The sequence below is a fragment of the Phyllostomus discolor genome, chromosome 14 (assembly GCF_004126475.2).
Source record: "Phyllostomus discolor isolate MPI-MPIP mPhyDis1 chromosome 14, mPhyDis1.pri.v3, whole genome shotgun sequence".
NCBI classification, from domain to species: domain Eukaryota; kingdom Metazoa; phylum Chordata; class Mammalia; order Chiroptera; family Phyllostomidae; genus Phyllostomus; species Phyllostomus discolor.
In genome coordinates, this window is record NC_040916.2 from 746839 (window position 1) to 818927 (window position 72089).

General features: G+C 39.2%; 1 protein-coding gene across 3 annotated transcripts; it reads left to right on the forward strand.

Annotated features, from left to right (window-relative positions):
* The first annotated feature begins 47982 nt into the window (after positions 1-47982).
* Positions 47983-52084, forward strand: LOC114512076 (T-cell surface glycoprotein CD1b-like). Of its 3 annotated transcripts, none has more exons than XM_028530980.2 (6): positions 47983-48138; positions 48422-48688; positions 49337-49615; positions 49836-50114; positions 51012-51105; positions 51767-52084. In XM_028530980.2, exons 1-6 carry the CDS (start codon positions 48078-48080, stop codon positions 51786-51788), a joined length of 1002 nt encoding a protein of 333 aa, XP_028386781.1. In that variant the 5' UTR covers positions 47983-48077; the 3' UTR covers positions 51789-52084. The 3 variants fall into 3 exon arrangements, with proteins under 3 accessions (XP_028386781.1, XP_035871214.1, XP_035871215.1); XM_036015321.1 differs by having other exon boundaries at positions 51012-51101; positions 51763-52084; XM_036015322.1 differs by having other exon boundaries at positions 49836-49979; positions 51012-51101; positions 51763-52084.
* Positions 52085-72089: the final 20005 nt, after the last annotated feature.

Consider the following 72089-nt stretch of genomic DNA (forward strand, 5'->3'; position numbering starts at 1 on the left):
CCTCCATGTCCTTGTGTGTAAGCCTGGCCAGGCAAGGAGCACATAAAATAGGCATGCCTTCCTGTGGATTCTCTCTGCCATTCTCTGTAGTGACACCAGTAGTCAAAACATACCACTAAAATTTACATCAGTTCTGCAGATTGTGGAGGATGAGTAGAATTCACATTCACGTGTTTACTCACATATATGTTATGTTTTTTTCTCTGTGAATTTGGTTATTTTTCTCTGTTCCCAGGATCTGGCAAAATTACTTTCCAGAGGCTCAACCAGCAAACTATTTTGAGCCATAAAGTTAAAGAGCCAGTTTGGAAAATGAAGCCAACCTCAGATGGTCGTCATTGGGGGTTCCTTGTTCATAAGTAGGAAGATCATTCTATTTTGGGCTGAGAATCAATCCTACCCTCAGGATTCTGAATTCTAAGACCCTTTGTCAGAATCTGAGGCATTCTGTTTCCTGGAAGTGACTAATTCTGTGAGCTCTGCAAGGAGCTGCTGTTTGATTGCTATTTGCTCATAGTAGAATTAATTCTTTTAGGTTACTACCTTATTTCTGACCTATAACATGTCTCATCTAAACTATTGATTTTGGTTCTACCTTATCTCTTTACCTCCAATCTTGCCATCCAAGGCGTCCAGTTTACTGCCACCAAAATGATTGTCACTATCCACGAATCTGACCACATCTCTTACTTAAAACTCTTCAGTTGGTAACTCCTCAGTGACCATCACAACCGTACTTCTCTCTGACTCTGACTCCTATTTACCTTGACATCTTTATCTTCCATCATATCCTTTCTCACTTGATGATTCAGAAATTTGACTATATTACTAATCTATTTATATTTGTATTACTACCTTATATTTATGAATTTGGCTATATTACTATTGTTTTGTGTGTTGTCTTTGCCTAGAAAGCTCTTTCCCTTAGTCCTTGCCTTTCTGAAGTCACTAATCTTTCACAACACAGCTTGAAGAATGTGTCTTTGAAAAGCTTTAATAATGCTTCTCCCTGCCCAGCATAGTTGAGTTTCTCCCTGCTATGCCCCATTTCTATAAAAAGAAAACACATACTGTACTTATGGATCTCTTTCTACCTACTTGATTGTAGGTCCTTTGAAAGTGACCACGTGGAGGGCTATATTTATGCTATTTAGGAGTACAGGCCTTGGAGTCAGGCCCAAATTTGAATATGAGCTGTGCCTCTTGTTGCCTATATGTCATTGGACCAGTTACAACTCATTGAGTCATTTTCTTCTTCAGTAAAATGATCTAATTTTACTCATTTTGGTGTCCCCAGGTTCTGGCACCATGCTCAGTGTCCTCAACTTATCTTTTTGTTGGGTTTTCCACATTGTCTGCTCCTCTGTTACCAAGCCCAACCAGTAGGGGTCCTACCACTTGCTGCCAACAGGCAAAACCTCTGGAGGCAGCATTTGGTGGAAAGGAAGATTTTCTTTAATTAACAAAATATCTGACAAAAATAGCTGTTTAAGTGTTTGTTATTACAATTACTACATAGATTTAAGAGCTGAAAATAACATAAAAACAAAAATCTTGCCCTGGCTGGCATAGCTCAGTGGATTGAGCTTGGACTGCGAACCAGGCATCTCAGGCTCGATTCCCAGTCAGGGCACATGCCTAGGTTGCAGGCCACGGCCGCCAGCAACCACACATTGATGTTTCTCTCTCTCTCCCTCTCTCTCTCTCTCTCTCTCTTTCCCTTCCCTCTCTAAAAATAAATAAATAAAATCTCTTTAAAAAATCTTTACAAAAACTAAGATGTTAAAACTACGTAGTACGTATTATCTGAAAAGCAAAGCCTAATAGTCATGTGCCTTTTCCTCTGCTTACTGACAGGTCCTCAGGGACTGCAGCTCTTGACAGGTCCATGTGGGGCCTGTAGCCTGAGCCTCTTCCCTTCTCTTCCTACCGTCTTCCAGGCCCAGGGCCCAGGAACCCAGGCCCTGGCTGTTGGGAAGCTGGAGAAATGTCCACCCAACTGCAGGTCTCCCCCTGGCCTGGCTGTCCTCTCAGAAGCCACCTGTGTATGCCACACAGGCCACTCTGGCCTCGATCTTGAAGCCTGCACATTCTCACTGCTCCTCTTCTCCTTGGGCTCCTTGCCCCACTCCTACCACCAGCTACCTCCTACTCCCAGCCACTGCCTAATCTCCCTCTGGGCTCGGACACTCCCCTGGATCCCCTCCTGGAGCTTGATTTTGAGGGATTTCCTGTGCATCCTGCCTCATTCCTCCTGGGACCCCCAGAATCCTTTGTGCACTTGTACACATCACTCTGGTTGTCAGGGCAATGCACACATTACTATCTCCCCTTTTAACACTCTGAACACTACCTAAAAGGACAAATGGATGAAGGTCTCATTCTTCTGGCACTATTCCAGCTAGCCAAAGGCATAGTCCTACCTCTCCCTTGGTCCAGAGATCCTTAACAAAAGGGGATTATAGTAGGGAGAAGGATCTTGCAAGTTCCAGGTCAGTTGGTTTTCCCTGGAAATCCGCGTGCATGATGCCCAAAGGATGGCATTGCTGGACAGGTTAGCAACCTTGTATTCTGGAGGCAACAAATTTGACAAGAAGGTTTGCAGGCACAATCAGAGCTACAACTAAATAACCAAAGTAGGGACTGTATAATTCTCCCCTTTTCGAACTTCCAGAACTTTTCTGTCCAAACTGTTAATGGTAGAAAATAAAATTAGTCTCAAAATGAAGCCGATCAGCCACCCATACTTCACCAACTCAACCATCTAGTCCAGTCAAACCATTGAGTCTTAGGAAATGACAATGCAGGTGGGCTTCTCAAGTGGTGACTATACTGTCTCTAAATCTGCAAGACTATCTTTTGAGAACGTTTAGCTGCAAGACTTTTTGCTGTAAAGATACCAAGAAGTGACAATTTGACAAATATTCATGTCTACAAATTGAATGCCTCTGGTGATGTAATCAGATGCTGAGGATTTAACCCTTGGAAACCTCAATTTCTTTTCAAAATAGAAACACAAAACAGCCAAAAGAAATAAAGGGAGAACTAGAACTAATGTTAGAGCCTAGTCTCACACCAACTGGTGTTACCAGCCAGCCACATAAACGACCTTTCCCATGTCCCAAATGGCACAAAGCTCCAATGTTAGAGACATTTTTCCTGTCAGTGTGTCTACTGGTCTCCTGGCAGAGATGTGACCTCTCACCAACTGCTATGGCAGAGACATTCTCACTCACCCCAGCCAGACTCTTACTGGCACCTGATGACCACTGGTACCACAAATGACTCTCCTAGGTTCAAGCAGCACAAAGCCCAAATGGCAGAAACATTATCTCACACCAACCAGTACCACAGAGAACACCAACAGGCTTCAAATGGCATGAAGCCCCTATAGTAGAGATATTCTCTTATCTCAGCTGGAGTCTAACTGGCACCAGATGACCTTATCCAGGTCCAAATGACACCAAGCCCCAAATGTCAGAGACATGATCTCCCCTCAGCTGAACTCTAACAAGCACCAGACCTTTCCAAGGTCCATATACCAGAGTATTCCTTGAGTATTATGAAGTGTTTTTCTGGATCTTTTTTTATGGCTCTGTTTTGAAGTCTATTTGTCTGATATGAGTATTGCTACCTCAGCCTCCCCCCATCCCCACATCTTTTTCCTTGGAATATTTGTTTCTAGCCTTTCATTTTCAGTCTGTGTAAGTCTTATTGTGAGGTGGGTCTCTGGTAGGCAGCATATGTGTGGGCCATGTTTTCTTATCCAGTCATCTATTCTATGTCTTTTGATTAGGGGCATTTAATCCATTTACATTTAAGGTTATTATTGATAAGTACTTATTCATTGCCATTTTTTCATACCTGTGTTCCTTTCTTTTTTATTGTTTTTTTTCCTGTTCTTAACTCAAATCCTTTAGCATATCTTGCATATCTGGTTTGTAGGAGGTATCTGTGAGTTTATTGAGCTTCCTGATAACCACTGCTTTGAACTCAATATCTGATAATTGACTTACCTCTATTTCATATAGGATTCTTGCTGAGGCTTCTTCCTTTTCTTTCATTTGGGGAGTGTTTGTCTTCCCATTGTTTATGAGACTGTTCTTGTTAGTCTCTGCTTCTTAAATTTATCTGTTCTGACTTTCTGGGTGTATGGTGTGAACTTCTATGATAGGAGACCTGTGAGATTCCATGGAGAAGTCTCCTAGATGTCCTGATCTCCTTGATCTCCTGAGATTGCTGGTCTTTGGCTTTCATTTGTGATGGCTCTCTGTTTGTCTTTGGGATTTGATTGTGTTTCAGTGTTTCTTCGGTGGGTCCTTCCCTCCAGCTGGTTAACTAAGCATCAGTCCATCCACCACATATTATATTCTGTTGTGCAGGTGTGGACAGGTTGTGTTGAAACTGATTCTTCTGTGTCTATGAGGTTTTAAGGTTTCTCTCTCTCTTTTTCAGTTGTTTGTTCTGGGTAATTTCTCCACCATTTAGTTTTGTTTCCAGATCAGTCCTTGGAGGAGGTTAGTGTGGCCTCCACTCCCTCCTTCACCTTCTTCCATTGTTATCTGTTAGTGCTTTCTTTGTTGGTGGGTTTCCTCTTCTAGCAGGTATAGTGGTGTTCAGAGGTCCCAGCTACATTTTTTTTTTTTGTGATCAGTTGGTGGGCGAAGTCAAAATGGTTTAAGACAGTGGGAGAGTTTTCTATGGTATTTAATGTACCAACCATAGAGAAGAGATAGGAGATCCTTTGAATATGTATGGTGTTAACCGTGATATTTCACCCAACTAGCCACTTTTTAGAAAGGGTGGAAAAAAGAGAAGGCTTTTGTTTGGATGGGGAAGGATTGTGAATTGGATCTAGAAAGCAGTCAGTTTGTGACAGGTCAGATTATGAGGTAAAGTGAGGGTAAATGGTAGAAAATAGGTGTAGCGTGTGAGAGAATAGAGTTAGCCACAACAGTAATAAAGTTCAGGAAACAGTGAAGTGGGCTAAGATCTGGGAGGGATGTTGTGTAGTGCCAAAGTGTGGGTGTCAAAGATGACTATCCCACAAAGCTATCATTTAGAATGGAAGGGCAGATAAAGTGCTTCCCAGATAAGGTCAAATTAAAGGAGTCCATCATCACCAAGCCCTTATTATATGAAATGGTAAAGGGATTTATCTAAAAAAAGAAAAGATGATCAAAACTATGAACAGTAAAATGACAACAAATAACTATCAACAACCAAACCTAAAAAAACAGAAGCAAAAACAAAAATGAACTAAGCGAACAACTAGAATAGGAACAGATTCACAGAAATGGAGATCACATGGAGGGCCATCTCATGGAGTTGGGGGGATTGGAGCATAAATGTCCCAATGAAGGAATAATAAGGATAAATGGTAGGTACAAAATAGGAGGAGGTTAAGAATAGTAAGGGGAGTGGAGAAGCCAAAGAATCTAAATGTATGACCCATGGACATGAGCTAAGGTGGGAAAATGCTGGTGGGAGGGGAGTAAAGGGCAGAAGGGAATAAAAGGGAGAAAAATGGGGTAACTCTAATAGCATATTCAATAAAATATATATTTTTAAAAAGGAAAAATTAATAATCACCTGGATTCATACTGTGAATTCTTTCCTGCACAAGGTCAAGTACCCACACATACAGGCTGCCTTGAAGCAGACCCACTTAGTCCTGGGCCCTATTTTGGGATAAAACTATGTTGATTCTTCACAGGATATATTCCAATTTTTGTGTGTGTTTGTCATTTTTTCCCAACAATGTCTTGTAGTTTTCAGTGTATAGTTCCTTCAGGGGTTTTTTGTGTGAAGCTTATTTCTAGGGATTTTATTTTTTTTGTTGTTGTAATTTCAAATGGAATTGTTTTATTTCATTTTTAATATTTCATTTTTAGTATAGGAATACAACAGATGTTTTAAAATTTATTTTTCAGAGAGAGAGAAGAAGGGAGGGAGAAAATAGGAGAGAAAAAAATAATGTTCAGAAGAAACATTGATCAGTTGCATCTCACACACCCCCAACCTGGGATCTGGCCCACAGTCCAGGTATGTGTCCTGACTGGGAATCAACCTAGTGACCTTTCATTTCACTCAATCCACTGAGCCACACCAGCCAGGGTGGAACACAACAGATTTTTGTACATTGATTTTGTGTTCTGCAAATATACTGCTTTTGTTTATTGTTTTTAATAGTGCTTTAGTGAAATCTTTAGAGCTGTACAAAATGAGGTTATTTGCAAAAAAATGATGTTTACTTCTTTATTTCCAATTTTGATGCCTTTATTTCTTCCACTTTCCCAATTGCTGTGGCTAGGAATTAAGTACTATGTTGAATAACAGTGGTGAGAGAGATCATCCCTTGTCTTGTTCCTGATCTTAATGGAGAAGCTTTCTCAGTTTTTTGTTTGTTTGTTTGTTTTACCATTGAGTATGATATTAGCTGAGGGTTTGTGATAATGGCCTTTATTATATTGAGGTAGTTTCTTTCTATACCTAATTAATTAATTAATTAATTTTAGAAAGGGGAAAGGAGAGAAAAAGAGGGAAAGAAACATCAATGTGTGCTTGTCTCTTTCACAGCCCTGCTGGGGACCCAGCCCACAACCCAGGCATGTGTCTTAGACTAGGCTTAGACTTTGCTTCACAGGCAGGCACTCAACCACTGAGACACACCATCCAGGGCCTATACCTATTTTAGTGAGTATTTTAATGATAAATGGATGTTGTATTTTGTCAAAAGTTTTTTCTGCATCTATGGATATGATCATATGATATTTATCTGTTATTTTGTTAATGCCATATATTACATTGATGTGTATACATTGAACCATCCTTCATTTTTGGAATGAATGCCATTTGATCATGCTTTTTTTTTAATGTGTGCAACATTCAATTTGCTGTATTTAGATTTCCCAGTTCTTAAATATTCAGTCTGGAAAGATTATATATTTCTAACAACTGGTTCATGTCTTCTAGGTTGCCAAATTTTGTGGTGTATAACCTTTCTTGTGTGTGTGTATATATATATATATATATATATTTGTATTTTTGCAGTGTCCATTGTAAATGCTCTTCCTTCATTTATTTTGTTTATTTGAGTCTTTTTTTAATGAATCTAGTTAGAAGTTTGTCAATTTTATTTATCTTTTCAACAAATGAGCTCTTTGTTGCATTAATTTTTAAATAACATTTGTTTCCTATTTAATTTCATTCTCCTCTAATTTTATTATTTTCTACTATTGACTTCAGACTTCATTTGTTTTTCTTTTTCTCCTTCCTTAAGGTGAGATGTTAGGCTGTTTATTTGAGATTTCTTTTTTTTTTTAAATATATTTTATTGATTATGCTATTACAGTTGTCCCATTTCCCCCCTTCTCTCCCCTCCACCCTGTACCCCCTCCCACCCACATTTCCCCCTATACTTCATGTCCATGTGTCATATTTATGAGTTCTTTAGTTTCTACATTTCCCGTACTATTCTTGCCCTCCCCCTATCTAATTTCAACCTACATTCTCTGCTACTTATTCTCTATACCTTTTCCCCCTCTCTCCTCCTCCCACCCTCCTGCTGCTAACCCTCCATGTGCCCTCCATTTCTGTGGTTCTGTTCCTGTTCTAATTGTTTACTTAGTTTCTTTTGGTTTTGCTTTAGGTGTGGTTGTTGATATTTGTGAGTTTGCTGTCCTTTTACTATACATGTCTTTTCTTTATCTTCTTTTCTTAGATAAGTCCCTTTAGCATTTCATAGAATAAGGGCTTGGTGATGATGAACTCCTTTAACTTGACCTTATCTGAGAAGCACTTTAATCTGCCCTTCCATTCTAAATGAGAGCTTTGCTGGATAGAGCAATCTGGGATGTAGGTCCTTGTCTTTCATGACTTGGAATATTTCTTTCCAGCCCCTTCTTGCCTGTAAGGTCTCTTTGGAGAAATCAGCTGACAGTCTGATGGGAACTCCTTTGTAGGTGACTGTCCCCTTACCTCTTGCTGCTTCTAGGATTCTCTCCTTCGTTTTTACCTTGGCTAATGTAATTATGATGTGCCTTGGTGTGTTTCTTCTTGGGTCCAACTTCTTTGGGGCTCTCTGAGCTTCTTGGATTTCTTGGAAGACTGTTCCCTTTGCCAGATTGGGGAAGTTCTCCTTTATTATTTGTTCAAATACGTGCTCAATCTGTTGCTTTTCCCCTTCCGATTCTGGTACCCCTATAATTCGGATATTGGAACGTTTAAAGGTGTCTTGGATGCTCTTAATCTTTTCCTCAATTTTTTGAATTCTTATTTCATCATGCTTTCCTGCTTGGTTGATTCTATCTTCCTTCTGGTCCACTGTATTGTTTTGAGACTCATATTCCTTCCTTTCACTATTGGCTCTCCTCCGTATGTCTTCCTGCATTTGTTTTATGGTACTCTGCATTCTTTCATCTAAATTTCGTCCAAAATCCACCAGTTCCGTGAGCTTTCTGATCACCAGTGTTTTGAACTGTGCATCTGACAGATTGGCTAATTCTTGGTCGCTCAAAAGGATGAGTCCTGGGGGACTGATTTGCTCTGTTGAAAACATGGTTTTTTTTTTTTTTTTTCCCCCTTTCTCTCCTTTTTTTTTTTTTTTTTCTTTTTTCTGGCCTGGTTGCTCTTGTTACAGTGGGGGGGCGGAGCCTTAGGTGCTCACGGGGGCTGGGCACCCCGTCACTAGATTGTGACGTTATATGTGGGGGCGGGGCGGGAGCGGGGCGGGAGAAAACAATGGCGGTAGTTCCGTTCCCCTGGACTCAGACCCTTGTCTGGGCTTCCGGGCCGCGAGCTCTGCCCTGGTCCACAGTCGCTACCCCTCTGGGTCTGCCAGCCGCAGCTTGCGTACTCAGGGATCACCGCTGCCTTCTTGCGCACCCGATGGCTTTTGCGCCGATTTCACGCCAAACCTTCCCCCGACCTCCGCGCGCCGCCGCCGACCCGAGCCAGCCCCGCGGCCGGCTCGTCTTCTCCTACCAGTCCGGATGAACGCGTCTACTTCAACTTCTTGGCTGCCCGACTTCCATTCAGATAAATCCTCTGCCGGATCTGGGTGTTATTCTGATAGTAAATTATTGTTGTAAATTATTGGTTTTCTAATCTTGGTTGTACGAGGGAGGTACGGTGCGACCACCTATTCCTCCATCTTGCCGGAAGTCCCCTATTTGAGATTTCTATTGTTTCTTTTTTTTCTAATGTTTCCTTTTTTTTTAATTGAGTCTATTAGGGTAATATTTGTTATAAAAGCCCTCAAGTGCACAGCTTAGCAAAGCATTATCTACATGGTGTGTAATGTACCCATTGCCCCAAAGTAAGTCTCTCTCTGTACCCATTTATTCTCCATTTTCCCTCTCCCACAACTCCACCACACATTCCTCAAGCTATCATAATACTGTGTTCTGAGTCTATGTGATATATGAGGTCTGTCCAGAAAGTGTGCAGGCATGTATTATGAAAAATTGAGGCATTTATTGAAGATAAAAGATATAAGAAACATTGTACATAGGACAGTGGTGCCTCAATCCCCTTCAAAGTAGACACCTTGGGACCTCACACAGTTCTCCCAATTGCTATCATCTCCCCTATTGTACTTTCCTGAATCTCATCAATTGTCTGAAATTTCTTTCCTTCAAAGGCGATTTTAGTTTTGGGAAAAGCCAGAAGTTGCAGGGTGCCAAATCTGGGTTGTGGGGGAACCGAGTCACCTGAGTGATTTGATACTTTGCCAAAAATCTCTGCATAAGTCATGATGCCTGAGTGGATGAATTGTCATGATAAAGCTGCCAATCACCCATGTCTATGGACTTCTGAATTATCCAAATAGTTTCCATGGAGGAATCTTCAAACTTAACACAAAATTTGATGCAGATTTATTGCTCTACTTGTTCAGTCACTTTGAATGTAATGTCCCCACAGTACACAAACTCATTCAATGGCATATACTGCCTCCACTGACCAGCACAGTGAAGTCATCATTGTTCTCATATGTGCATTCCAACCCACCCTCCTTGGCTGCCAGATTCCATCAATGTCACACCAACTGTTCTCATTATTTTAACAATGGATGGACTTTTTCTGGACAGACTATATATAATTTTTTTTCTTAAACCACTTTACTTCTTTTCACCCAGTCCCCCTCACCCCCTCCTTTCAGTGTGTTCTATGTATCTATGCTTCTGCTTCTACTTCATTAGTTATTTTGTTTATTAGATTCTACACATAAGTGAGATCGTATGCTGTTTGTCTTTCTCTGACTGACTTATTCACTTAGCATAATACTCTCCAGGTCCAATCATGCTGTGGCAAAAGGTAAGATTTCCTTTTTATTAATCACCAAGTAATACTGTATTGTGTAAATATATCATGACTTTTTTTTGTGTACTCATCTACTGATGAGCTCTTGGGCTGTTTAAAAATCTTGGCTCTTGTAGATAATGCTACAGTGAACACAAGGGTGCATATATTGTTTCAAATAAGTGTTTGGGGTTTATCTGGATATATTCCAAGAAGTGGAGTCGCTGGGTCAAAAGGCAGTTCCATTTTTAATATTTCGAATAAACTCTGTACTGTTTTCTACAGTGCTTGCACCTGTCTACATTCCCAGCAACAGTGCATGTGGGGCCCCCTTTCTCTACATTCTCACTAACACTTGTTGCTTTCTGATTTATTGATGATAGTCATTCTGATAGGTGTGAGGTGATATTTCATTGTGGCTTTAATTTGCATATCTCTGATTAATAACATTGAGCATTCTTTCATATGTCTACTGGCAATCTGTATGTCCTTTTTTGAAGAAGTGTTTATTCAGATTCTTAGTCTGTTTTTAAATTGGGATTGTTTGTATCTTGGTGTTGAGTTTTATAATTTCTTTACATATTTGGATATTAGCATTTTATCAGATGTATCATTGGTGAATATGTTCTCCCATTCAGTAGTCTGCCATTTCATTTTGCTGATGTTTCTTTCCTGTGCAAAAGCTTTTTGGTTTGATATAGTCTTATTTATTCTTTCTTTGCTATTCTTTGTCTGAAGAGATATATTAGCAAAAATATTGCTATGAGAAATACCTGAGATTTTACTACTTATATTTATATCTAGGATCCTTATGGTTTCAAGTCTTACACTTAAGTCTTTAATCCATTTTGAGTTTATTCTTATGTGTGTGTAAGTTGGTGGTCTAGTTTCATTTTTTCCCCATTTATTTCCATTTCTTTTCCCCAACACCATTTATTGAAAGAGACTGTCTTTTACACCATTTTAACTATGATGCATCTCAGTTTAGGCTTCTTTAGGTACAACTTATTTGGGACTTTCTGAACTTCCTGGACTTGTTGTGTCTTTTCCTTCACCAGATTCAGGAAGTTTTTGGTTATTACTTCTTCAAATAGGTTCTCTATCCCTTGCTCACTCTCTTCTACTTATGGTAGTCCCATGATACAAAGTTGTTATGGTTCATGTACAAAATATTTCTTAAGCTTTCTTTTTTAAGAGTTATTTTTTATTTTTGCTGTAATTCTTGGTGTTTTTTATATGTGATCCAAACCATTGATTTGATCCTCTGCTTCATCTAACTTAGTGTTTATCCTTCCAGTGTATTATTTATTTCAGATATCACATTCTTTATTTCTGATGGGCCCTTTGTATGGTTTTTATGTCTTTTCCCATGCTATTGAATATTCTTATGATGATTACTCTAAACTATGATAGATTGCTTGCCTCCATTTCATCTAGTTCTTCTGTTGGATAATTATTTCACTCTCTCATTGGGAGTCTATTCCCATTTTGGCTGCTTCTTTGTATTTGTTTTAATGTATTAGGTAAATCTGCAATGGCCCTGGTGTAGGCCTTTTTAGACACTGCATGTGCCCTACCCTGTTCAGTCTGTTTGGAGCTATCATCAATCCACAGCTTATAGCTTTCCTCCTGCTGGTCCTTGTGTGTGCAGAAAGAACCCAGGAACCACCCATGGCTAGCTTTAACCAGCAATTAGACCAGGAAAAGTGTTAGTTGAGCTCTCAGAGCTCCCTGAGATCTGTCTTATTAAACTAATTAGTTATATAGCTTCAAGCTGTACTTAGCAGCCCAGCTTAAATTTTACAGGGTGAGTCAGAGTAATTCCTGCTGGCAGTTCTATTGCTTACCCTCAGACTAATGCCACTTGGAGAGGAGTGCTCTGTCTGAGAAAGATGGCTTTTGTGGTATGGGAGATGACTCAACACTGGAATCCTGGTGACTGACCACTCAGTTCACTCTCTAGAGCCACCAACCCCAGGCTCTCCTCAAGTATCTGTAGTCCACTCTGCCCTCCCACTACTGGAGTCCAGGGTAAATGGCTGCAAACAAAATTTTGTACATTGGACCTTTAAGAGATTCTCTGTGTCTTCAGCAGTCTCTCTGGAGAAAGACAGAAACTACTATTTGGTCCCTGGCACACAGAACCCCACTGCTTTTCACAGCCATATATTATTGAGTTTCCTTCCTGGTTCTGGTGCTATAGGTTGTGGAGCCCAGCTTGGGGTTTTGGCCCCACACTTCCCAGGGGGATGGCTCCAGCTGCTGAAATATCCTTCCAGCACTTCAGCTGCCATCCAAAGGAGCTCAGCCAGCCCTCTCACTCCTTTTTTGCACTCCTTACCAGTCACATTGTGATGATGTGTCTACTTCTGTCTGTCCCACAAAAGGAATCACTTTTAAACTTCTTTCTCTGAAGTTTCATTTTTGGTATATATAGCAATAGTGAATTTTTGTACCTTATTTAGTACACTGCAACTTTTCTGTCCTTGCTTATTGTTCTAATAGTTTTTTTTTTGTTAGAGTTTTTAGGATTTTCTACATACAAAATCATGTCAGCTGCAAAAATGGACACTTTCACTTCTTTCCCAATTCAGATGTCTTTTCTTCCTCTTGTCTGATTGCTCTGGCTAGGACTTACAGAACTATGTTAAATAAGAGTGGTGTTAGTAGGCATCTTTGTCTCTTATTTCAGAGAAAAAGCTTTTAGTTTTTCTCACCATTGAGTATATTAGCTGAAGGTTTATTATATATGGCCTTAATTATGTTGATGTGCTCTCCTTTTATATTAATTTTATTGAGTGTTTTAATAAAAAATGGGTGTATCTTGTCAAATGCTTTTTTCCTACATCTATCGATGAAATCATATAAACTTTTTCCTTAGTTTTGTTAATGTAGTGTATTTCATTGATCCATTTTTATATGTTAAACAATCCTTTGCACCTGGAATAAACCCTGCTTGTTCATTGTGTATTATTTTTAAAATTAATTGTTTATTTGATTTTCTAGTATTTGCATAGGATTTTTACATTTGTATTCATCATAAATATTGGTCCATAGTTTTCTGTTCTAGTGTTATCCTTGCTAAGTTTTGATATCATGGCTAGGTTGGCCCCATAAAATGCATTAGGATATATTGCTTCTTTTCATTTTTAAAAGAGTTTGCGAAGAAAAGTATCAAGTGTTCTTTGAATGTTTGGTAGAATTCACTAGTAAACTATTTGGCCCTGGACTTTTATTTTTATTTTTTGTGAGGTTTTTGATGATTGTTTCTTCACTATTTATCAGTCTATTTAAATTTTTCACTTCTTCATGATTCAGTCTAGTAAGCTTATATATTTTAGGAACTTATCCATTCACCTAGGTTATTGAATTTTGTGGCATACAATCTTTCATAATATTATAGTATGATTCTTTGTATATCTGTGGTAACTTCTCCTCTTTCATTTCTTATATTGTTTATATAAGTCTTTTCTTTTTTCCTCAGTGAGTCTAGCCGTAAGTTTATGAATTTTATTAATCTTCTCAAAGAACCAGCTCTTTGTTTATTAATTTTTGTAGAGTCTGTTCTCTATTTAACCATTTCTCTGATTTTTATTATTTCATTTCTTCTTCTCACTTTGGGTTGATTTTATTCTTCTTTTTCTAGTTCTTTAAGATGTGATGTTATGTTGTGCACTTGGGATTTTTCTTGTTTCTTGAGCAGGGCCTAAAATGCCATAAACTTCTTATTACTGTTGTTGCATTCCTGTAATTTTGTTATATTGCATTGTCATTTTGATTAGTCTCTATATAACTTTTGATCTCACCTTTTATTTTTTCTTTCACTCAGTCATTTTTTTGAGCATTGTGTTTGTTTAACCTCCACATATTTGTATTGGTTTCTTTAGTTCTTCCGTCAGTTTATTTTTCATTTTAAAGCATTGTGGCCAGAGAATATGCTTCATATAATTTCAGTCTTCTTGAATTTGTTGAGGCAAGTTTGGTGACCCAGCATATATTCTATCCTTGAGACTGTTTCATGTGCATTGGAAAAGTATATATAATCTTATATTTTGGGATGAAAGGTTCTCTAAATGTCAATTATGTCCCTTTTGTGTAATGGTGTCATTTAAGGCTGATATCTTTTCATTGTTTTCTGCTGAGATGATCAGTCTAGAGATGTCAATAGAGTATTTAGGTCCCCCACTATGATTGTGTTTTTGTCAGTTTCTCACTTTAGTTCTGTTATTATTAACTTTATATATTTTAGTGCTCCCTGACTGAGTGCATATATATTAAGATGAATTATGTATTCTTGATGTAGCATCCCCTTTGTCATTATAAATTGTCCATCTTTTTCTCTTGTTACCTTTGTTATCTGGAAATCTATTTTGTCAGATATAAGCATGGTTACATATGATTTTTGTGGATGTTATTTGCTTGACAAATTGTTTTCCACCTTTTCACCTTAATCTACCTTTGCTTTTGCAGTTTAGATAGGCAGCTTGCCTTCACTTCTTGTAGTTCTTCTTCTGGAGAATTGCCTTATTTTTAATTTAGGGCCTAATTCTTTGTATTTCTATTTTGGCTGCTTCTTTGTGTTTGTTCTGTGTATTAGGTCAGTGTGTAAAGACTCTGATTCAGGCCTACATTAGATGCTTCCTGTGACTGGCCCTAGTGAACTTGTTTGGAGCTATCAGTGATCTCTAGATTTTGGCTCCCTCTCATGGGTCAGGGTGTGTGCAGAAAGAACTTGGTGCAATTTTGCACCAAGGCCAGCTTTTGAAGCAACAGGTTCTGGGTAAGTTCAGCTAAAGTCTCAAAGCACCCAGAGAATTGGTTCGATCTACTGGCCTTCTGTTAGGTTTAATTACTGAAAGTGCCTCCTGCTGTACATTGCAGCACCCTATGCTTAAACTCAATGGAGTGGAGCTAGAGGTATTTCTGAATCCACATGGAGGGGATGGCTGTTCTTGAGAAAGATGGCTTATGCATTATGGGGAATGACTGAACACAGGGAGCCTGGTAGCTGAAACTTTAGCTTTCTTCCCAGAGCCATCAAACCCAGGATTTCCTCATGTGGCTGCAGTCTGCTCTCTCATCCCTCTGTCAGAGGTCAGAGAATGAAATTTTGTTTGTTGGTCTTTTAAGAGACTCTCTTCATTTCTAGCCATCTCTCTGTGGCAGACAGAAACACTACTGCATCTCACATCTTGATATTTTTTTGGTTCCTTTCTTTGTTCTGGTGCTTTAGGCTGGTGAGCCCAGCTGGTGGTTTAGACCCCACACTTCCCAGGGAGAGCTCCCTAGCTGCTGAAATATCTCCATAGAACTTCAGCTGCCTACCATGGGAGCCAGGTTAGCTCTTTCATGCTTCTGCACTTTCTACCAGTCCAATTGTGGTGATGAGATTTCTTCTGTAAGTACTTAGTTATAAGGTTTCTCTCCAGCTAGTTTTCAGTTGGTTATTCTGGATGATTTTCCCATAATTTAGTTGCAATTACAACTTGGTCCTGGGAAGTAGTTATGTAACTTCCACCTAGCCTGCTGCCATCTTGGATCTCTCTAATTTTTAAGATTTAATGTACCCAGTATATCTATGAGTTTTGCTAATTTTTTTGTTTCCTGTTTTATATCTTGGGGAAAAACACTTTGTTTGTGTTACACACATAAATCTAAAGATCAAGTAATGAGTCAATGCTTTAGGTTTAAAATGTAGCCAACATGGTAGGTAGAACTTATAATAAATTGGTAGAAAGATTAGGTAGAAATGGTGATAAGGTAGCGATGAGACACTGGGAGTTTAGATTAATAGCAAATAGAGTGCAATATAAAGCCATGGAGAAGTAAGAAATAAGGATCAGTGTGGACCATAAAAGGGGTTCTATGAAAATAACCTAACAGGATGATCAGATTATAAATTTCTAGCAAGGCAGGTCCATGGTGGGTTGTTACACTGGAGGCCTGTAATTTTTTAGTAAAAGGTTTATTTTTCTCCTAATTAAGCTCTACCCATTTTTCCATGCTCCTAGATTAACACACCTTTGAAATCAACTAAAATCACCCTAAAAATACACATAATCTTTTAAGTTATTCTGCAATGCAATCCCCTACTTGGTATTATCCAACCTTCCTGTAATCTTTTTTATGTTTCCTTCTTAAGTTCAAATGCATAAAAGAAACTCCAAACTGTTGTTCTCTGGAGCATTTGAAATCTCATTCTCCAGCACATGTCATCAGTTTGGCTCAAATAAACTACTATAAAATTCTCTATAGGTTGAATATTTTTTCTACCAACACTAAAAAAAAGAGTAAAAAAGCAATTTAATGTCAACATAAGAATGTCTAAACCTGTAGAACATTCATTTTTTAAAAAAATTGAGACAGAGATATGCACCTGGAAGTGAGATCTCCATACACTGAGATAAATGCTTCAGTGAATAAGAGGTCTTTTTTTTTATGTATCTGAGATTAATGGGGAGATGAAGAAAGATTACATGGAGGTGAAGAAAGCAAGACAGGCATCAGATTACAAGATAGTTAAGATTTTGTGTTCTCTTGAAGATGGTCATGATTTATTTATTGTTTTTTTTTCTTATTTTGAGAGTACATTTTTTAGATCTGGGGACAGTGAAACTGGGAAGGGCCTAGGATAGAAAAAGCAACAGGAGACACCCAAGGCAGGGCTGCTGTCAGCTTCCTGGAGAGTCAGAGGAAAGAGACCTTAGGGAGACAGGCTAAGGGATTTTAGCTCAGAATGATCTGCTACTGCCCATTGCTCCCCTTGTTGTACGTATCCTGGTGTCAGAGTTTAGGAGATACATGCCTTTGGGGTAAGAAAATGGGGAATGGAAGGTGGGGGCATGCTGCCAAGAGGGAGATTGCATTAAAATATTCACACTTTAGAAGGAGTCAGAAAAGAGGCACATTAAATGTATGTTATTCTAGATTAACAGAAATAATGGACCAAGGGTTACTTAAGGAAAAAGACAAGTCTTTTACTAAAGAGGTTATATGTGTGGGGTATGACTAACACCATGACCTGCCCAGTTAGGAAATTATGATCAGATCACTACATTCTGTAGAGCCTTTTTTTTTGTTCATAGTAAATCAAAGTGATAGTGAACACAGACCCAAGTCAAAAAATGTTAAAGTTGAGGTGAAATTAAATAATATCACATTTTAATATAATAATTTACAATGAGGGAAACAGATACCTGAAATTACATTCTAGTACATGGTCCATCTAGGAGTTTATCCTTGCTTTCAGGATGAGACTCTTTTCTCTGTTGCCAATATGGTATGAAGGAAGACATAGAACAGAGGGGGGTATTGCTATTAGAAACCAGTAAGGGGAAAGACATACTTGAAGAAGTGCTAATAGGGAAATGAAAGGCCCAGTAAAAGGCAAGTGGTTGTGGGAGTCAGTGAGATTTTTCAAATAGAGAAGTGGGCAGAGGGCAAAGTTTCCATTGGCAGAAAGGGGCATGATGTATTAGATTATGAAACTGTGAGGATGGGAACATGGCTTCAGAGTTCTGAAGAGAGTTCTCTGTCTAGGAGAACAAAAATCACCCATTGAGGTAAACTTAGGAAAGTGCCAGATAAGAGAACAAACAAAGTAAACATGAGGATGCCTGTGACCTGAGCACCCATGGGGCAAGAAATGAAGCCTGGGGAAGACTAGTAATTAGAGGAAGAGTACTGACCTCCCCCAGAATAGCCAGGACCCTTTAGTCAGGCTGGGTTTTAATTATAGGATGCTCCACTCATCTCAGTTATTCTTTTGGGGTTATGTGTCTTACAGAAGGCTAATTAACCATTTCCTTCTCTCCTCATTACATTTTTATATAAATTTTAGATTCTTGATTTGTATTCATAAGTATCACTAGTACAATAATCTGCCCATGAAAGAGCCCATTCTTGTAACTACACAGGAACTCCATTTCTTTAATAGGCCTTTTTAAAAACACTCAAGCTGGCTTTGTCCAGTTTAATAGCAACATGACTCACTTGCCTCCTTTCAACCAGGACCATCCACATTTGTCCATACTGCAGGTCCAAATCTTTAATAATTAAGCCTTTAGAATATCAGGTTTTGGCCAGTGTCAAATTGTCTCAAAAATGTTTCAGGTCTGTTGATCAAGAAAACAGAGATTTTGTCAAACTAAATATAACATCTTAACCTTAGTTGTGTTTCAGCCCCAAGCCCATGAAAGTGGAACAACCCTATTGACCACTTCCTCATGAAACTCAACAAAAAGATGCATGACAGACATGAGGACCTGATACCATGAGCAACTACTCCCTACACTGGTTCCAACAAATTGCTAGAGCTCATGCCTCAACTCTATTAGTTATTATGGCTAATGATTATTCTTATAATCTATCCTCGAGGAGTCATTAGGGAGCCAGGTCTCAGAGCGTTAGCTCACCTTTATCTCTGAGCTTGGTGCTGTTTTTAAAAATAAACCTTTACTCATTGTTTTTTTTTTTTTTTTGCTGAAAATTCCTGTTTTTCTTTTATTGGGCTTTAATGCACACAGACAAACCCCTTTAGTTTAGTGACATTCTTTTCACCTCCTTTTTTTTGGTTGGGAATTGAGTCTTTGTGTGTAAAATGGACATGCTTAAGAGTTTGGATTATTTTTCATAAAAGTAGTTGAAATGCCTTAAGCATGAGCTTGACATAATAGGGTTTACATTTCATGTGGCACCTCTGAAGCAGAGTGCTAAATAAATATAAAGAGAATTTGTATTGTAATGTACAGCTGAGATTGTGGCAGTAATCCAGATCACACGTAATAAGAGCAGAACTATGTTGATGTAAGAAACACCCAAACTTGTAGTGAATTTTTGAGTTTATTTAAGTAAAACTGGTGAGATATTCTGGGGAACAATATCTTGAATGCTCTGAAGAATAACAGTCTTGCAGTTTCTTTTGTGCATTTAAAATTAAGGAGAGAAAGTAAGAAAGATTAGATGGAAGTGAGAGAAAGAAAAATGAGGATTGAATAACAAAATTATGTGCTCTATCAAGGGTGGTTTTTGTTCATTTCTAAGGTGTGTTAACATAGAAACACAGAAAGAATGGTGGACAGGGTTTACTTAATGCAAAGATAAATCTTTTATTAAAAATTTAAATGGGTTAGGTGTGATTACCTACCATGTTCTGGCTTGTTAGGATTTTTTATTTTTATCAGATTACCCTGTGAGGTTAATTTCAATGGAATCCTCCCCTTCTTTTTTTTTTTTTTTTTTTTTTTTTTTTTTTTTTTTTTTTTTTTTTTGTCCACAGTTAAGTGTCAGTGAAAATAGAGAGGAAGACATGGATTTTACAAATTTTGGAGAGAAATAATATGGTGACATGATGACGGGGGAGTAAAGAAGTAGGTTTCCAAAGAACACATGCTTTTAGGTTTCTGTTTAGATAATTGCATGAATATTGACATATCATGGAATAGAACAGTTACCTATTTCTCTAGGTTCCCTGATGGAGAATTTTCCCTAACTTTTTAAAACTCAGTGCTTATCTTTTCTAATGAAAATAGAGTGAAGTATCTCATTGGTGAGTATAGGAGAGAATGTGGGTACATAATTTGTCTCAATATCTTTGTCCCACTGTTTATCTCTCGAGCTCTCAGGAGTGTCACATCTGGTCTCCTCCTCCATGCTCTGATTTCACAAGAACAGGCCACTGTGTGTGTAGGATTAGGGGTTTTCCAGCATTTCCTGAATTAAGTGAGTGTATTAGTCAGCCAAGACTGCCCTAACAAAATGCCACAGATGGTTGCTTAAACCAGGCATTCAGTCCAAGACAAATTTTTCTGGTGGAAGGCTTATTTTTTTTCTGGTTTGAAGAAAGCTGTTTTCTTGATATGTGCTTACAGGATCTTCCTCAGCGCACACACACAGAGGAGAGAGAGAGAGAGAGAGGGGTCACGCTGTGGTGCCTCTTATAGGCTTCACTGAGTATTATGAGCAGACCAAGCAAGGCCTGTCCACATGGCACCTTGGTGAATGACTCAACAATTAATGCTGGAAGGAACATGTCTTATTTATAACTTTCTAATGGGGCCTGGAGCACTCATCATGCTCTGAGCCTAGTTTTCCCATGAAGCTCAGTACTTCCCATTCTCACCAAAATTCTACAAGCCAGAAACCCCACAAGTATAGTTCTCAATTTCCTTATCTTAGGTTGGATACACAAACAGTTGTCCAGTCCCTCTGGATGTACCAAAGTCACCATCTTCACATAGCAGCTCTCTCTCTTCAGCATCTGGTGTATGTTTTTATCAGCCTCGGTATAATAGTTCAGAAAAGGTGCAAATCCTGAAAGTCCAGGTAAATTCAGGTATAGCAAGATAGGATTTGCAAGGAAGTCCTTTGAAGCTCCAGAGTCAGCTAGAGCAGGCATGATCACAGCATGTGATCACAGCATGCAAATATTTCTTATTTGTCCAGTCCCCCATGGCCTCCTTCCTTATTACAACTACATTGCTGCTTGCTTACTTCTCCCTCCCAAGTCACATGGTAAAGCCTTTACTACAGGCCCTTCCAAGCCCTTGCTGCAGACAACATGCCTCCTCCCTCACTGCTATTCCCCACATGACCAAGAGCATGAATGACCAAGAGCATTGGCATGGCAGTTTAAATCCTCACCTGTGCCTCCTCCATGATCCCATTTCTGACTTCTTCCCACGATGTGTTACATCTGCCTGTTCCCCACACCTTCCTGCCTTTTTCTGGCTGCCATTTTTAGGCTGGGCAGGCATGGCCCAATGATGCAGATGCAGCAAGCCCCTGGCTACATCATGGGTTAAAGTCATGCCCATCTCCCTGGCAGCACATCTTTTTAACATAACTATGAAGCTAACCAATTTGCCATATATATGCAAAACCTCCCTATCATGTGCTCTGCTTCCTCCACCCCCCACATCATATTTATAGCGGTTTTAGGGACTACTTTTCTGGCCCTGCTCTACCCCCATTATATTATAACCTCATTTAACTTTAATTACTTTCTTAGAAAGCCCATCTCCAAATCCAACCACACTGGGAAGGTCAGGAGTTCAACATATAAACTTTGGGAGAACACAAATAATGTTTTTAAAAATTGTTGGCACTGTTATAAATGTCCCAATTTTTCCCCCTTTGCTTACCTGCCCATAGGCACCCTGCCTCTGCCCCATCCTGGCCTTCATGACATTGTTGTCTGTTTCCAACAAACAATCAGTTTTTAACATTGCAGTAAGGACACATAGTTTGGAGCTCAATACTAGCAAGATTACTTGCATTAAATACTTAATGGAAAATCTCTGGAGCTTTATTTAAGTTTGACAATTTGACCTATAGATCTTATATTACATATTTTTTATTGCATTTGACTATAATTCAGTAGGGGGGATAATATTAATCAGAGGGTTCTATAATATTACCCAGTATATATAGGTTTATTGTAATTTTAAATAAATGTGAACTACTTAGAAGTTTAAATACAAAAACACTTATTTGTCATGCAGGTACACACCATGTAGATAAGGCAGCCCTTCTCCCTCTGGTAGTTCTGCTATCTGTAAGAGGTGACTCTCAAGCTGCCACTGTTGGACAAGCTTATTAGATATGATAGTTCACATGGTCACACCTGGAGGTGGCTTACATCTCCAGCACAGTACATTCCATTGCCCAGAAATCAGTCACATGGCCATAATCTAACTGTAAGAGAGTAAGGAGATTGTGATTTTCCTATAGACCTACAGGGAAAAATGTGATAAATATATCACATTATATCAGCTGTAGCTTTCTAAATCCAAAACTAAGAGTTTGCTATTGACAAGAAGATTCAGGCAAAGATGAGATCTGGTGCTTGTGAGTGGTTTGGGTGGTCCTTAACCAGTGTATATTTCTTGGAAGAGTTTGTAGCTAGCTCACAGAAATTGCTAAATATCTATTGGCCACAATAGAGAGAGCTCATTGAGTTTATCAGCCTCTTTATTAATGTTTGGCAAATATAACAGAGAAATAATGTTAGAAATGGAGTTTTAAGTTACTGCTTCCTGCCTTCAATACTTGCTTAAAGTTTTTAAAAACGCTATGGCCTGAATATTAAAAAAGATCTTGACTTCATATATTAACATTAACCAGTGAGAACCATTGATAAATCATCAACTACTTCTCAAATGGATTATTTAAATAAACTGGCATATTAACAAGTGTTACCCTCTTTTTCCATGTATTCTTATCAGATAACAAAATGTAACTTTGACATGGATTTTAATGTCTTCCCATGTATTCTCTTGAAAAACTACATTTTATGATTAAGAAAAGGGGCCATAATGAATCCTGGAGGCAGAGTTGAATGTAGGAAATTAAAGAATAGTGATCTACTACTTTGGCCTGGTAGCTCAGTTGGCTAGAGCATCATTCTGATACATGAAGGTTGTGGGTTGGATCCCCAGTCAGAACACATACAAGAATCCATCAATGAATGAATAAGTGGAACAAAAAACTAATACTTATCTCTCCCTCTTTCTCTCCTTTCCTCTCTCTCTCTAAAATTAATCTAAAAAACAAACAAACAATTGTGATCTGTCAAGCAAGCATGGCCCTGAAAGCCAAGTAGATGAGATGCAAGTCCTAGAAAGGTAAAGTGTCCTTTTTTAAATGAACTTTTGGCATTTTATTTAAGTATACTCTTCTAATGAATGGTATACTGAACACACATATTTTCAATTCTGTGTTTAATCCAATGACTCATAATCTGTACCGCCAGTCCAGACTTCTTCTCTTAGTTTCAAACCTTAATATCTAATGGTTTCCTCAATACCTTCATTAGAATTATCAAAATCCCATAGCAAATCCCATCAGATAATTTATTTTTCCAAGCCTAGCTTTTATTTTATTTTTTATTGAAATGTATTATAATCTATCTAGTCCTATAAATATGAGACTTGAGGGTCATTAAAGTTACTACTCTCTCACCTCCATTCCACATATTCAAACATTCTCTTATTTGTGTTCATTTCACATCTGCACTATTTTAAAGATAATAACTAATGGTAATCATTTTCATTTCTTTCATTGTTACAGAGCAGAGCCAAGGGTGGGGTATGATATACTATTACCAAAAGGAACCCCCACTAGGTTTGCTATGCCTGCCACTGGAGGAAAGACATCTCTTAATGCCAGAGATTTGTGAAACGGAAAGGGAATGTTTATTTAAAGTTACACAGACTTAAAGTAGTGACCCAATGTCTTCATTAAGATATTAAAGTCTTTTAGGATACCCACAGACACACACAGTCCTTCCTTCTCCCTCTGCTCCAATGTGGGGTACCATATTTCAGGAAAAGAAGCAGAAGTCCATGATTTGGGCTCCCAGCACCATCAGCTGTGTTGCCACCAGGATCTCCAGTTAATCCAAAGTCATGTGGCACCTTCTTGTGGCCCACCAGCAAGAATCTTTCACTCTTTTTCTTCCAGGCAAAGTCTCTCCTGCTTCCTAAGCAACGTGGCAAAAGGGAGCACTCCAAAGCCACATGGTCTTCACTCTCTCCAAAGCCTCATGGTTCTCCCCTCACGTGGCTGCCAAGTCTGGGTTTAAATCCCCAAGCCAACTTTCCTCTGCATCCCCATTTCTGACTCCTCCTATAATCAATTACACCTGCCAGCATTCCTGTATTATTCCAGGTTTACTGGGCTGCCATTGTAAGTTTGGGCAGGTATGGCAAGCTCTCATGCAGGCACTGTAACCAGGGGGAGTTGCCTCACACTTATGTCTTGGGTGGAAATCACTTCCATCCCCCTGGCTCAAAGCATGGCCACCACTATTTAACATATCTATGAAACCAGCTATAGGTTATAGAACTGTTAAATGACCATGCCAGAGGTTAGCTGCAAAGCTGTTGCTATGCAAAACAGCTCTCAATGGCCCTGCTCCATGTGTCCCTTCCCCCAACTCACACCTGTGGGGGAGAGGGGGATGGACATCCTATATATCTTTCTAATATTTCCTGGACACCCTGAGTTCTAGACCCCATTCCAAATCCCTATTTGGGGCACCCTTCTTAGCTGCACCCTGTTACATCATCTCCACTGCTCTCACTTTTGTCTCAGCTACTATTGGTTCACCTGATTTCTTGCAGTAGGATGCTGATCACTTTCCACATGGCATCATTTTGACCGTTCTTTAAAATTATTTTTTTATCATTTAAAAATTTACTTTTAATTATGTACATTAGTATTTAACTTTTCACTGCTCTCAATAACTTTCTGCTTTGGGGATAAAGACAACTTTATCTTTGCATTGAATCTTTCCTCTCTTTCCCTTTAGGATCCAGCCATATGTAATTTATAATTCCTTCATAGACCTGTGCTTTTTATCCAGGCTTTCTTGTGTTTGATACTTTTTACTCTTTCTATTTAATACATCTTTTAGGTTTTAGCTACAAAGTTATTTCCTTTGAGAAACTTTTCTGAAGTGGCCCTTCAGTGTTCCACACAACTTTGTCTATAGCACTTGAGGAGGGGAAATGGACCAGATAAAGGTTAGTTATATGACAGCAACTGTAACCCAGACAGGAGAAAATAACCTTAGGTCAGAGCTGGAGGGGAAATGAGAGATCAAATAGAAGGCCCAGGGATTAGGTAATAAGAATTTCTTTACACAGTCAGTGGTTGGTGAGGTAGTTGTCTGTTGGTAAAAGAAGGAAGTTAGAATAGAGATACTGAGGGATAGGTTTGCTGGTAACAAAGAGAGAGAGAGAGAGAGAGAAACATTTGTAAATGACATGCTGTTTTCACAATTTACAATGTTAGCTGGTCTCTCAGGCAGTGACAATCCAGATATTAAGAACATCTGTCAGGTACCCAGGTGGTAAACCTTCCCAAAATGTATCTGGATTCTAAGGATGCAAGATTATTTACAATCTGAGTATCCCTGTCTTCAGATCCAGTTTGCTCTTTGAAGAATAGTGGTAGAGTATCAGTGCCCTGTGTCAGAAAACATTACTCTTAAACTAATCATAATCATTTTTCTCTCCCTCCAGTAACTGGTTTATTTTAATCCCCCCTCCACCCTCTTCCTGCTTGCCTCTTTTTGTTTCCTGAAGCTATCTTACCCTCTATCACCTATAGTTACCCAGGATGATATCTTGTTCCATCTCAATCCAATCTCATCATTTGGCAACTAATCCTAAGCACAAATTGTAGTTCAGGTTGGCTGGCTAAATTTCAAACTCATGGCTGGGCGAGTAAAAATAGCACAAGAATCTTCCCGTATGCATTGCCCAAGGGTAACGTCAGGAATGAGGATTTGATAGTCCTGGAGTTGCTATTTCAAGTCTGCTTCATTGAAATAACTTGGGAGATTCAAGGTCTCCAGTCAACTGCGGTTAGAATATAAGTTCATTATGAGGCAGGAAACAGCATAGGAAGAACTCCGAGACTATACTGCTATTACTGGCCAGAATCTAGCATCCTGGTTGCCAGGAAATGTCTTTACCACTTAGATAGAATAAATAGTAAACTAAGGCAGGGAAGAAGAAGGAGACAGGTCTCATATGTTTACTCAGTAGTCCTGAGCCTGGTCTGATAATATTGCCAGGTATTCCAGCAGCACAAGAAACACTATGTTAGTAAAAAAGAAGGAAAGTCCTGGAAATTCTATATAACATTTCCACTATCTGGGAAAGGCCTTGAAACTGTGCTTTCACCCCAAGGCCTGAACGTGGGAGAGGGTCCCCGGTGCCCAAAGAAAGAGCCCATAAAACAACTTTGGTTAATTGCCTACCTCTGGTCACTATGTTTTATGAGGGAGTCCCTAATGCTTACAGAAAGAGCCCATACGTAACTTTGGAAAGTGCCCCAATTTTAATTAACTGCCTCCTGTCACGTATTTGTTTTATAAGAAGATGAACAAATGGGGTCTGGAGCAAGATAAGGATTTGGGCTAACAGACCCCCACACATACCTAAGTTTGGATAGTCACATTCCCCCAGGAAAGCTGGCACTACATTTACCTGTTAATCAGTACGTAACTTTTTTTTCTCCTATCCCACCAATTATGTAAGTCCTCAGAACATAGGGCTCTCTTTCTCGGGGGCTCAGGGCACTCTTGGCACTCTTGGCTCTCTGGCCACTGGGCCCCTGGCCACCTGGCCTCAGCCCACCTGGGGGCTTGCCACCCTGGTCTTCAGCCACTCTTATTTTTGCCACCCTGCTTTGCCCTGAAACTTTGCTTTACATGTCTCACTCTAGCTAGGCCTTTTCTCTTCCATGGGAATGGATCACTAATAAGCTGATTACACACTAATAGATTTGCTTATTTGTTATTCTTTACATGTGTCAGCAAGAAGAACCAGGTATCTCCCATCAACAAGAACAGCTTGGAGGTGGCTTCTGCATCATGGGGACATGCTTGCTTGGACTAACAATGGCAACCAAGAAAGGTGGAAGAAACCAGACTACTGGCAGAGGTAGCTGATTGTGGGAGGAGTTGGAAATGGGGTTACAGAGGAATATGCCAGCTGGAATATAAATTGAGGTACAGCAGCCATGCTAGAGCTTAACCATGTGGTTTTTGGAGCAGAGAGGGGGCTCCCTTGACTATGCAGCTTAGGAAGGCAAGATGTAGCAGTGATGGTGAGCTCTCTCTTAGCAGTTTTATAACAGTGTGCAGCCAAGAGGGGGCCTCAAATAGGGATTTGGAATGGGGTACAGAACTCAAGGTGTCCAGGAAATATTAGGACATCCTCACTACTTTCCCCCACAGGTGTGAGTTGGGAGAAGGGACACATGGAGCAGGAACATGCAGGGCTGTTTTGTATGGCAATAGCTTTGCAGCTAACCTCTGGCATGGTCATTTAACATATCTATAACCTTTAACTGGTTACATGGATATGTTAAATAGTTGTGGCCATGCTCTGAGCCAGGGGAATGGAAGTAATTTCCTCACCAAGAGAACTGGGGGCAGGTCCCTGAGTTGCAGTGCCTGCATAGGAACTTGAAGAAGATTGGCTCCATGACATGGGGCCATGCCTGCCCAGACTCACAATGGTAGCCCAGTAAAGCTGGAAAGATATGAGAGTTCTGGCAAGTGTAGCCAATGGTGGGAGGAATTGGAAATGGGGCTGCAGAGGAAGGTTGGCGTGGGGATTTAAACCCAGATGCGGCAGCAATTGGAGGGGGAGGACAACAGCCAGTGCAGGAGGAGAGAACCACTCGGTCTTTTGCCAAAGTGGGAACTCCCGTGGCCATTGTGCAGAGAGGAGCACTTGGCTGTGGCAATAGAAAGGAGAGCCATGTGGCTGTGGAGATGTAAGAGAACCACACAGCTGTGGCAGTGCAGAGGGAGGACCACTGGGCGGTGGCAATAGAAAGGAGAGCCATGTGACTTTGCCAGAGTGGGGACCCCCGCAGCTTTAGAAGGGGGAACCACCACCCAGCTTTAGCAGAGATCCCAGCGACACAGCTGAGGGTTCCAGGAACCGAGGGAGGCCTACCAGCCAAGCATGGGTTACTGGGAAGAACTGGGGGCTGCCTGAGCCACGGACTTCTATTTCTTTTCCTGAGATACAGTACACCAGACTGGGCAAAGGGGGAAGGAAGGACTGTGTGTGTTTGTGGGTGTTTTAAGGGACTTTGGGGTTTGATGAAGACATTAGGTCACTATTTTAAGTCTGTATAGCATTAAATAAACATTTTCTTTTCCTTTTCATGAATCTGGCATTGAGAGATGTCTTTCTCATAAGGCAGTGGACATAACAAACCTGGGGGGTTCCTTTCAGTAATAGTACATTGCCCTTGACCCCCCCTTGTGTTCTGTAACAGCCACATGCTTTGGGCCAGAGTGGGGACCCCTGCAGCTTTGGTAGAAGAGGGCCACGTGGCTTTAGGGTGCTCCCTTTGGCCTGGGAAGCAGGAAAGACTTTGCCTAGAAGAAGGGTGCAAGAACTCTTGCCAGTAGGCCATGAGAAGGTGCCACATGGCTTTGGATTAATTGGAGATCCTGTCTGGATGGTGACATAGCTGACAGTGTCAGGAGCCTGAATCACAGACATTTGTTTCTTTATCTAAGATTGGTACCCCAAATTAGGGCAGGGGGAGAAGGAAGCATCTGAGGGTATCCAAAAAAATTTAATATTTTAGTGAAGACATTAGGTCACTACTTTAAGTCTGTGTAGCTTTAAATAAACATTTCCTTTCCTTTACACAAATCTCTGGCATTGAGAGACATCTTTCCTAAGGTGGCAGACAAGCAGACCTAGTGGGGGGTCCCTTTGGTAATAGAATATTATCACCCCAGGTGGAAAAATAATTGCCCCCCATCTGTTCTGTAACAGTTTTTGGCATCCCTGGGTGGGCCAATAATTGCCGCCCCCCCCCCCCCCCCGCAACTGGTCTGTTCTGTAACAATTTGAAAGGATGCAGAAGGATTCCACGGCTCACCATGAAGATGCAGTTTGGGATTAAAAAGGAGGGTATAGCTGAGCTACAGACTTCTATTTTCTTTTCCTTAAATATGGTACCCCGACGCTTCATTTGGTACCCCTGAAGCAGGATTCTGCGTGTGTTTTTCTGTGGGTGTTTTAAATGGACTTTGAAATTTTGACAGCAACATTCTGACATTACTCTAATCCTGTATAACTTTTGAATAAATAGTTCCTTTCCCTTTTTTTTTTTTTTTTTTTTTTTACCAAACTCTGGTATTGAAAACCACAGTTTCTAACACCTGGTGGTAGGCAAGAAGAACCATAATACAGAAGGACAGTGGGGGAGGGGACTTGTTTTGGTAGCAGTATCTGGGTCCCCCCACTGGTTCATTCTATAACACTTTGTTCCCCTGGGATTATATTAGCTTTGGTATGACATAATCCAGACTCAAAACAACCAATTGACTCCCCAAACATTCACATGCTTCAGGTGGGCCCACCTTCCAACCAATTCTTTTCTAGGCCTCTTTGGTCTAGCACCCCCATTGCACCATTTTATCTTTTATTGCACATGTACCTGTCTTCCCCTAGTCCTATCCCCGATCTGGTAAGGGTAGGAAGGTCTATTTCTCTATCAAATTAATATTTATAACTTTTTGTGCTTTCAGTATAAGAACCTCCACCTGCTGCCATCCAGGCCAATGTGGGAGACTCCATGACACTCTGGACTGTCTACTGGTATAAATTTTAATAAAACATGAACAAGTAATTATGAGATATTCACACTTTAATATAAAAGTTCAGAGCCTAACAATAGGCTGTTCCATTATAAGTAATGAAAAAAAAAGACTGAAAATCTTCAGAGGTAAAAAAACTACATGGAAAATAATATATAGAATGATAAAAATCTCCTCATCAACAATAGATGCAAGAAAATAATAAAGTAGAATTTGACTAGAATGTGAAATACTCAGATGTATATCTGCTAAGTATTATGTGAACCATATACTATATGCACTATTTTAGAAGAGACAATAGCCAAAAAAAAAAAAAAAAGAAAAGAAAAGTAAACCTATAGGAATGACACAATGTAAGAGAAAAATAAAAGCAAAAACCAAATCCAAAATGAAGTTTGGATAGAAAGGTTGATACAACAAGAATTCATTGGGTTTGCCTATAAGTCTATTTTGGAAGTTTAAATCTCTCCATGAAGCAGGGTAAACAGATTAATAGATGAACTTCAAGGTTCTTTTTAACTCAAACAAAGTCCATGGATACTGGACAAAAGTAGATCAGTTAAGTTTCCTGAGCTACAAAGTAGTCTCTGAACTCTCTTCCAAGTTTGGGATAAAGTTGGATTTGTGATGAGAATATGGATGGTGAAGAGATAGTGCAGAGCTTCTACAGGTACAAACAGTAGGAAATCAATAAACATTAAATATATGATGAAAGCATAAAAATATATGAAAAAGTCTAAATATACATGTTATTTTGGATGTATTGTTAATTTATTGGTATTTGGTTCAAACCACAAAATTTTAAAAAGTAATACCATGGGTTACTCATTTGCTTGAAATTTTTTCTACTTTGTTTAGTATCTTTAGGTTTTGTGACGACTGCTCAGACTGTATGATTGCATATAGTAGAATTCCTCAGACAACCGTTAAGAGGCACAAGTTCACTTAAGCAACTGTCTTATACTTCAATGGAAGGTCCTCTGTTGTACTCAGGGCTGCAAAAATCTTACTTTTGGATCCAAGTTGTGTGTCTTCTTTGTTTTTGGGTTAAAATGATGGGATATTTGTTGCATTTCTTATTGTTGGAAACTGGGAGAAATCAGAGGTAAATTTTCACCTTTTAATTTCTACTCTCGCCCTGGCTGGCATAGCTCAGTGGATTGAGCACGGGCTGGGAACCAAAGTGTCCCAGGTTCGATTCCCAGCCAGGGTACATGCCTGGGTTGCAGGCCATAACCCCCAGCAACCGCACATTGATGTTTCTCTCTCTCTCTCTCTCTCTCTCTCTCTCTCCCTCCCTTCCCTCCCTTCCCTCTCTAAAAATAAATAAATAAAATCTTTAAAAAAATACTTTAATTTCTACTCTCATTCTACTTTTTACCAACATATTTAGAACATTGTCTCCAGGAGTAATCGGGATTTTGAAATGTTTTTGAAATATTCACTCAGGCTTTTGTTTTGGAGGCATAAGACATTTGAGAGAAGAATCTATAGTATTACTGTGGAATGGATTATGTAAAAATTAAGTTCTGAGTGTTCCTGTTTGTGATCATGATTTCCCTGTCCTAGTGAGTGTATTCAGTACCTTTAGTCAAGGTTGTGGCCAAGCAGACAATGTAACTGGAAAACACACTGGTGTTCGGGCTGCCTTTTGCTACCAAATGCAATAAGCAATGACAGTGATTGAATCTTTTATGGGCACTTTATTCAGATGGCCGGTGATCCGAGAAGATGGCAGGTTCATACCCCAACAAACCATCTTCCCTTCTCTTTCCAGGCCAGATCTTTTATAAGGGGGCCGGGGAGGACAAACAAGGTTGGGTGAGGACTTTGAGATTCAGAAGCTGCAACATTCCTGTTCTGGCAGTTTGCTGTTCCCAAGACAGGAGGGCGGGGGTGGTCACACAAAAGGCCCAGATGCCTCCAAGTTGTCCCTGGGCAGTGCCCCAAGAGGTCAGCTGTTTTCCCCAGGAGCCAGGATGGGCCTTATCTGTAGTTTCTGAAACAAAAGCTTAACATACACATTACTTGCTAGACTTACAACTTTTTATCTTAAGCTAAAATTTTCCAAGTCTTGAGTCCCCTATCAAAAATAATAATGCTATTTACAAAATAATGCAAGTGCATTTTCAACTATGTGACCCCCTGAAACAGGGACTGCAGTTGTCAAAATCTCTTTCTCTTCAATAATTTTTTTTTTTATTCTCAATGCATGTCTCTTTGAATTTATACCAAGACAACATGAGCACTCACATTGATTCATCTGGCATCCCCTTCAAGGCTAACTGCATTACCTATTTATTTCTTCCACATCACTGTTAGTGATATGTTTGTTGTGTGGGAGAATTAATCTACTTACTATGCTTGCACACCACCATATTATTAAAATATATGCATATTAGTTAATCTACAGTACAGTGAATAATCTTGGGTGTTCTATCCAAAACTCAAGGTTTACAGAGAAAAAAATAATGTTAATGTCAAAGATAAGTAATGTTAAGTCTCTGATGTTTTCTGTGACTATTACCCAAGTGATGAAATAGAGTATATCATGTATTGGATTATGAGCATATTGTTTAGATTTATGTACTTTAGAATTTGGAGAGTTATTCTGTATTTTACAATGAGGCAGTGATAATTTCAGATAAAGGTCTATTGTAAATTTGCTGCACCTCTTTCTGCCCCAGGTGGCTTCAGGCAACTCAGCAACTCAACCTGCATTTGAATAATACTTGTAGAAACATCACAGAGGGGCAAAGTTGTATTTGCTAGGTGGAGGTCTTTCTCCCTCTTGAGAAATAGCCACATTCTGTGGCACAAGTGGAACATTTAAAAGCTACAAGGGCACTCACCACTAAAAGACACCCATGACTGGATGAGCTGGACATATACTGGGCTCAGAATGCTAGTTTTTTTTGCCAGCCGTAAGCAAATGTCCATCACTGAGGCACACCGTAAAAGCTTTCACCCTGTCATCCTTGCGGTGTATCCACTACCGAAGCTTAGTTCTTGAGAGGTGTAGATAATATTTTAACCTTTAACAAAGAATCCCTGTCCTTCCACGCCCCTTTCTTCTATCTATGCCTTGCCTTTTAGTTCAAATTTGCCTCACTCATGAGTTTTCAACCTTCCTTTTTCTAGCTACTCTATTTACATCTCTACCACCCCACTGTTACAGAACAACAAGGGGGGCCTAGGATGATATACTATTATTGAAAGGAACCCCCAGGTCTGTTATGTCCACTGTCTATAGGAAAGATGTCTTTCAATGCCAGACATTTGTAAAAAGGAAAGGGAATGTTTATTTAATGCTATACAAACTTAAAGTAGTGACCTAATGTCTTCATCAAAATCCTAAAGTCCTTTAAAACACCCGCAAACATACACAATCCTTCCTTCCCCTTTTGCCCAGTCTGGGGTACCATATCTTCAGGAAAGGAAATAGAAGTCCATGGCTCAGGTGGTCCCCAGTTCTTCCCAGTAATCCGTCTTGGCTAGGAGACCTCCCTGGGTTCCCGGCACCCTCAGCTGTGTCGCTGGGATCTCTGCTAAAGCTGGGTGGTGGTCCCCCCTACTAATGCTGTGGGGGTCCCCACTCTGGCAAAGGCACACAGTCTTCTCTCCACCACTCCAGCTGCGTGGTCCTCTCTCCCCCAGGGCCATGGGAGTCCCCACTCAGCCAGAAGTGTGTGGTTCTCTCTCAATGGCTGCCGTGTCTCGGTTTAAATCCCTGTGCCAATCTTCCTCTACAGCCCATTTCCTACTCCTCCCACACTCAGCTACACTTGCCCTCAATCCTTTGAGGGCATCCTTTCCAGCTTTACCGGGCTGCCATTGTGGGTCTGGGCAAGTGTGGCTCCGTGTCATGGAGCCAATCTTCTCCGAGCTCCCACACAGGCACTGTAACTCCGAGGACCTGTCCCCCAGTCACATCTTGGGCGGGGGGGGGGGGGGGGGGGGGGGGGGGGGGGGGGGGTGGGGGTGGGGGGTGGGGGGGGTGGGGGGGGGGTCCCTTTCCATCCCCCTGGCCCAGAGCATGGCCACAGCTATTTAGCATATCTAAGCAACCAGCCAAAGGCTATAAGTATGTTAAATGACCATGCCATGGATTAGCTGCAAAGCTGTTGCTGTACAAAACAGCCCTGCATGTTCTTGCTCCATGTGTCCCTTCCCCCAACTCACACCTGTGGGGGAAGGGGTGAAGACATCTTAAAATTTCCTGGACACCTTGAGTTCTGGACCCCATTTCAAATGCCCATTTGGGGTCCCACCTCTTGGCTGCACCTTGTAACACTACCTCCAATTTGAAGGAAAAAAAAAACCCTGTTACTTTTAAAACCTAAGTGACAGAAGCTTGATATCTCTCCCTCCTTTTCCCAGCTTCCTTAAAGTTGTCAAGCACACTAGATAATGAGAGCTCACTTTCAAGCATGCTAAAGAAATGGAGTAGTCACCAAGAATAAAAATTGTGTATCTGCTAATGGGGAAAATAACTATTTCTGAAAGTTATAAAATATATTCATAAATTTATTAATCTAAAAATGTTAATTACTTTTAGTTGTCACTAAAATTGGAAAATTCTAATTAAGTTGGGAAAGAATATATGTATGGTTTTGGTAATAAATTGCATAAATTATAGAATTGTAACTGGGTTAGATATTTCTAGATTAGTTAAAAACAAATTAAAAGGGTCTGTGTAAGTCATAGAGAGTCTGTGTAAGTTGAAGATGAATTGTATAGAGGAAAGAAGCAAAAAAAAAGAAATTGAGAAAATAAAAAAAAGATGAGAAAGGATAAATGTAAGAGACATAGAGGGAGAAAAAATATTAGAGTAGGAAACTCTACTCTAGATGAGAAATAGCAATAAGGAAAACTAGAAACAAGACTGAGAAAATATTCACGTAATAAAAACAAAAGGCTCACTTGTGGGCTACAGCTTTGAGTTTCATGCCACCTCAGGGTCACCCAGTTCCCAGACTACAACTAACATCAAAGAGATGATACTATTACTGTAGATAAGGAGCGATATCCTAAGAGTGGTGCTACACCCTAGACCCCTAGCATTTCCTTACTTTCCAATTTTTACCCTCTTCCCCTACCCTTGGTTGATGCTCTCTGGCTCCTGGAAATGACCATTGAACTACAGAGATCCTGCCAATTAATTGGTGAGCTCCTTCTCAATGGCCAAAGGAAGGTGGAGACAAACAATCTTATCCCTTCCTGGAAGGAACTAGGGACAAGTGCTCTCCTTGTCTCTACCTTTATACATAATGGAGATATCCATTCTGGATGCTCAGGGTCTCCTGCCCTGGGATATCAAGCCCTTAGATTATAACACCAGGATGCTAGGCCCTCAGACCTTCTGGTGTTTCTACCTTCCAGATGTGAAATCAAGAGTCCATTCCAGATGGGACCCACTGGGCTGTATCCTTTCCAACTGGTCACAGTTTTATCCCCAAACTCTAAAGAATATACTGATATTTTTTGCAACACTGTTTGGCCTCAATATCAGCTGACAATGAATACCATATTCCAAATTGATTTCTTTGCAAATGCCTAGGTATAATGGGTGTGGAACAAGGCTCAGGACAGGGTGTAGGCTGAGAGACCCCCAAAGCCCCACAACCATCGCTTGGGGGTTGGGGAAGTGAACAGACCAGTTGAGAGATTCTTTGCATATCAATAACAGCTGGTTAGCTTCACAGATATTTTAAGTAGCTGTGGCAGGTGTTCACCCAGGGAGATGGGTGGGACTTTGACTTCTGATGTTGCTGGAGGGGCTTGCTACACCTGCATGAGAACAAGAATTCAGTTCCCTTATGTCATAGGGCCAAGTCTGCCTGCACTAACAATGGCAGTCAGAGAAAGGCAGAAGAGACCAGAGCACTGGCAGATATAACCTTTTATGGGAAGAGTAGGGAATGGGGTTAAGGAGGAGGAACGGGGTGAGGGTTTAAACTCAAGCACAGCAGCCAAGCAGGGCCTCTTGACTATGTGGCTTGGGAGTGGTCTTGGCCATGCAATTTAGAAAGAAGAAGGAGGGTTTCTGTTATATAGGATGTAGTTTATAGTAATAAATGAGGCGATGCAACCTGGGGAGCTACGAAGGAATTATTTGCAAGATCCTGTCTTGCTACACCTGGACTTTTACCTGGACTATTAAGACTTGTTTCTTTCCTGAGTTTCACCATGATCCAGAGAAACATAGCACATGCTTTTCTGGACTATTAAATGTAGGCTGGTGAACATGTATTCCAGATCCTGAAGGACAGAGCTGCTGCATGGGGATGTCAACTTTGATCCAGAGAGACTGGAAAACTATTTGACCACCTGGCTTAAGATAAGGCCATGAAACTTTTGGGGCTTTAGGTCAGTAGCCTGGTGGGGAACATGGGAAGTGTTAGGTCTCAAGGGAAAGGAGTGCTCCAAGTTGAGGTGGTCTGAGCATCTCCCCACAAGGTTGGAATGTTATAAATAAAGATCTGCTCCTTCCAGCATTAATTGTTGTGTCTTTCACGCAGCCTCTACATGGACAGCCCTGGTCCACTTGCTTATAGTTTTGGCAATCTCTGTAACAGTTTTAGTGACCAAGATGTGACTAAAGGAACCTATACTTAGGTTCCAGCCACGTGGTGCAGACCGACCCTTGGAGCATGGCTATGGGGACTTCCCAGTCTCAGGGAAATGCTCTGTACCCCAGCTCAAGACTCCAGTTGTCTGGAATGCCAGAATGGTGTAAAGGAGCAGGTTTAGGGAGGAGGGGAATCCATAGGCTCTGTGAGTTGAGACCACATGCATTTTGGGTAACAGAAAGTAAGCCACATGGGTGTGCTGCCATTTTGGATAAAATAGAGGATGAGTCAGGTGAGGGTTCTACCATGGAAAATGAATTGTGTATGGGTGCTGCCATCTTGGAAACATGGCCACTCTTCCATCTTGGATAACAGGTCACATGAGAATGCTGCCATCTTGGAAGTGGGCAAGGTGGTGGGCTAGGTGCTCTTTGGGTTATATGCTGTGTGTTGCTGCTATGTGTGCATTTCACCAGTCAGATTCTCTGTGCAACTGGTGCTGATTGGGATGGCTCAGGTTCTGAAGGTCATGAACTGGATTCCAAGGGTGACCATCTGAGTTATAGGGTGTTTACAAGGTTTACGCTTCAGAAAGCTGAAAGGTATCCCTGCAAATCTAGGGACTTTTAATGGAAAATGCATGTGCTTGTAAAGCTAAAGACTTTTAGCTGCCAGATACTGAGTTTAAATATAGCTTCCTAGTGTGGGAAAGAACAAGGATGGAAAAGTGACTCACAGTTAAATCTGAATGGGTAAAAGTATTTAGAAAGTTTGTGAATGTTGCAGATAGTCTGTGGAAAGGTGTAAAGATAAATGGAGAGGTTGTGGAAGTTTCTGACCTGGAGGAAAAAAACCTCTGTTCTTAGGTGTGGTTACTTTTTGTTTGCTTGTTTTCTGATCTTATGGGGACGTGGATTGAATTTTGCTGTTTTGGGTACATCAGGAATCCTCTGTCTCTGTTTTTTGACCAGTAAGACCTAGGAGAGATTGCCTGTAACTGGTTGGAGAGGATGCCCTTGCCATGTGGGACCCAGGAAAGGTCATTCAGGACTGATGAATATGCCAGCTTGGGGCAAGAGAGTATGTCTCTGCCAAGAGACTGGGTGGTAAGAGGGCATGTCACTGCCAGGATACCACTGGATGCACTGGTGGGCTAGAGAGTGCCTCTATTGGCAAGCTTTTGAGCCATATAGAACCTAGGAAGTCTTGCCTTCCTAGGTGTAAACACTTAGTGGGACCAGTGGAAAATGAGACAAGATTCCAAAGCTGTTCTAGTTTCCTTTCTTTTTTTGGAAATCTGTCCTTGCTTTAACTTTTGCTATGTGTCTTCTCTGAAAAAGAAATTAAGGTTTCCCAGGGAAAATTAAAACTTCACACTATATAAGAAAATGTCTCCTACATTGTGTGGCTCAATGGATTGAGTACTGGACTCTGAAGCAAAGGGTTGACAGTGTGATTCCCAGTCTAGAGCACATTCCTGGATTGCTGGCCAGGACCCCAGCAGGAGGTGTGTAAGATGCAACCACACATTGATGTTTCTCTCCCTGTCTTTCTCCTTCCCTTCCTCTCTCTCTAAAAATAAATAAGTAAATAAAATCTTTAAAAGAAAATGAATAAGGGAAAGTATAGACATGGAAAAGAAGGTGTATAAAATGTTATAAAAGTTTGTGAGAGTTTTGGAAAGAAATTGTATATGTTCAGTAATGGAAGGTATAATGTATGAACATGCAATTTTAGTGAATATTGGAAGGACTAGGATTTTCTTTCATGTTTTATATTTTTTGCCCTACCTGAGCCTTCCAGAATTTCCCATTCTGAGGGAATGAGTGATGAAATCAGGTTTCTTTGCATAAAACCAATAAGATCATCTGTCAATGGTGGTTTTGACAACCAAGATTTTAATGAATGTCTTAGTAACTCCTTCCAAAAATGGGAAAGAAATTTCTAATTTGCATTAAAGTGGGCCTTAAGGCAGGCTGACCATTAACTATTCCAGGGTCTCCACTGTCAGCCAAGACCTGGATGAGAATCCTACTACATTTTTTGAAAGGCTAAGATAGGCAGTTATCAAGCACACCAACCTAGATTTAGAATTATGTGAAAGCCAGATCATGCTGAAAGATAAGTTTCTAACCCAATCTGCCTCTGATATTAGCAGAAAACTCCAGAAGCTTATTCAGGGACCTTGAATGAGATGTTAACCACAGCTGATATAGTCTTCTATAATGGGGATTAAGAGAGAGAGGCCAGGGCTCAGGAGAAGAGACAAAGAAAGGAGGTTAGACATACACAGATTTTTGCCACCCTTGCAGAGTAGCCACATCCCACTAGCCTTTCCAGGTCCACTACCAAGGACACTAAGGGTCTCATATGTCAAAAGGCAGGATACTGGGTCAAAGGATGTAAAAACCGTGACAATCCACCTCAGGCACCATGCCATTAGTGTAAGGAAGCAGGCCACTAGGTGGCACTCTGTCTTTAAGATGAAGGACTCCTGGGTTAAGAGTCCTTCAGCACCCACAGGACTGAAGTTACCCACTCCCATCAGCCCCACTTCAAGAAGTCACCATTACTGGACTGGATCCTAGGGTATATGTGGATGTGACAGATAGGACAGTGTATTCCTTGCTGGATACTGGGAATACCTACTCTGTCCTTACTTTCTTCTCTGGACCCCTTTCCTCACAATTCTGTATCCTAAGAGTAGCAGAAAAGTCTATGACCAGGAATTGCATTCTTCCTTTGGGTTGCCTCTGGGACAGATATTACTTCACACATTCTTTTCTCATATTCCAGAGTGTCCAATGCCTCTACTCAGAAGAGACCTCCTTCAGTTATCAGGAACTAGAATACTTAATAGGAGAGAATCCTGCCTTGAGACCACCCGTCCAAATGCTGGTCATGCAAACTGAGGCTCTTCTGAACACTCCCATCTCTGTACGGGAGAGGCAAAATGACTCAGAGGTCTGGGACACTGGGGTTTTTAGTAGGGCTAAAAATGCTACTCCAGTCCTTGTTAGTCTTAAAGATCCCTCACAGTTTTCCCCACCAGAAGCAATACCCATGAAGGCCAGAGGCGAGGGCTGGGCTTCAGCCTATAATTTCTAGGTTTCTTTCTCATAGGCTACTTAAGCCTACTAGTTCCCATTGAATTGCTCCTGTATTAGTGGTCAGGAAAAAGGACAACTCTAATAGACTAGTTCAAGATTTAAGAATTATTAATGAAACAGTAGTTCTACTGCACTCTGTTATCTCCAACCCATATATCCTTTTGGGCATAATTTCTGCAGATTCTGAGTGGTACAGTGTTAGATCTAAAAAAATGCATTCTTTCGCATCCTCCTGGACATAAAGTTCCAATTTATTTTTTGCTTTCAAATAGGAATTCCCTGAAGGGTGGCTCCAACAACTAACTTGTACTGTCTTACCTCAGAGATTCAGGGACAGCCCCCATTTATTCAGTCAGGTCCTGGCTGAGGACTTGATTAACTTTATAGCTAGAAAATGGGGCATTACTTTAGCATGTAGACAATTTACTTACTTGTCCCCTGAATCAGAAACTGTCTGTCTTGTATACCATTTGGCGTTAAACTTCTTAGCTATGCAAGGATTTAAATTTTCTAAGCCAAAGGCTTAGCTACTCAAACAGGAAGTACATTATTTAGGGTTGGTACTTATTCCTATGAAGTGGGGTGTTTCCCCCAACAGAGTCAAGGCTATTACCCAATTCCTGAACCTGGAATCTGGAAACAACTGAGGATCTTTCTCAACCAAATGGTGTACTGCAGCATATGGATACCCAATTGTCTTCACTGCACAACTGCTTTATGATAGCCTCTAGGGACAGGAAGATTCAGCCTCTTTAAAATGGGAACAAAATCATCTTCGCTGGTGTGGCTCACTAGATTGAGTGCCAGACTGCTGGTCTGTGAACCAAGAGGTTGCTGGTTCAATTCCTGTTCAGGACACATGCCTGTGTTGCTGGCCTGGTCCCTGGTTGGGGGCTTGTAAGGAGCAACCAACTGATGTTTCTCTCATACATTGATGTTTCTCTCCTTCTTTCTCCCTCCCTTCCCCTCTCTCTGAAAATAAATAAATAAATAGATAAATAAAATCTTTAGAAAATTATTAAAATAGGAACAAAGTCAACAAAAGGCTTTCAGTCAACTTAAGACTCTGCTCACTCAGGCCCTGGGCCTAGGACTCCCTAATCCTTCTAAACCTTTCCAACTATACTCACATAAAAGGGAGGGAATAGCCTTTGGGATCTTTGCCCCAAAAGTAGGTAATACCCACCAACAATGGCCTACATATCTGAAAAGCTAGACCCTATGGCCTGTGGGTGGCTGTCCTGCTTTTGAGCTTTTGAGCTGTTGGGGTCCTTACCCTTCTTTTAGAAGAAGTCTTTAAACTGGCTCATGGGGCTCCAGTAGTTATCAGATCCTGGAACTCCTACAAATTAAGGGCTTTCTGATAATAGACTCTTTAGATAACATGTCCTAGGATTTTTTAAATTTAATCTTTATTGTATTTTTCCATTACCATTTAATCCCCTTATACCACTCCCCCCTCAGCAATCACCCACTCTTCTTTCCAATTCTGTAGAAGACTAGCCATTCCATTCTGGCTCTGAAATTCTGTCTCTTCCAACCCTCACCTTGATCTCTCTGATCAGCCCTTAAACAATTCAGACATTATTTGGTTCATAGATGCCAGCAGTTTTGTTCTAGAGGTAAAAAAAAAATAAATAAACAAAGGCAGAGTATGTGGTGGTTTCTGCCCACCAGATGATAGAAGCAGGGACACTACCTACCAATTCCTTGGCTCAACTAGCAGAACTAATAGCTCTCACCTGAGCACTCACACCAGTAGAGGGGAAAAGGGCAAATATTTTCACAGATTCTAAATAGGGTTTCCTAGTCCTACATACTCACTCAGCAATCTGGAATGACGGGTACTTCCTCACCACCCAAAACAGCACCATCAAATACAGGCCCCCAAATCCTATATCTAGAAGCTCTTCAGAGGCCTCATCAAATACCAGTCATTCATTGTAAAAAACATCAAAAGGAGGATTCTGAGGTAGCCAAGGGTAACTGCCTAGCAGATGCCACTGCCAGACAAGCCACACTTCAGGATGCACAAGTTTCCAGTAGCCCAGTCACTATGGGAGCTCACATCCCTTAGGTATCCTTGCCCACTCCATCTTATATGAGAGAAGAATGGTCTTGGCAACATGGAAAGGGTTTCAACTTCTTTTTTCAGGATAGCTTAGCTGAGGAACTGTTTTAATCCTACCCCAAAATGTACAATGAAAAATCAAGTCCTTCCATGAATCAGCTTACTTGGAAAGGGAATTTTTAACCATCCTTATTAACAGGGTACTTCAGGGAAAGGGGCTGTCCAAGACTATCTATCAAGTAGTATTCCCCTGTCCCACCTGCTTTCTTAATAACCCACAGGGAATAATTAAATTATCACTGTCCCAGCCTGCCCAACATAAGGGATCCTATCCAGAGGAGGATTGGTAAATACATTTTATACAAGTGCCCCCTAGACAAGGACATAAATACCTATTAGTCTTTGTAGATACCTTAACTGAGTAGATACAGGCCTTTCCAATCTCAACTGAGATGGCTTAAGAAGTAGCTAAAAAGCTTTTACATTAAATTATCCCTAGGTTTGGGTTACCCTGTTCACATTAAAGCAATAATGGGGCAGTCTTTATTTCCACTATAGTTCAAACAATCTCCAAGGCCCTGGGAATAAATTACAGTCTCCATGGTGCCTAGTGCCCCCAGTCATTGGAACAGGTAAGAAAAACCAATCAATTTTTAAAAACTAGAAAATCCTCTCTTAACTGGAAAGAAGCCTTACCAATTGCTTTGGCAAAGTGGCCCCTAAAGCCCACTTGACCCTTCAGTCTCTTTGAAATACCATATGGCCAAACTTTTCTGTATTAAGAACTCTAGTTAGATATGGAGGATTCCTCTCTAAAAGCCTATGCACAAATGGTGATTCAGTTCTAGGCCACCCTTCAGGAATCTGGCTTACAGCAAAAACCTAGCCAAAATACAACTGCCCAATTGTATCTTCTTGGAACCCAGGTTCTAATAAAACTTTGAAAAGATGGTACTCCTAGTTCTCAACTACAACCCCCCATTGAAAGGATACCTCCCTGTTCTTATGTCTTCCTTGACAGCCATCAAGATTCCTGACATCTCCAGCTGCATATATCGCTCTCAGTTCAAACTGTGGAAGGGGTCAACTAAACCTTCAGGAATTCCAAAATAGCAGGACAATACTACCTACTTCAGTGAGCTGGTGAAGGACCTCAAATTCCCTTTCAAAAAATTTAAAAAAACTGTTAAAAATAAGTAATATAAAATATAGTTATATAGTTATATTTCTTTTTTTAAAAGATTTTATTTATTTATTTTTAGAGAGGGAAGGGAGGGGGAGAGAGAGAGAGAGAGAGAGGGGGAGGGGAGGGGGAGAGAGAGAGAGAGAGAGAGAGAGAGAGAGAGGGAGAGAGAGAGAGAGAAACATCAATGTGTGGTTGCTGGGGGTTATGGCCTGCAACCCAGGAATGTACCCTGGCTGGGAATCGAACCTGGGACACTTTGGTTCCCAGCCCGAGCTCAATCCACTGAGCTACGCCAGCCAGGGCTTATAGTTATATTTCTAATAATTCTGACAATTTTTCTACCAACCTGTCAGTGTGCTCAGCCTCCTCTCCCAGAAATAAGTTTTTCTGTTCCTGTTGGATTTAACCCTTATCAGATAAAGTCCTGGGTCTTCCACTCCACTAATCCTCCTGTCAAATTTGTTACCTCGAACATACAACAATTACTATTGATCCTTGGGACTCCAGACTCCAAACACTTATCATGGGCCAATAGATAGACAGTTCCTTCAGCCTCCTCTGACCAATAGTTATCAAGCAGACAGAACCCAAAGAAGTCTTAATGTCCCTTTATAGTAGGAAGTAGCCTGAGCAGTTGTTTCCCTAAAGTCCTCAAAGATTTTGGGTTTCAGTACTTGAGGAGGGAATGTTACATAGGATAGATAGTAAAACAAGGCAGGGAGGAGGGAAACATGTCTTACCTATTAAGCTGCAGAGATCATAGTAAAAAAAAAATTACAGTGTAGCTTGTGTGTACCCGAAAGATACAGTCATTACTAGTATGTACTGAAATATGAAAAAAATAAAAACATTACATTTTTGCATTTATTTGTATAATAAAATGCATCATTTTAAATTAATTTTCAGTTACAACCTACAATTTATTCATTTATTTATTTATTCACTTATTTTTAGAGAAAGGGGAAGAGAAGGAGAAAGTGAGGGAGAGAAACATCAGTATGTGGTTGCCTCTCATGCACCCCCAACCAGAGACCTGGCCCACAACACAGGAATGTGCCTTGACTGGGAATCTAACCAGTGACCCTTAGGTTTGCAGGCCAGAGCTCAATTCACTGAGCCACACCAGCTAGAGTGCAACCTAGAATTATTAAATAAAGAAATATTTTTTAAAAAGAATAAAACTTTTTCTTTTCAAATAATGGAAATATGGTCATTGCTAAAAAACACAACCAAAATATTAATATCCTTTAATATTAGTTAATCATAATCTACAATGGTTGGCTTTGCAAAACATTTATAAGTCATCACAAATAATGTACAAAATCATGAAAAGCAAGGACCTACATCCAAGATTACTCTATCCAGCAAAGTTATCATTTAGAATGGAAGGGTAGGTAAAGTGCTTCCCAGATAAGGTCAAATTAAAGGAGTTCATCATCAACAAGCCCTTATTATATGAAATGTTAAAGGGACTTATCTAAGAAAAAGAAAGTCAAAACTGTGAACAGTAAATGACAACAAACTCACAGCTATTAACAACCAAACCAGCCCTGGCTGGCGTAGCTCAGTGGATTGAGCTCGGGCTGGGAACCAAAGTGTCCCAGGTTCGATTCCCAGCCAGGGTACATTCCTGGGTTGCAGGCCATAAACCCCAGCAACCGCACATTGATGTTTCTCTCTATCTCCCTCCCTTCCCTCTCTAAAAAATTAAATAAATAAATAAAAAATAAATAAATAACTGTATTGTTAAAAAAAAGCAACCAAACCTTAAAAAAAGAACAAAACAAAAACAAACTAAGGAAACAATTAGAACAGGAACAGAATCACAGAAATGGAGACCACATGGAAGGTTATCAGTGGGGAGTAGGGGAGAATGGGGGAAATGGTATAGGGAATACGGAGCATAAATGGTAGGTACAAAACAGACAGGGAGAGGTTTAGAATAGTACAGGAAATGGAGAAGCCTAAGAAGTTATATGTACTACCCATGGACATGAACTAAGGGGGGGGGGATGCTGGTGCAAGGGCAGGTACAGGGTGGAGTGGAATAAAAGGTGAAAAATGTGACAACTATAATAGCATAATCAATGAAATATACTTTAAATTAAAAAAAATCACAACGAACAAAAGTCCTGGATCGGATGGCTTCAGAAATACATTTTAGCAAACATGTAAAGAAAAACTAACACCTATCTTTATCAACTTATCCTCCCAAACATTTCAAAACAGGAAGTAGTTCCAAATTCATTTCACAAGATCACAATTATCCTGATTCCAACACTAGATAAAGACACTATAAAGATAAATAATTATAAGCCAATATGCCTGATGAACATAGATGCTAAAATCATCAACAAAATATTAGCAAACTGGAACCAACAATACATTGAAATATCATCCACCATGATCAAGTGGGATTTATTCTTGGGGTACAAGGTTGGTATAATATCTATAAACTACAAATTAAATGAAGGATAAAACTCACATAATCATACCAATAGATGCAGAAAAAGCATTTGATAAAATCCAGGACTCATTTATGAAAAAAAAAAACTTTCAGTGAGGTGACAATAGAAAACAAAACACAGCATAATAAATGTAACATAGGCAAACCCAGAGACAACATCATACTCAAAAGAGAAATATCAAAAGCACTTCCTTTAATATCAAAAATAAGACTGATGTGTTTGCTTCTACCACTTTATTCAGTATAGTATTGGAAGTCCTAGCCAGAGTAATCAGATAAGAATAATAAATAAAATGCATCCAAGTTTGAAAGGAAAAAGTAAAAACTGTCATTCTTTTCATATTACCTAATATTGTATATAGAAAACCTGAAAAACTACTGAAAAACTACTATAACTCATAAATAAATTCAGTAAAGTAGCAGGATAGAAAATACATATTCAGGAATCAGTTTCATTTTATACACCAATAATGAACTAGTGGAAAAGGGAACTAGGAAAGCAATATCATTTACAATTGCATTAAAAATTTAGAAATAATTTTAACCAAGGATATAAAAGATCTGTACTCAGAAAATTATGACACTGAAGAAAATAATTGAAGAATTACACAATAGAAACATATACCATATTCATGGATAGGAAGAATTAATATCATTGAAATATTCATACTACCCAAAGCAATCTATAGACTAGAAGCAGTACTGATCAAAATACCAATGGCATATTTCATAGAACTAGAACAAATATTCCAAATTTTAAAAAATTTTTTTAAAGATTGTATTTATTTATTTTTAGAGAGGGAAGGGAGGGAGATAGAGATAGAGAGAGAGAGAGAGAGAAACATCAATGTGTGGTTGCTGGGGGCTGTGGCCTGCAACCCAGGAATGTACCCTGGCTGGGAATCGAACCTGAGACACTTTGGTTCCCAGCCCGTGCTCAATCCACTGAGCTACGCCAGCCAGGGTTCCCAAATTTTATAAGGAACCACAAAAGACCATGAATAGTAACAGCAATCTTGACAAAGGAGAGCAAAGTTGGAATTATGCTATCTGATACCAAACTTACTACAAGGCCATAGTTATCAAAAGAGCATGGACCTAGAATAAAAACAGACACAAAGATGAATGGAACACAATAAAGAGCCCAGAAATAAACCCACACTTTTATGGTCAGTTGACATTTGACAAGAAGGCAAGAACATACGATTAGGTCAAGACAGCCTATCCAATAAATGCCATTGACAAAATTTAGACAGATGTATGCAAAAAATGAAACTAGACCAACTTCTTGCACATAGAGAAGGAAAAATTTAACACATATTGATGACTTAAATGTTAGACTTGAAACCCTAAAAACCTAGAAGAAAACATAGTAAAATCTCAGACATTTCTTGTAGTTTTTTTTATTTTTTGATAAATCTATTCAGATAAAGAAAAGAAAACAAAAAAAATAATGACATAGGACTACATAAAACTAAAAAGTTTTTGGATGCCATAGAAAACCATGAACAAAATGAAAAGATAACCAAAATGTGAGAATGTATTTGCCAGATACACTTAACATGTGATCAATATTCAAGATTTATAAGAACCCATACAAGTCAACACCAAATATAATCCAATTAAAATGGGCAAAGAACCTAAAGAGACACTTCTCCAAAGAGGACATGAAGATGGTCACTAATCATCAGAGAAATGCACATTAAAACCACCATGAGATATCACCTCACATCTGTCAAAATGGCTATCATCAATAAATCGACAACAAGTGTTGGGAAGGATGTGAAGAAAATGGGACCCCTGTGAACTGTTGATTGTAATCAGATTGGTACAGACGATGTGGAAAGCAGTACAGAGTTTCCTCAAAATGAAACTGCCTTATGACCCAGTGATTCCACTTCTGGGAATATGTCCAAAGACATCTGAAACACTAATTCAAAAGTATATATGCACCCGTATGTTCACTGAAGCATTATTTACAATAGCCAAGATTTGGAAACAGTCTAAGTGCCCATCAATAGATGAGTGGATAAAATAAAAACAAAAACAAAAAACTGTGGTGTATTTATACAATGGAGTACCACTAAGCCATAAAAAAGAAGGAAATCTTACCTTTTGCAACATCATTATGCAAAGTGAAATAAGCCAGTTAAAGTCAAATACCATATAATCTCACTTATATTTGGAAGCTAATGAATAAAATAAAATATAAACAGATTCATACACACAGGGAACAGACTGACAGCTTTTAGAGGGGAAGAATTTTGGGGGAACTGAGTGAAAAAGAGAAAGGGGTTACTAAAAATTTTTTAAAAAGAAAAAATAAAAATAAAGAAATTAATGGTTTTGTGCTTAGAAAAATAATAAAAAAACAAAGAGACAAAAATGTTATCTTTGACTTAGCCTGAAGCTGCACATAACTCCTAAAATTCTGGCTGTCTCATAAAAATTTTGTTACTCAAACTTCCAAAGGTCAAGAGCTACTGAAAAGAAGGTCATCTACTAGTAGCAAATTTTTCTTTTTGAAAATTGCTATGGCATAAGATAACTTTTCTTGGATTATAAACTAAAGTATTTATCTTACTTGATTTTGGGATTTGGGTCTGCAGTGCTATAATGTAGGCACACGTTTTAAATGCTTTGCCTTTTGTAAACGATTATCAGCACACACACACACACACACACACACACACACACACAGAAACAAGAATGTGGGATTAGGGAGACCGTCAAAGTGGATGAGATCAGAAAGAGGAGCAATTGATAATGTTGGAAAGAGTGCCAGGGAAGAGAGAGCCATGAGAAAGAAGGTTGAGATGGGTGGATAAACCAAAAGAATTATCCTAGATTAAAGGAGGTGATTGTTTAACATTACTTTATTATTTAGCAGATGTTATGATACAAGACTGAGGAGTTAAAATTAAGTTTCAAAACCATATAGGAGCCTTTTCAAAGTATTATGAGGAAATCTGTTATCAGGATGAATAGTTGGGAGCCAGGGAATTAAGAAAAATAATCTGAAAGTCAAGGGCTGGAGTGGAAATGAGAGGCAAAGTGGGAGGGCGAGGGCTGTGGAGGCACAGTTTTTCTCTAATGTGCAATGGGGATTTGTCAGTTGGAAGAAAGAGGAAGTTACTATAGCTTGCTGAGAAAAAGGTTTGCTGAATTCAGAGATCAAACACCAGCTCTTAGTTAGAGTCAGAAGTTCTATCTCCTGCTCAAATGCCGCTGTTGCTGCCTCTATTGCTAGCAGTTCTCATCCCAGGTGGTGACAATGAGCACGGTAAGAGTAACTCTGGCAACTCCCAGCATGGGTGTAAGGGGTCTGGATAAAACCATACTGCACATAACCCTAAGGGCCTGGGCCCTCTTGTCTCCAGCCCTCTTCTTCTATTTTGGATGTTGCAGTGGAGCCAGAGGCCCCAGCACAGGCAAATTTCTCAGGAATTTTATTTTTCAGACATTGGGTTATTTTTCCCTAGATCTCTCTGGTTTTCATTTTCCCCCTGTTTTTACCTGTTTTTTTCTTTCACTTCACATTTTTTTAATCCTTCCACTACCCACAGCTTTCCAGGGGCCGACCTCTTTCCATCTCATCCAGATATCATCGTTTGCCAATAGCACCTGGGCAAAAAATCAAGGCTCAGGTTGGCTGGATGACTTACAGATTCATGGCTGGGATAGTAACTCAGACACTGCCATTTTCCTGAAGCCTTGGTCCAAGGGCAACTTCAGCGAAGAGGAGGTGACTGAACTTGTGGAGCTATTTCGAGTCTATCTTATTGGATTCATTCGGGTGGTACAGGATCATGTCAGTGAATTCCGGTTGACATGTGAGTGCAGTCTTCTGATCTGGGGAGATTTTTAATGATTATTTTTCTCTCGGTTCAGGCTACTATACCCAGGATTTTTCTTCCCTTTATTGTTAGAAATGAGGCTGCTGCTGGTATAACATGACTGCTGCTGATATAACATGGCTGCTGCTGGTATAACATGGCTTACAGCAAACTTATTTTTTATAAGTAGAAAGAGTACACCCTGAAATAACAATAAAATTATAATAAATACATAAATGAATAACATTTGCTATCATTAACAAGTATTATTATGTAATGTACATATTGTATCCCTATGCTTTTTTTACAACTGCAACACAGTAGGTTTATACCAACACATAAGTAATCTCAACAAACACATAAGTGATCCATTGTGCTATGAAGTTATGATGGCTATGACATCATTAGGCAATAGAAATTTTGCAGCTCCATTATAATCTTATTGGACTACCCTCATATATGTGGTTTGTTGTTGGTTGAAAAAGTTGTTCTGTGGCACATGATTGTAGTCAATTGGTTATTGGCTTATCATTTTATATCTCAGACCTTTCTCCCCACCAAAATGCAAATTTCTAGATCTTTCTCTCTATCCCTTTCTTTCTAGTTTTTTTTCAATATATTTTTCTCTGTTTTTCTTTTATCTAGATCCCTTTGAGATCCAGGGCATAGCAGGCTGTGAGCTGCATTCTGGAGAGGCCACAGTAAGCTTCTTGAAGGGAGCTTTAGGAGGATTAGATTTTCTGAGTCTCAAGAATAATTCATGTGTACCCGCTGCAGAGGGTGGCATCAGGGCACAGCGGTTCTGTACAATTTTCATTCAATACCAAGGTATCGCTGATATCATAGAGAAGCTTCTCTATAAAACCTGTCCTCGATATCTCTTGGGTGTCCTCGATGCAGGAAAGGCAGAACTGCAAAGACAAGGTTAGTTCTGTTCTCTCTCCAAGACTTTTCTATTTTATTTCCTACCATCTCTTTAAATTCAAGAATAAGAGGTACCTAAGCAGAGAGGTGGTTAATCAATAAATTATTTGGTTTCCAAAGCAGTACAAGGGATCACTTTCCAAACTTTGTGGGTTTCTGAGTCCCTATGCTCTAGGTTAAAGTCATAATGTTACTCTGTCCTTGCTTGTTCCTGCCCTAGTGAAGCCTGAAGCCTGGCTTTCCAGTGGTCCCATTCCTGGTCCTGGACATCTGTTGCTTGTGTGCCATGTCTCAGGATTTTACCCCAAACCTGCATGGGTAATGTGGATGAAGGGTGAGCAGGAGCTTCCAGGAACTCATCAAAGTGACGTCCTGCCCAATGCTGATGGGACGTGGTATCTCCGAGTAACCCTTGATGTTGTGGCTGGGGAGACTGCTAACCTGAATTGCCGGGTAAAACACAGCAGTCTAGGAGGCCAGGACATCGTCCTCTACTGGGGTGAGAAAGCACTGGATCTATCTGGATATAGGAGGAAATGGTCCTCACACATAGAGGAAGGGGCTAACAAAATGGTTAGGCTTAATGAATGAGAGAAAGAAACAAGGAGGGAGGAAGAAAAGAAGGAGAAAAAGTGAAACAGAAAAATAGAGAGATGACCTAAGGCAATGGTTTTTCAATCAGTGTGCTTCAAGAGGCACACCGGTGTGCCACAAGAATTTTTAAAACATGAAATACCTGACTATTCATCAGGGGCACTGACCTCTTTCCCCTTAGATTGTCAAATGAAAAAAATAACAGCCAACACAAAAATAGATGTCCAGTGTGAGTGAATCAAATTAATTTTTTGTCAGATTGTCAAATAGTACATTTTTATGGGTACTGCAGAATTTTAGTAATTAGCTTATGTGATATGCCACGAGATGGAAAAGATTGAAAATCACTGACCTAACGTATAAAAAACGTAAGCATCATGGACTATATATTGTGGGAAGTGGGGCAAGAAGAAGAGATACAAGATAGATATAGATATGTTGTGTTAGAAAATATGAAAGAGGGAGCTGGATAGGCACATATATCAGAAGCAGGTGATGATCGTGGTAAAACTCAGGTGAGCAAAGAAAAGCCAGGAGAATCAGAGGATTTTTTTTTCAAGTTATAAGACAAAGTTTATTTAGAAAGTCACAAAGGCAGAAAAGATGTACCAGCTGAGCTGTTGGGGCTCAAGAAACAGATTACAGAAGCAAAAGAAGGGCGGTTGGAGCTTAGGAGAAAGAAAGGCAAAGCAACCGTTCCTGGGGGATGGAGAAGGAATAAGGTGCGAGTGTGCTCCAGGGAGAGACAGCTGCAGAGAAAACGTTCTGAAGTGACATTTTTGTGTCTTATCTCAATTGCCAGGATACCCTACCTCTACCAGTGTGATATTGCTGGCAGTGATATTGCCCACCTTGATTCTTTTGATATGTCTTGCATTATGGTTTCTGAGGCGCTGGTAAGTTTTTAAAAATCTTTTTCTGTCTACCTCTTACTCTTTTATACTACTTCTATGTATTTACATCACTTTAGACTCAATCTTTCCATGAGACATTTTGTACTTTCTCTCCAATTTCCATCTTTTTATATAAATCTATTTTTAATTGTGGTAAAATGTATATGACATAAAACATTGTTTTAGTCATTTTAAATACATGGCTTAGTAGTACTAATTACACTACCATTTTTGTGCAACCTATCTCTACAACTCTTCTTATTTGAAGAAACTAAAACTCTCTACCCATTAAACAACATCTTGTCATTCCCTGGTCATCTAGGTCTAGACAACCAATATTCTATTTTTTGTCTATATAAATTTGACTATTCTAAATACCTCATATAAGTGAAATCATAAGTATTTGTCTTTTTATGACTGAGTTATTTTATTTAGCACAGTGTACTCATGATTCACCCTTGTTTTAGCATGTTTCAGAATTTCTTTTCTTTTAAAGAAAGGCTGAATAATATTTCATTGTATTTATATAACATGTTAGTTTACCCATTTGCCTGTCAATAAGCTTAGGTTGACTCCACCTTTTGACCATTATGAATAATGCTGATATAAAGTGGGTGTACAATCATCTCTTATATAAAGCTAAAATTGCATGTGTTTTTAACAGGTCATATCAGAATATCCCGTGAGATTTTATCATGTCTCCTTTCTCATTTGGAATAAGTACTCAGAAGACCAGAAACCCAATTGTCAGCCCAGAAGTCAATCTCATCATATTTAATCAAATAATCATCATATTTGATCTACTCAGAGTTTCCACAGATTTTGAGATATATCATAATTTACATACAGCAGAAAAATAATTAAGAACTGTGAATTTATTATAAGATGGTATCAATAATAGGCTTCACCCAGTTCACAGATGTGAGATGTGAGAAAGACTGTATCTCAGAATAAATAAAGTACAAATGGTCCCTGACTTACACTTTTTTATTTTATAATGTTGTGAAAACAACACACATTCAGTACAAATAGTATTTGAATTTGGATTTTTTCCTGGGCTAGAAATATGCAGTATGATAATCCTCCTGATGTTGGGCAGTGGCAGCAAGCCTAACTCCCAGTCAACCACAAGATCATGAGGGTAAACAACCAATAGTATATAGTATGTTAGATGATTTCACCCAAGTATAGGCTAATATAAATGTTCTGAGCATGTTCAGGGTTGGCTAGGCTAAGCTGCGATATTCAGTAGGTTAGTTGTATTAATTGCATTTCTGATAAATACATTTTCTTTTTGTTTTAAGATTGTATTTATTTATTTTCAGAAAGAAGGGAAAGGAGGGAGAAAGAGAGAGAAACATCAATGTGTGGTTGCCTCTTGCGTACCGCCTACTGGTGACCTGGCTGGCAACCCAGGCATGTGCCCTGATTGGGAATCAAACAAGCGGTCCTTTGGTTTCCAGGCCAGAGTTCAATCCACTGAGCTACATCAGCTAGGGCTGACAAACACACTTTTTATTTACAGTGGATTTTTAAAAATTTTAATAGTTTATTTTAATTTTTTTCTATTTTCAGTTACCCCCTGAATACCCTCTTTCACCTCGACCACTTTCGGCAGTCACCACATTGTTGTCTGTGTCCATGAGTCCTTTTTCTTTTTTACTTGATCCCTCCACTCCCCCAGCCCCTCATAGAAGTGTCAACTCGCTCTCTATCTATGAGTCTGTCAGTTCAGTTTATTCATTAGATTTCATATATGAGTGCCATCCTATGTTATTTGTCTTTCTTTGACTAGCTTTTTCACTTAGCATAATGTTCTCCAGGTCCATCCATGCTGTTGCAAAGGTAAAATTTTCTTCTTCTGATGGCTGATTAGTATTCCATACAATGGATATTTTTGTATGTAACCCCACTGTAGGCCAAGGTGCATCTATATCCAATTTAATGTGACATCCCTTTGGCTTACTGTTTAAAAACATTTTTTTCTGCTTGTGCTGAAATATCATTTGTCAGAGTAAGCTAATTATAATTATGCTGAGATAACTGTGTTTGCAGAGGTGGTCACTTTTAATGTAATTTCTCTTTCTTTGCCTGAATGACTTTCTAACCCTCAAGGACTATTTGTGATGCTTTTTCCTCCAGGCAACTTCCCCTAGTGCTACAGTAGAAGTAACTCTCCCTTGTCTAGTATAGTGCAAATGTCCATTTTATTCTGTACCCTTAATGTTGCAGTTACATTTGTTTTCCTTTCTTTTCTATTTGTAACTTCCTTGAAACAAGTCTTGCCTTAGATGGATTCCTGGCAGGATCTTTATTTTGTATGTATATATTGTTCAGTAAAAATTATCTGAGTTGATATGACTGCCATTTTATTTTTTATTTTTAAAGTATGTTTTATTGATTATGCCATTACAGTGTTCCCAATTTTTCCTCCTTTATCCCTTCTCTGCCCTGCACCCTCAACCCTCCAGCACCCACCCCCCTAAGTCCACATCCATGGGTTGTACATAAAAGTTCTTTGCATTTTCTGTTTCCTATACCATTCTTAACATCTCCCCTTCTATTTTATGCTTACCAATTATGCTTCTTATTCCCTATACCTTCCACCTTATTCCTCCCATACCCCTCACCCTGTGAAAACCCTCCATGTTATGTCAATTTCTCTGATTTTGTTCCTGTTCTAGTTGTCAGCTTGGTTTTTGTTTTCACTGTTTTTCTTTTTTTTAGGTTCAGTTGTTGATAGTTGTGATTTCATTGTCATTTTACTGGTCATAGTTTTTGATATGCTTCCATTCCTTAGATAAGTCCCTTTAACATTTCATATTATAAGGGGTTGTTAATGGTGAACTCCTTTAACTTGACCTTATCTGGGAAGCACTTTATCTGCCTTTCCATTCTAAATGATAGCTTTGCTGGATAGTCATCTTGGATGTAGGTCCTTGCTTTTCGTGACTTTGAATACTTCTTTACAGCCCCTTCTTGCATGTAAGGTTTCTTTTGAGAAATCAACTGATAGCCTTATGGGCACTCTTTGTAAGTAACTCTCTCCTTTCCTCTTGTTGCTTTTAAGATTCTCTCTCTTTTTTTTTTAAGCAATTGTAGCTGAGACTTATTGAGCACTTACTACATGCCAGACACCGAATTAGGTATATACTTCCATTACATCATTGTATTCTCACCACAATACTGTGGGATAGTGGTTATCATTATCTGCATTTTATTTTATTTTTTTTATTTTAATCATTGTTCATATACAGGTTTCTCTTTTTTACTCCCAATCCAGTCCCCCCTCCCATCCTCCCCACTTCCCTCCCATTACCACCCTCCCCTTAGCTTATGACCATGTGTCCTTTAAGTTTGTTCCTGTGAACCCTTCCCATTCTCCCCTTAAATTCCCTCTTCTCTCCCCTCCGGTCACCGTCAGCCTGTCCTCTATTTCAGTGACTTTAGTTATATTTTGCTCGTTTCTTTGTTTTGTTATTTAGGTTCCCGTTAAAGGTGAGATCATATGGTATTTGTCCTTCACTGACTGGCTTGTTTCGCTTAGCATAATGTTTTCCAGCTCCATCCACGCTGTTGCAAAGGGTAGGAGCTCCTTCTTTCTTTCTGCTGCATACAACTCCATTGTGTAAATGTAGCATAGTTTTTTGATCCATTCATTTACTTATGGGCATCTTGGTTGCTTCTAGCATCTAGCTATTGTAAATTATGCTGCTATGAACATTGGGATGCATAGGTTCTTTTGAATTGCTGTTTTAGTATTCTTAGGATAGAGTCCCAGCAGTGGAAATGGTGGGTCAAAAGGCAGATCCATTTTTAGTTTCCTGACGAAGTTCCATACTGCTTTCCATAGTGGTTGTACCAGTCTGCAGTCCCACCAGCAGTGCACTAGGGTCCCCTTTTCTCCACAACCTCTCCAACACTTGTTGTTTGTTGCTTTGTTTATGATGGCCATTCTGTCTGGTGTGAAGTGGTCTCTCATTGTGGTTTTAATTTGCATCTCTCTGATAGCTAGCGATATTGAACATTGTTTCATATGTCCTCCCTGGAGAAGTGTCTGTTCAAGTCCTTTGCCCACTTTTTAATTGGATTCCTTGTCTTCTTAGAGTGCAGTCTTGTAAGTTCTTTATATATTTTGGAGATTAAACCCTTGTCTAAGGTATCATTGACAAATATGTTTTCCCATACAGTTGGTTCTCTTTTAATTTTGATACTGTTTTCTTTAGCTGTGCAGAAGCTTTTAATTTTGATGAGGTCCCATTTGTTTATTCTTTCCTTTATGTCCCTTGCTCTAAGGGACACGTCAGTAAAAAAGTTTCTTCTTGAAATATATGACATTTTCCTACCTACGTTCTCCTCTACAACCTTAATGGTGTTGCGTTTTATATTTAAGTCTTTTATCCACTTTGAATTTATTTTTATATATGGTGTAAGTTGGTGCTCAAGTTTCATTTTTTTGCACGTGGCTGTCCAGTTCTCCCAACACCATTTGTTGAAGAGGCTATTTTTACTCCATTTTATGTTGCTGCCTCCTTTGTCAAATATTAATTGACCATAGAGACTTGGGCTTATTTCTGGGCTCTCTGTGCTGTTCCATTGGTCTATGTACCTGTTTTTATGCAAGTGCCAGGCTGTTTTGATTACAGTGGCCTTGTAGTATAGTTTAGTGTCGGGTATTGTGATCCCTCCTACTTTACTCTTCTTTCTCAAAATTGCAGCAGCTATTCGGGGTTGTTTACGGTTCCATATAAGTCTCTGAAATGTTTGTTCTTTGTCTGTGAAATAAGCCATACTTTAATAGGTATTGCACTGAATGTGTAAATTGCTTTGGGTAGTATGGACATTTTGATGATATTAATTCTTCCAATCCATGAACACGGTATATGTTTCCACTTGTTTGTGTCTTCCTTGATTTCTTTCTTCAGTGTTATGTAGTTTTCTGAATACAGGTCTTTTACCTCTTTGGTTAGGTTTATTCCTAGATATTTTATTTTTCTTTTTGCTGTTTCAAATAGGATTTTTTCCTTGATCTCTGTTTCTGCTATTTCATTGTTGGTGTACAGAAATGCCTTTGATTTCTGGATATTGACTTTGTATCCCGCTGTTTTGCCGAATTCATTTATTAGGTCAAGCAGTTTTTTGGTAGAGTCTATAGGATTTTCTATGTATAATATCATGTCATCTGCAAACAGTGACAATTTTGTTTCCTCCTTTCTGATTTGAATGCCTTTTATTTCTTTTTCTTGTCTGATCGCTGTGGCTACAACTTCCAGTACTATATTGAATAGAAGTGGTGAAAGTGGACAGCCTTGTCTTGTTCCTGATCTTAGTGGAAAAGATTTTAATTTTTGGCCATTGAGTATGATGTTGGCTGAAGGTCTCTCATATATGGCCTTTATTATGTTGAGGAATGCTCCCTCTATTCCCACTTTGCAGAGTGTTTTTATCATGAATGGGTGCTGTACCTTATCAAATGCTTTTTCTGCATCAATTGATATGATCATGTGGTTTTGTCTGTGCTTTTCTTTATGTGATGTATTACATTTACTGACTTGCGAATATTGAACCATCCTTGCATCCCTGGAATGAATCCCACTTGGTCATGGTGTATGATCTTTTTAATGTATTGTTGGATGCGGTTTGCCAGTATTTTGTTGAGGATTTTAGCGTCAATGTTCATCAGTGATATTGGCCTGAAGTTTTCTTTCTTTGTTGTGTCTTTATCTGGTTTGGAATTAGGATGATGTTAACCTCATAAAAAGAGTTTGGGAGACTCCCATCTTTTTGGATTTTTTGGAATAGTCTGTGAAGGATAGGGGTTAGTTCTTCCTTAAATGCTTTGTAGAATTCTCCTGTGAAACCATCTGGTCCCGGGCTTTTGTGTGTTGGGAGTTTTTTGATTACTGCTTCAATTTCTTTTGTTGTTATTGGTCTGTTCAGGCTTTCTGCTTCTTTTTCATTGAGTTTTGGAAGATTACATTTTTCTAGAAAGTTGTCCATTTCACCTAGGTTTTCAAATTTCTTGGAATACAGCTCTTTGTAGTAATTTGTTACAATCCTTCGTATTTCTGTGGTATCTGTTGTAATCTCTCCTCTTTCATTTCTGATTGTGTTTATTTGGGTTTTCTCTCTTTTTTTCTTGATGAGTCTGCTTAAAGTCTTGTCGATTTTGTTTATCTTTTCAAAGAACCAACTCTTGGATTCATTGATCTTTAGAATTGTGCTTTTAGTCTCTATGTCATTTAATTCTGCTCTGATCTTGGTTATTTCCTTCCTTCTGCTTGCTCTGCGATGTCTTTGTTGTTGTTCCTCGAGTTCTTGTAGACATAGGGTTAGGTTGTTTGTTTAGAATGTTTCTAACCTTTTTAGGTGGGCCTGTATCGCTATGAACTTCCCTCTCAGGACTGCCTTGGCTGTGTCCCATAGGTTTTGGGTTGTTGTGAGTTCATTTTCATTTATTTCCAGAAACCTTTTGATTTCTTCCCTAATATCATTCTTGACCCATGCATTGTTTAATAGCATACTATTTAATTTCCATGATTTTGAGTGTTTTTGTTTTTTTCCCTTGGGATTGGTTTCTAGCTTCAGTCCCTTGTGGTCTGAGAAAATGCTTGGTATGATTTCAATTTTCTTGAAATTCTTGAGGCTTGTTTTGTGTCCTATCATGTGATCTATCTTTGAGAATGTTCCGTGTACATTTGAAAAGAATGTATATTTAGCTTCTTTTGGATGGAGGGCTCTGTATATATCAGTAAAGTCCATTTCATCAAGGGTATTGTTCAATGCCCCAATATCTTTGTTGATATTTTGTTTAGAAGATCTGTCCATTTTTGATAGTGGGGTGTTAAAATCTCCCACTATAATTGTGTTGCTGTCCATATCTTTCTTGAAGTCCTCTAAGATTTTCTTTATGTATTTTGTCGCTCCTATGTTGGGTGCATATATATTTACAATATTTGTGTCTTCTTGATGTATTCTTCCCTTGAGTATTATGAAGTGACCTTCTGGGTCTCTCCTTATGGACCTTTTTTGGAAATCTATTTTGTCTGATATTAGTATTGCTACCCCGGCTTTTTTTTTCCTGTCCATTTGCTTGGAAGATTTGTTTCCAGCCCTTCACTTTCAGCCTGTGTAGGTCTTTTATCCTGAGGTGGGTCTCTTGTAGACAGCAGATATGTGGGTTATTTTTTCTTATCCAATCAGCTATTCTATTTCTTTTGATTGGAGCATTTAATCCATTTACATTTATGGTTATTATTGATAGGTACTTATTCATTATCTTTTATGTACGTGTGTTTCTCTCTCTCTCTCTCTCTCTCTCTCTCTCTCTCTTTTCACTCCCTTCCTTAAAGCAGTCCCTTTAGAATCTCTTGCAGAGCTGGTTTGGTCGAGGTGTATTCTTTTACACTTCTTTTGTCTGGGAAGCTTCTTATTTGGCCTTCTATCTTGATCGAGAACCTTGCTGGATATAGTAGCCTTGGTTGAAGCCCTCTGGTTCTCATTGCCTGGAGTATTTCTTGCCATTCTCTTCTGGCTTGAAGTGTTTCCATTGAGAAGTCAGCTGTTAGCCTTATTGGGGCCCCCTTGTATGTTACTTCCTTTTTCTCCCTTGCTGCCTTTAAGATTCTCTCTTTGTCTTGAAATTTTGTCATTTTAATTATGATGTGCCTTGGGGTGGGTCTCTTTGGGTTCCTCTTGATTGGGACTGTCTGTGTTTCCTGGATTTGTGTGACTTTTTCTCTCATCAAATTAGGGAAGTTCTCCTTCATTACTTGTTCAACTAGGTTTTCGATCCCTTGCTTTTCTCCTTCTCCTTCTGGTATCCCTATTATACGGATAGTATTACGTTTCATATTGTCTTGCATTTCTCTTAATCCCTCTTCATTGTTTCTGAGCCTCTTTTCCTTTTCTTGCTCTTTCTGGATGCTGTTTTCTACTTTGTCCTCCAGCTCACTAATCCGATCTTCTTCTTCATCAAGCCTGCTTTTCATTCCTTCTACTGTGTTCTTCAGTTCAGAAATTGTATTCTTCATTTCCTCTTGACCTTTGTTGAGAGTTTCTATTTCCTTTTTCATGTTTATATAGTTTGCAGTGAGATTGATGTAGTTTCCCTCTAATTTCTGAAAGCTCATTGTGAGTTCATTGAACTTCCTGGTAGTCATTGTTTTGAACTCACTATCTGATAGTTGAGTTACCTCTATTTCATTTAGCATTTTTCCTGAGGCATCCTCCTTTCCCTTCAATTGGGGGTTGTTTCTTTGTTTTCTCATTGTTCGTGGGTTTCTTCTTTTTTCTTCTTGTTTGTTAATTTGATCTGTTCTAATTCCCTTTAATTATGGTGTGAACTTCTGTGGTAGACTATTTGTGAGATTCAGTGGTGCAATCTCCTTCATGTATCCTGGTGCTCACAGCTTCCCCCTATTCTTTTTTGTGATCAGTTGGAGGAGTAAGGCAAAATGGTTTAAAACAGCAAGACAGTATACTATGATATTACTTTAGCAGCCAGTAGAGTTGAGATGGGATATCCTTTGGCTCCTTATAGTGTTAATCGTGATCCTCCACCCCACTATCCACGTTTTAGAAAGGATGGAAAGAAGGTAAGACTCTTATTGGGGATGAGAGGATTGTTAGTTGGATCTAGAAAGCTGTGTGGCTGTGGGAGGTCAAATTCTAAGGTAGGATTGGACTAAAGATTAGTATATAGGAGTCGTGAGTAAAAGAATAGAGACAACCCCCACAATAGTATAGTTCAGAAAATTGCAAAGTGGGCTGAGATCAGGTAGGGGTATTGAGAAGCAATTACAATTGTATAGACTAGGTCTTACTAGTAGTAATAGTAAAGTGACAGTCTTGTGGCAGAATCGATGAGGTCTAGATAACAAGAATAAAGAGTATAGAACCTTGAGAGTTGTATTAAAGGAACACAGATGAAGGATAGTACCTTATCAACACCTTGTGACTGAGATACCAGGGGGAATCTATCAACTGACAGTATAACCAGCCAAGCAAAGAAAATTATACAGAAAGAAAAGGAATACCAAAATATTATTAAAATAAAAAATGTCGGAAAAGTGAGAAAAAGATAATACAAGTTTACAGTAACTTGCAAGATTAAAAAAAAAGGAAAGAAAAGCAGAAGGTGTAGTGCAGGAGAGATAAATTTGGAGTGGAAAGAATAATATTAAGATGAATGGAAGAGAAACATAAGGGATTGCGAGATAAAAATAATAAGAATTGAAAAATAAAATGTCACATAAACACAAGATAAAATCAATCAACCAACAATATCCAGAGAAACCAAACAAAACCAAACAAAACCAAAAACAAGCAAAAACAAAAAACAAAAAACAAAACAAAACAGAAAAAGAAAAGAAAAGGGAAAAAACAAAAACAAACAAACAAAACAAAAACAAACAAACAAACAAAACCAAAAAAGACCTCTTGTTGGTTTCTAACTGGCCAGACCAGTTTTTCTGATCTTGCTGGCTTCAGCTGGCTGAGGGACCATTGAAATGCTTCTCTCTCTTCTAGCCAGACCTCAGCTGGTGTTACAGGTAGCCTGGACGCTCCCAAACACAGTGGCTCTTTGGTTCTCACTCCCACGTTCTTCTGGACTCCAGGGTCCTGCAGGTTTCCAGCTCTATGCTCTCAGGAGGCACCCGCGACGTTTTGGGATTTACTGCGCCCTCCCTGGGGATCGTAAAAGGGCGTGCCCCTCCCCCAAATTTTTGAGATTCAGGGTCTAGGATCGCCCTAAGAGCCTCACCGTGACCCTTCCGGGATCAAAGCGCTCGAGAGTCAGCCATCATGACGGTGCACGCACCAAGCTGTTTCCAGCCCCGTGTTGCCCGCCAAACTGCACTCTGACCGGGTGTTGGCACCTTTCCCGGCTCCCCTGGTCGGGCTGGCTGGAAATCTCTGAGCCACCACTGTAGGAACACACCAAGTGCCACGTCCCTCCCGGGACGGGATCGCAGTGCGCGATTCAGGCCTCCCTATGGGATGCGAGCCAAGCGCAGCCGGGCTCTGTACCCTCCCCCGATCTGCACTTCTACGGGGCTAGGGGTGCAGGCGCCCTTTCAAGCTCCCCCTGGTCTTGTCGGCTAGAGTCCCTCACTCCTCCCAGGTCTCTGGGCGGGCGATCATAGTCCCTGGGCGATTTTTTCCCAGTCCAACTGCCAATCTGTTCCTTTTAGCAACACGTGGTCCCCTGGAGTTGCTCACCCCCCGTATTCGGGGGAGGGAGGGAGCAGCGACTTCCCTCTCCCGGGCACCCTGGGGCAGAACCCGGAGCACCGGGCAGGCCTGGGGTCTGCACCCCCCCTAGACCCCGCGCTGATCCCTGGGCCCCTTTTGTCGTGTAGCCATCTCCTTACCATCTGGTTTTCCAGCGAGTGCAATAATTTTTGATGTCCTGCTTTCAAAAATGATTCAGTAAACCTGGCCCACTTGCTCTGTTTCTCCACCGATCCACGAGTTTCCCCCCTCTTCACAGAAGCTGAGAAAAACGCTGCCTAGAGTAAAGCCGCCATCTTCCCGCTAAGATTCTCTCTTTATCTTTAATCTTGGGTAACTTAATGATAATGTGCTGTGGTGTGTTTCTCTTTGGGTCCAACTTTTTGGAGACTCTCTGGGCTTCCTGGGCTTCCTGGAAGTCTATTTCATTTGCCAGATAGGGGAAGTTATCTTTCATAATTTGTTCAAATAAGTTTTCAATGTCTTGTTTTTGTTCTCCTTCTGGCACCCCTATATTTCAGATATTGGAATGTTTAAAGTTGTCCCAGAGGTTCCTAAGACTCTCTTAATTTTTTTGAATTATTGTTTCTTTATTCTGTTCCAGTTGGGTATTTATTTCTTCATTTTGCTTCCAATCGTTGATTTGAGTCCTGGTTTGCTTCCTGTTACTGTTGGTTCCCTGAACATTTTGCTTTATTTCACTTTGGGTATCCTTCATTTGTTCTTTCATTTTTTGACCAAGCTCAATCAGTTCTGTGAGCATTTCTGATTACCAGGGTTTTGAACTCTCCATCAGATAGGTTGGGTATCTCCTCATCCCTTACTTTTCTTTTTAGGGTTTTGCTCTGTTCTTTCATCTGGGCCATATTTCTTTGTCTCTCTGTACCTGTTAAGTTGCAAGGGAGCAGGGCCGTAAGAGTTCACCAGGGCAGGGCAATCCTCTTTGCTGTGTTTTGGTACTGTCTGAGGGGGTGGGGGTCAGAGAGGGAACAATTCAGCTCACTTACTTGGCTCTAGCCCCACTTCCCAATGAACTCTCATGTGTGACAGGGAGTTTCTCCCTCTGTGGCAATCCTCATCATAGTCCACAGTCAGATCTGAGTCTCAGTTTACTGTTCAGTTAGCCCTGCTGGTGCAGTGCACACCTTGCTGCTGGTCTTTTTAGTTGGCCCCACCTACATGATCAGCGACTTGCCTCAGATCTTCTAAGCTCACTGGTGAGGAAGTGGAGGGTTTCCACCTATGCTTCCATCTTGGACAGAACTCATAACTTCCATTTTAATGGTCTTTCCTCAAAATCATCTTCTTTCTCCTTTTATTCTTTTTTTTTAGTTCATCTCTAGATTTTCCTCTTATTGAAATATTTATCACATAGTGAAGATTTATTATGTTCTAATTGTTTCTTCCTTAAACTCCTCTGAAGCCATTTATGCCCATTCTTTTTTTAAAGAATCAGCAATTATCAGATTGCAATTACATTTTTAAAATATTTTATTTATTTACTTTTTAGAGAGGGAAGGGAGGGAGAAAGAGAGAGAGAGAGAGAAACATCAATGTGCAGTTGCTGGGGGCCATGGCCTGCAACCCAGGCACGTGCCCTGACTGGGAATTGAACCTGCGACACTTTGGTTCACAGCCTGCGCTCAATCCACTGAGCTACACCAGCCACGGCTGTGCCCATTCTACAACTAGAGATTATCTACAAAGATTCATCAAAGTAGGATCCTGTTCCTCATTTTTCACTGAGAGTGAGTGAGAGGCAGCATGTGTGAGGGATAGTAGTTCAAAGGGGTGGTTAAACATTCAAATAAAAATCAATGAGGCTTTTCTTGCCTTCAGGGACTTTGAGATCTGTGGTGCATCAATTCAGTTTGATGGTTGATTTACATTTACCTTTATTAATTTTTTTCTTATTTTATACATTTCCAGAAACACCATTTAAAAAACCCAAATTCACTTGATTAAGACAGCAGCAGGAAAAAGTTGGAGAGAATCTGAGTAAATTTTTTATAGAAGTTAATGGAAGTCACAGCAAAGAGAACTTTTGGAGAAGCTAGAGGTACTGGAAGTAGTTTCCCCACTTGGAAATTTTAGGATAATATTAACTTTAGGAGTTGGGAAGGGTAGAAAATGGCCAAAAAATATAATTTCTCTTCTCTCTATTAGAATAGTGGGTTATTTCTCCAGAGTGCATTAAATCACACATTATCTTGTAGAGTAGGAATGTTTTTCTATGCTTGACAGCACCTTCTCCTACAATCTAGAGTCCCAATTAATCTGTGTTTCTTGGAGTGTCCACTGTGAGTCACCACTAAAAGTAGTACCTATGAGCTTGTTTAAAAAAAAAAGACATTTTCAGGCTCCACACTACTAAATAAAATAATTAAAAAATGGAAACTACATACCTGTATTTTAACAAGCCTTTCAGATTATTCTGATACACATTTAAGCTTGCAAACCCCTTGTCTAAAGATTTCTCAACCTTTGCACTATTGACTTTGGGGCCAGATAATTATTTTTTATGGAAGGTTTTCCTGTGCACTGTAGAGTTTTTGGCAGCATCTCTACTCATCAGATTACAGTAGTACCTTCCCAGTTTTAACAATCAAATGTGTCTTCAGATACTGCCAAATTAGGGGGTAAATTGACCCAGATGAGAGCTTGCTTAGTTGAAATAATTGGTTCATAGTGTGTGTGTGACCTAATTTGGTTCATTCCAACTGAAGACCACAGATTATATTTGGTGGCTGGGAAAGGAAGAGCTCTCTCTTTGTCTGGATTGTATACCATTTTCAAAACTCAAAATTATGAAAGAACTTTGTTCCATAGGCAAGTGTGACCTAGGAATAAAGCTAACAAATAAAACAGAATGATGAATTGACAGAGGAAAAAGTCAAATCAAACTATACCTAGAGAATGACCTACTTCTGGATATTTTAGTTATATAAACTCATTTCATATTTCCTTTTAAACCAATTGAGTTAGAACTTTAAATTTCTGGAAAATTGTGATATTCCCCTGCCATCTGATGTCTTGCCAATGGTCTTTTCATATTATTCTTGTCCTTTCCTCTGCTTTCTTTGCTCTTCTTATTCTCCTTCCTCTCCTAAATCACCATATCTCAAAAGTGGTTTCTTGAATTTAATGATTTTCCTCTGTCTTCACCTTGGAAAACATTAATTTATCTATGATTTTGACTATGACCTCTAAACCAATGACTTTTAGAAATAGACTTTTAGTCTCCAAACACAAGGGCTTTTCAACTTTTATATTTTTCTGTGAAAGAGAGTGTGCATATGCATGTTCCTGTAATTTTTGTCAATATATATGATATGTTAAATTATTTAGACCTTCCTCCAAGTATCCATGCTAAATTAACATATTAAGTTTAATATTTTATGTGTAGATCATCTTAGATATTCTAAGCACACTTCTATAACATCTCTAAATATGAGAAATACAATTTTTGAAGATTCTTATATTCCATTTTCTTGCCCAATTTCACTGTCTATCAACTCTAGTACACTGATGAATAGAACTGAAAGCTAACATTCTCATCTTTTTAAGTATATCAGATAAAAATTATTCAGGAATTAACATTAGTTATTATAGTTGTTGTTAAGTGTTTTGTGCATGTTTTTATCAGAATAAGGACATTTTCTTTTAAATTGGCTAAATGTTGTTATACTTATTATTGTTATTATGAATAGATATTGAATTATATTAGGTTCTTATTATGTATCTCTTGAGATAAAAAATACATTACATTTTCCCTTAATATTATGAATTACAATGATTGATTATAAAATGGTAAAACAAAATTGTGTTCTATAATGTATCTGTCTTGTTCATAATGAATGCACATGGATTCAGTTTGCTAATATTTTGTTTATAATATTTTGTTATTTATTTCATGTAATTTCCTTGTTAAGTATTTCTACTGAGGATGTTTTACCTCATAAAATTAGTTAAGAAATATTTCCTTTAAAAAAAGATTTTATTTATATATTTTTGGAGAGAAGGTAAGGGAGAGAGGATGAGAGAAAGAGAAACATCAATGTGTGGTTGCCTCTCCCATGCCACCTACTGGGGAGGTGGCCTGCAACCTATGCATATGCCCTAACTGGGAATCGAATGGGTGACCCTTTGGTTTGCAGGCTAACACTCACTCCAATGAGCCACATCAGCCAGGGCTCTTTCCTTTGTTTTTATTCTCAGAGAGGATTTGTGGTTTTTTTCTTAAACATTTGTTAAAATTCACCTGTGAAGTCCTATGTGTTAGAAGATATTTTTCAAGGGTGAGTAAATTTACATCTAATTAAAAACAAATAAACTTTTATTTAAATTGTGTATTTTTGTGTGTGTGTCATCTTTGGTAAGTTGTGCTTTTCAAGAATTTGACCAAGTTTTTTAAACATTCAATTTATTGTTGGCTCTGTTCATATTTTTTGATTATCATGTTAATGTCTGTAAGGTTCATATTTATGTACCCTTTTTCCAGATATTGGAAATTTGTTATCATTTTCTGTTGTTTGTTCTTTCTCTTCCTAATTTTGACAGGTATTTAACAATTTTACACATTAAAAAAACTAACTTTTGGCTTTAATGGTTTTATAATCATATTAGTTTCTATTCTTTTCCAGTTTTTATTTTTAATTAAATTTATTGGGGTGGCATTAAGTACATTTCAAGTGTGCAATTGCATAATACATTATCTGTATATAGCATTGTGTGTTAATCACCCAAAGTCAAATCTTCCATCGCCATGTATGAGGTCTGTCAGAAAAAGTCCAGCAATTGTTAATATAATAAGAATGCCTTGCAGGACATTTATTTAACCAGGCAGCCAAGGAGAGTGGACTGGAATGGGCATGTATGAATAATGAAAACTTCACTGTACTAGATAGTGGGGGCAGTAGATGACATTGAGTGAACATCTGTACTGCTTGGCCATCACATTCAAAATGATTGAGTGAGCAGAGGAGTGGATCTGCATCAAATTTTTCATTAAGCTTGAACATTCCTCCATGGAAAATATTGAGATGATTCAGAAGGCTTTTGGGAACAATGCAATGAGTGCAGTGCAAATAAAAGTGTAGCACAAATGCTTCAAAGATGGCTGAGCATCTTCTGAAGTGATCCACATTCTGGAAGGCCTACAACAATCAGAACACCTGAGAATATTAAATGTGTACAGGATGTAATCAACAAAGATCAGCAACTAATAGTGAGAGAACTACAAGCTGACCTTGGTATTCCAACAACTACTATGTCTGAGATTTTGACACAGGATGTTGGCATGGAACGTGTTATAGCAAAATTTGTTTCACACCTGCCCAAGGTGTAGTACCTCAACATTCTTTATTAGTTGAGAGATGCAATATGGTGAAAACAGACACAGCTATGGGTAACTAATGATTGGCAGCTTTGTCATGACAGCAAGCCCACTCATGCAGTTCTTTGGCATAACATCAAATCACCCAAGAGACTTACCCCCTCTATAGGCCAGATTTGATGCCTGCCATATGCCTTCTGCTGCCATAGCAGAAGGAACTTTGTGCTGCGGCTGCTAATGGCTTGATTCAAGCTACTGCCAATAACTAGATTTCCTCAAGAAGATCATAACTTGAGAAAACATGTGGGTCTACTCATACCACTATGATCCAGAAATGAAGGCCCAATTGTCTCAAGGAAAATTGCCTGGTTCTCCATGCCCAAAGAAGGTGTGGCAAAGTTGCAGCTAGATCAAGACCATGTTAGCTGTGTTTTTTGATTGGGAAGGTGTTGTCCATCACAAGTATGTCTCTCCAGTCAAAACAATTAAAAAGGTGTAGTACCTCAACATTCTTTATTAGTTGAGAGATGCAATATGGTGAAAACAGACACAGCTATGGGTAACTAATGATTGGCAGCTTTGTCATGATAGCAAGCCCACTCATGCAGTTCTTTGGCATAACATCAAATCACCCAAGAGACTTACCCCCTCTATAGGCCAGATTTGATGCCCTACAACATCTGGCTTTCCCCAAAACTAAAACCACCTTTGAAAGGGAAGAGACTTCAGACTGTCGATGAGATTCAGGAAAATATGATGGGGCAGCAAATAACAATTGGGAGAACTGTGTGAGGTCCCAAAGTGACTACTTTGAAGGGGACTGAGGTGTCATTTTCCTATGTACAATGTTTCTTGTATCTTCAGTAACTGTCTATTTTTTTCATAGTTCATGGTGGAATACTATTTGGACAGACTTCATATATGAACCACTTTAACATTTACTACTTTACTACAACCTTCCCTCTGATAACCACCACACTGTTTTCTGGGGCTATAAATTTTTGTTTTTCTTCTTTTTCCACTTGTTGCTTTCAGGTTTATATATCCACTTTTGAGTAAAATTATATGTTTTTAACTTGTTCTGTCTAACTTATTTTGCATAGCATGATAGTCTCAAAATCTACATTGTTGCAAATGGCAATATTTCTGGCCATCTTTGCTTATGGTTCAGGAGTACATTCCTGAGTACAGTACACTGTATATGTGTACCACATCTTCTTTATCCAATCCTCTATCACAGGACACTTTGGTTGTTTCCAAGTCTTGACCATCATGAATAAAGTTTCAATGAACATAGGGGTGTAAATGTCTTTGAAAATAAATGTTTTAATTTTTTTCATGTAGATATTTATAGGAGGGATGGGTGCTAGGTCATATGGAAACTATATTCTTAATATTTTGAGGAGCCTCCATACTATTTTCCATAGTGGTTGTATCAGTTTACATTCCTATCAGTGGTGAAGAGGATTTCTTTTTCTCCATAATCTCTCTAACACTTGTGATTTCTTGTCTTGTTGATGACAATCATTATGTCAGGTGTGAGGAGGTATCTCATTATAGTTTTGATTTTTATTTCCCTGATAGCTAGTGAAGTGGGGCATATATATATATATATATATATATATGCCATTTGTGTGTTTTGGGGGAATTGTCTTTTCATGTATTCTTCTTTTTTTAAATTGGATTGTTTATTTGTTTGGTGTTTAGTTGTGTGAGTTCTTCATATATTAGAATTTTAATCCCTTGTCAGAGCTGTTGTTTGAAAGGGTCGTCTCTGAATTTGTTGTTTGCCTTTTTGTTTTGTTGGCAGTTTCTTTTACTGTGAAGAATTTTCAGTTTGATGTAGTCTTATTCTTTTATTTGTGCCTTTACTCCTCTTGTCTTTTGAGTAAAATTCATTCTAAGACCAAGGTACATAAGTTTAGTAGCTATGTTTTCCTCTATGTGATTTATTATTTCTTTTATTTTTGGTTACTTTGCAAATTTTTATTTTTATTTTTAATTATATTTTATTGATTATGCTATTACAGTTGTCCCATTTTTTCCCCTTGCCCACCTCCACCCACACCCCCTACTCCTTCTCTGGCAATACCCACACCATTGTTCATATCCATGTCTACAGGTTCTTTGGGCATGCTACTCCATTTCCTAGACTTTACTTTACATTCCATGGCTATTCTGTAAGTACATTTTTGTACTTATTAAAATGTTCGTCTCTCCACCCATGCCTCCACAATCCTCTCCAACCAGGCAACCATTATGATACTCTCCATGTTTATAATTCTGTCTCTGTTGTTCTTGTTTCCTTAGTTTGTTTTTTAGATTCAATTGTTGATAGTTATGAATTTATTGTCATATTATTGTTCATAATTTTAATGCTTCTCTTTTTCTTAGATAAGTTCCTTTCACATTTCATATGATAATGGTTTGGTGATAATGAACTCCTTTAGTTTTTTCTTGTCAGGTGAAGCTCCTTATTTGCCTTTTGATTCTAAATTATATGCTTCCTGGGTAGAGCAATCTTGGCCCCTGCTTTTCATGACTTTGATCATTTCTTGCCAGTCTCTTCTAGCTTGCAAAGTTTCTTTTGATAAATTGGATGACAATCTTATGGGAACTCTTCTGCAGCTAACTTCTTTTCTCTTGTTGTTTTTAAGATTCTCTCTTTATCTTTAACCTTTGGCATTTTAATTATGATGTCTCTTAGAGTGGCATCTCTTTTGGCATCCATCTAGTTTGGGACTCTCTGTTTTCTGGACTTCAATGTCTATTACTTTCACCAAATTAGGAAAGTTTTCTTTCATTGTTTTTTCAAATAGATTACCAATTTCTATTTTAAATATTTATTGTTATTCAAGTGCACTTGTCTCCATTTTCCCCCACCATTCCCCCACAACCCTAGTCATCCCCACCTCCCACCCTCAATCCTACCCCCCTTTGGCTTTGTCCATGTGTCCTTTATACATGTTGTTTGACAACCCTTTCTCCCTTTCCCCCATTATCCCTTCCCATCTCCCCCTCTGATTACTGTCAACCAGAGACATTGAAATTAAGATCACCAATTTCTTGCTCTGTCTCTTCTTCTTTCACTCCTATCATGAAAATATTGGCATGTTTGAAGTTGTTGCAGATGCTGTTTACACTATCCTTATTTTTTTGGATTCTTTTTCTTCTCATTGTTCTGATTGGTTATTTTATTTGTTTATTTACTTATTGCTTCTTTATGTTCTAAATCATTGATTTGATTCTTGACTTCATCCACTCTACTGTGATTTCCCTGTAAATTGTTTACCTCCATTTCGTCTAGTTCTTTTCCTGGCATTCTGATCTGTTCTTCCATGTTTCTTTGTTTCCTCATTTTGACAGCCTCTCTGTGTCTGTTTCCATGTGTTAGGTAGAGTCGCTATGATTCTCTGTCTTGATAGTGTGGCCTAATGTAGTAGATGTCCTATAGGTTCTCATGGTACAGCCTTCCCTACCACCCAACCTGAGTACTTAATTAGTGCCTTCTTGTAGGCTGAGTACACCCTCTTTTTGTAGTTGAGCCTTGACTACTGTTGGCACATCAACTGTAGGGATTTATCCAGGCTAGTCAGCTACTGGCTGTGACCACTGACCATAAACCTCTTGCCTCTGCAGAGAATCAGCTGTGGTAGGGCCAGGTGGTGGTGCTCTTATGTGGTCTATAGCTGTTCACTGGGTATGGAGGTTCTATGTTTTCCAGGGTGGTACACGCCAAGGTCAACTCCCACCTATGTTTTGCGCATGCCCACCCTGCCTGATCTATACAGCAATCTGAGATGTCTGCTATTTGTACTTGATTTGGATATTCCTAGGAGAAACTATGCTGTGTATCTAGACTGGCTGCTGCTCGTACTGGGCCCACAGCCAGTTAGTAAGAGGTATGGGGTCCTAGGGACTCCCTGAGGCCAACTGCTTCTTATTTGAGAGAATTTAGGAGGTTGTGAAGCATGAGACAAAACTAGACATTCATATGAGAAAGCAGCTTGAGAAGGCCTGTAAGTTGAATGAGACTGTGTCTCTGAGAATCTTCAAAGAAGGGCAAATAATGTTAGCCAGGTTGATGGAGTCTCAGTTATGGCACTAGCCTGCCAATCTATGGCTCTGAGTGGGGAAGATACAGAAAAAGAACAAGGGCCTTTGCCTACCTTTCTTTCTGAGAGAAAGCTGTTCCCCAGCCCTGGCCTTTATGCCAGACACTTCAGTTTCTCCCTGTATTCCACTGGCCCCTTTCAAGCTGCTACCCCAGTGCTAGAGCTCAGAGGGAGTGAGTCTGAGTAAGTCCAAGTGTGGGTTCTTTAAGAAGAACTGCTTGGGACTCCAGAAGTTTCTTCTACTGTCTCAATGCCTGCTGATTTTTGCAGCCAGGAGTTATGAGGACTTATATTCCTGGCACTGGAACTCTGGGCTGGAGCTGGGACTTCTTGCTCTTGAGGTATCCCTCCTGAATTTTTATCCACCACCTGTGGATGTCAAACCAGCCCATGCCACATCTCCACCCACTCTCAACTGTCTTGATGGATGTATTTTTTTTTAAATTCCATAGCTGTCAGACTTCTATTCAACTCAATTTCTGATGGTTCTGGGTGATGGTTGTTCTAAGGTTTAGTTGTAATGTTGATGTAGTTGTGTGAGAGGGTGAGCCATGTTTCCCTATGCCATCATCTAAACCAGAAGTTCCCTTCTTATATTCAGGTCTCTTGATCCATTTTGAATTAATCTTTATATATGGAGAAAAACAGTAGCCTAGTTTTGTTCTTTTGCATGTGGGTTTCCAATTTTCCCTGCATCATTTATTGAAAAGTCTTTCTTTTCTTTGTTGTATGGTTTTGGATTCTTTGTCAAAATTATTTATCCATATACGTGTGTTTTTATTTCTGGGCTCTCAATTTTTATTGTTCTGTGAGTTTGTTTTTCTGCCATGTAATGCTGTTTTGCTTATTGTCACTTTGTAGTATAAGTTTTCTCAGGATTGCTTTGGCTATTTCATGTCTTTTGTAATTTCTAAAAAATCTGATTATTTTGTTCTATTTATTTAAAAAAAATGTCATTGGCATGTTGATTCATATTGCATTAAATTTGTGTATTGCTTTGGGTAATATGGCCCTTTAGCTATGTTGATTCTACCAATTTATTTATGATTTCCTCTTTTTACTTACTTTGCATTTTATTTGTGTTATATAAGACTCTACTACACTAATTACAATCTGTGGGAAGGGTACTTCCCTACACACCTAACAAGAAATTTTTTGTAAAGCAGCTAAATGTTTAACAATTCAACTCAATTTTGACACTATCTATCTGGAGATAACATCAGATTTTTCAGATTAAGAATTCAGTCCTATAAGAATGCCCCCTTCCTACCTAACTTCAGATGCCAATTGCAAGCTCAGGT

Bases quoted from the DNA above. Each gene is read 5' to 3' on its own strand.
- LOC114512076 (XM_028530980.2), top strand. From the start codon at position 48,078: ATGCCGCTGTTGCTGCCTCTATTGCTAGCAGTTCTCATCCCAGGTGGT. The intron at 48,139-48,421 runs GTAAGAGTAACT...CACTACCCACAG, and splicing joins AGGTGGTGACAATGAGCACG to CTTTCCAGGGGCCGACCTCT. The intron at 51,106-51,766 runs GTAAGTTTTTAA...TGTTTTTAACAG, and splicing joins TTATGGTTTCTGAGGCGCTG to GTCATATCAGAATATCCCGT.